General features: G+C 41.1%; 1 protein-coding gene across 1 annotated transcript; it reads right to left on the reverse strand.

The window, feature by feature from the left end:
• Positions 1-56,652: 56,652 nt before the first annotated feature.
• On the reverse strand, positions 56,653-60,306 carry LOC308109454 (ependymin-like). Its single transcript, XM_080463021.1, has 6 exons — positions 60,216-60,306; positions 59,000-59,034; positions 58,769-58,900; positions 57,953-58,136; positions 57,749-57,836; positions 56,653-56,998 (listed from the first exon to the last, which is right to left on the reverse strand). The coding sequence occupies exons 1-6, from the start codon at positions 60,289-60,291 to the stop codon at positions 56,848-56,850; spliced, it is 666 nt and encodes a 221-aa protein (XP_080319147.1). The 5' UTR covers positions 60,292-60,306; the 3' UTR covers positions 56,653-56,847.
• Positions 60,307-60,948: the final 642 nt, after the last annotated feature.

Below are 60,948 nucleotides of genomic sequence, written 5' to 3' on the forward strand. Positions count from 1 at the left end.
TGTTGGGTGTTCACAATCACGGGCTCCACTTCTGCCTGGGATTTCATGGACATGTTGAGGTGAGTATGATGGTGTGTGGTAGTGAGACGGCATCATGTCCAGAGTGTCTCTGCTCTCTGAGGCCCCCGCCTCTGAATTATATAAATCTAAGATGAATGGATGGATGGATTTTTGCTACGGCCACAGCCAAGGTTCATCCAACCGACCAGAAACGTGCAGTATAATGACGCCGTGATCGAATGTGAGTCACATCTTCGATGTTGCTTTATCTAACTTAGTGTCAGGGAGTGCTGGAGCCAATCGCAGCTGATAAGGGCAGGACAACCACCAACAGTCCATCACAGAGCAAACAAAGAGAGATGGACGGGCACAAAGAAAGATTTTGGATTGTTGGAGAAAACCGGAGAAGCCAGAAAAACACCCAGGCTCAAACTCTGCAGAGGGGGGTCTGGTCAAAGAACCGAAAGAAAGCAGAGATTCCCCTTCAAAATAAAAGCGGGTTCACCACAGCAACTTACACCACAGACTTGTTCTACTGGATGGACTGAACACTGAAGACCTGATGCACTGCCAGTACGTGATAACAAAAACACTATTCCCACACAAACAATGACAGGGTGGACAAATATATCATCCCTGACATCCGCTCCATGTTATGGAGTTATTTTCCTGTAAATACATCCAGTTGTTTTTACTGCGTGTCTGCGCAATACGGTTTAAACAAACATACAGAGATGGCTGTGCTGTTTGTGAACATGCCGCCAATGTTCCGGAGCACAGGCACTAAGAAACTAAAGTGTTTATTTGTATTAATGGTCCCAATTTTCTGGCCCTAGTTGTGGTGTTTGAGGCTGTATACACACCTGACCAGAACCCTGGGGTGTGTTACGTATTTAGACGTTATTGTTAAACACTGCCAGCTCTGAGCTGTGAATCCACATTACATCAGCTCCCCTACCTGCCTGCTCTCTTCGGTGTTTCTCCCCAACATGAGTAAATATCTAATCTGCAGAAATGGTTTCATCATGTGACGCTTTGGCCTCTGCAATATCCGCTTGACACTTGATGCGTTATGTTTCCTTCATGCCTTCAAATAGGTGATTTTCTCTGGTTAGCATTCGCTGTGAGCATCACCGGCAACCTGTTAACGTCCATCCAAGGAGCGTTGAGGTGAAACTGATAATACAGCTTGTTATCTGAAAGAACAACAGCTGCATGAATCACTCTCAGGCTTCGCTTCCCAATCAGAAATTTGTCACGATCCAAAAACACTAAGAGACAAAGATAAGACACCGAACAGTCAACAACGTAAACCTCTCATCATTCAAGTGGCCACATTTGTTAGCTTTCTTATTTCATCCAAAATAATAACTGTAAATATCAACAATCATAAGGAACTTTGATTCAAACACTGAGATAAGTGTTGTTCTGTTTTGCTCCATCGCACATCAGTTATGTATTTGATTTGATAAGCAATTAAATATGAAAAGAATAGTCATAGAAAAGCATGCTTAGACATAAAGTTTCTCAAAGTGTCATAACATAATACATTACATGGTAGAGTGACTCAATAAAGTACACACAATCTGATATAGAAAACAAAAAAATTAATGTTTCCCGTTTTGGGGATTATTTTATTCCATTCTGGGAAGTTTATTGCTTGAACAGATTTTATTTTGAATAAATGCAACCGGGTGTTTAGTCACACTTTAAAATCACTGTTTGGGATTGAAATGATACATTTCCAAGGATTTTATCGAGTGTTATTTAAAGGGTCAACACAAAATATTAGTACTGTTTCGATGGGTTAGGAAAGCGTTTGACCAAAGGTTGAGAATTTCTGTGGTGAAATCAGAGTGAAAAAGGAGAAACTGTATTGTTTCTGACACTTTGAAATCCTGCAGAATAACAAGGTGTAAGTCATTGTGGACTCACTGAGCTCATCATCACTTACATTTTTGCACAAAGAAATGTTGAGCAATGTGAAGAACGCACACGTTTCAGTGTGTTTTGTTATGTCAAGGTTTTCTTAATTTAAAATGGAAGCCATTGTTTTGGGACTTTAGATGTTGCCTGTAACTCAGAGCAGACGCCCGAGTATTGCTCTTGTTTTCAATGTGTTATTGATGTCTTTTACTTCAGTGACTCAGCAATGCAATTACAGAGTGTTGCTTTGAAAGAAGAACAACACTATTAAATATCCCACCGATTGTGTGTTGAACCGAGCAGCCAGTCATCCTTTGTTCAAGCACACTTTAGTGCAGCAGAATCAGGGGAGGCGAGGGCTGCTCAGTACCAACGCTCTCACCGTGGTTTTTAACGCACAGCTGCAGACGCTGAAAGACGTCCTTGTGGAACCATCAACCATAAATAAAGGAATTGATTGCTGGCTTGTTAATATAAACTCCTCACTTGGCTTATTGGCGTATTGATTGGTACCAGGAGGTGACATCACAGTGAGGGTGCCGTGTTTATCGGCGTTACAGATATCGTAAGTATCAGCAGAATAGGTCAGACTTGGGAGTCTGTCCCTTGAATTAAACCCTCAAAGGTTTCCTTTATGTCTCAGGGAGTCACTCGCATGGTATATTTTAGTACCACAGGACAATGGAAGAAACAAAAACATTTGCTCTGCTTTTTCTGATAGAAAATATACAATTTATTTGTGTCATGAGAATTATAGTTTTAAATCTTATACAGTAGCTCTCTCTCTCTCTCTCTCTCTCTCTCTCTCTCTCTCTCTCTCGTCAGTTTTCATACATGTTATTTTGCTGTTCAACCCTCCTCCACTTTGTGCGGCTGATTTTCCGCCTGCTGAGACATCAGCTGTTCACAGCAGCACATCAGTGTGTAGCTCTGTGGCTTCTTTTGACGGTGAAACTTACACGATTGCAATTAACGCCTCTCGGCTGTCTCATCGCATCATTATCAGGAGACACACAACTGTGAATCAACTTTCTGCCGCCACTGTTTGTCTGGGGGATCGTGTGGCGAGTAACCAAAGGGTCCTTGTCTAATTATTGACGCGAGTCTGACTGAGTTTATCTATGACTGAAGCCTTCCAGATCAGTTTGTCAGCTGAACTTCTTCTGATGAGAAAAGATTAATTTAACCGCGACTTGCTGAAGATTATCACCCACTAAATTTATTTTGTTTTTCATTTCCTTGCCCCTGAAGTAGTAGAAGGTGGGCCATTATAACAACGATGATTGATGGGAGAGTTGCAGAAGCAGGAAAGCCATGTGAAATCCATTGGTCATCCTGGTCAAAGAGATGTCGATTGGTTTCATACAGTATTTACATTGAGTATCGCGTTCTTGAGAAAAACAACAACAAAGATTTGTGGTGAAGCCCTGCGGCATTAAGCGTTCATATTTTAGGGAAGGGGTTCTCAATCCCAGGCCTCGAGGACCAGTGTCCTGCACGTTTCTCCCAGTTGCAACACACCTGAATCCAATAAGGGGCTTGTTACTTGGCTTTTTTACAAGCCAGACGATGACATCATCATCAGACCGAGGTGTGCTGAGCTGGGAGAGATAAAACATACAGGACTCCGGCCCTCCAGGACCAGGATTTAGAACCCCTGCTTTAGGGGATCGTTTTAGCAGCGAGCCATCCAGCCGTCATTTAGACGGTCAATTTTCAGAAAAGACGGCCAAAACAATAGCGCCTAGTAGCGAGCAACGTGATTGGTCAATTCATACCATGTAGTTTATACCTTTAGAAAGGCGGCCTCTGATTGGTTCATAATTCTCTGACTCATCCTGATGCGTTTAAATGCTGAAGCAGAGAGGAGGAGGAGTTTGGATGGATTTTCTTTCCAAAATGGTGACATATGTTTGATTCTGTACATCATTCATGTTTATCATTGAAGAATAGAGGAGAATAGAAACTATCTCACAGTTCAGAGTCTAAAGCTGCTCAGGTTATGGTGCAGATAGAAGCAACGTGAAACTACAGGGGGAATAACAAGTACATGTAGTGAAGTTTGGAGTGATGGGAGTCAGGTACAGGTACAGGTACAGGTACAGGTACAGGTACAGGTACAGGTACAGGTACAGGTGAAAACCATCACCAATGAAAAGAAGCTTTTACCTTAAGAGAAAAATACAACTTTTTAACAAAGCAAAAAAGGATATTTGATGCTTCACCATAACTCTCAAGGAGAAAAGGAAATATATTACTGTTAAGAAGCAATTTCTGCCCAAAACCATGTTTGAGGGAAACCAATTTACCTGCTTGGCCAATGTGTGTATATGAGACAAGATTGTTTTCAGCTGCTTGATTGTGTAATTCAAATGTTGATGACTTGGGGCTCAAACTGCATCATTTCAGTTGCATTTCCAGAGAGGAAATTACAGCCAGGGATGCAAAGACTGTCCACTGAGGGGGTTCTGAGAGGTTACTGAACCTCATCAAGATCTTTATATTTTAGCTGTTAAGACTCAGTAAAATGAGACTTAGAACATTGTCTTGTGAGCAGAATTTAAACCTTAAAGGTGGTAAAAACCAACATTTGGTCAACTATAACTGATGAAAGATAGAGCAATCTGAGTGCGCTCAGTATTGAATGCAGGAGGGCATAAGCTTGAATTTAGATTTATCTGTTGATCGATTTGCCAAACATCTTTAAAAAAAAGACAGCAGAATACTGATACTGTGAAAGGTCACGTTAAAAAGAACCAACAGACAGGAATACAGATCCATACTAAATTGTTGCTGATCAATTGAGGCGAAATCTCAGGATGGATTTCGATCTGATCTATGTTCAGGAATGTGTTAAAAGTTCAAATGAAATACTTAGAGAAATACTGTTGTCACAGGAAAAAGTACCGTACGCTAGGGGACTGAAATATTTTCAGAATAGCAGCTGCTTTGCTTCTGAGTAAATACTGTATTTGAGCCAAATTACTATGTGAAACGTTTCCAGTCTGCCTCAACTCTATAAATTCTTTACAGATTTATATGTGGAAAGGTAATACTACGCAATACTAAACGGTATTAGTTCCTCATGTTAGGAGATACTGGCAATGGGTATGTTTAAAAAAAGCTTCTGAAAGCAGCTTCAGCTCCTGATTGTGTTTTAGAGGATTGCGAGCTGCCTGTCGATGCGGCTATAGTTTTCTGCAGCCGGAAAATAAGAATGGAACACTGTGCTGTTGACTTCAGACTTGGTTTGAACTTGTCAACGTCGACACATCATTTAAAGAACAAGTCAGCCATGGGAACAAAGATGTGAGAAAGTACATTGAGTTTTAAGCAGCGTGGGCGTCGGAAATGACAACGGCTTCAGTTAAAAAGTCACAAAAACAATAGAGTTGTACTTTATGTTTGATTTCTCAGTCTATGATAGAACTTGATACGAGTTTATATAAGTTGTTTTGATTCATTTGACGGGGTGTGCTGCTCATAGTTCACCTGACTCATCGAAAAAAAGAAAAAAAGAAAAGAAAACAGTTTGTGTGTGTTTGCATTTATTAAATGTGCAACAGAAAATGTCCAACGTGAAAACGAGCCTTGTGGCTTCAGAGAAAAATGTCAACCGCCTCACTTTGGGAAACCTGAACTCTTAGAAAAAATTTTTTCCCACAATGCAACAAAAACTCTGTTGGAGAGAAATATCCATCAGAAGTCAAAGTTCAGTAATTTTACCGCTGGTATGAAATATTTGGGCTTTTGTTTAATATTCTGGTCACCCCGTCTGATTCACTTTCCATGACCTTCTGACAAAGACGGTCTTTACCATCATCCTATGGCAGATGGATCCTGGTGTCAGAAGCGACACGTCGATATTACGACCTCTGTGTATTAGACTCTAAATGCCACAGAAAATTTCTGCCCTTTGTCAATATGAGCACATGTGGGAGACGGAGGCTTTTCACCAGGCGAACGTCACATGTTGGGCAGGAGTGCAGTTAATACCTCCGCACAATGTCGGCATTGTGTGTGTGTGTGTGTGTGTGTGTGTGTGTGTGTGTGTGTGTGTGTGTGTGTGTGTGTGTGTGTATGTGTGTCACAGAGTACGGTTTTCTTCCAGCCATCGAGGAGACATTTAAAGAGGATTAAACCTGATCAAGCCTCAGTGGTGGAGTCTTCCATCCATCCACAGTCTACTCCATTACTACGGGACGGTGGCGGCCTCAGCGTGGCTCATGCGCCTGTGAAGCGAAGCTGCCAGAGGGACATAATGGGAGGGATGGAGACGGACGCTCAGAGAACAGGAGGGGGGAACCTCCTCCTGACACATCAAGTGCATTGTGGAAATGATTGTAATCGTTTAAAGAAATTAACGTTTCGACATTCAGCATTTAGTGAGATTTTATTATATTTAAATAATGACCTCTGAAACTGCTGAAATTATTTTAAACAAATGAAAGTCAGGTTATTGTGTGGGGTCCTCTGACGGCCGGGCTTTCTATTAAAAAAAAAAGTTGGGACACAAGTTTCTCTCGTCTGAACTGAACTTTAAAAGCTTACAGAGTCCCCTGCTTGCACCGCTCACTTTAATCATCCATCAGTAGTTGTCCTGCAGCTCTATGACCTGTTCTGCATATCTGTTACCACTTTTTTTTTTTTTACTTTGCTGTGATGATAACACCTGCATTCACCAGCTCTTTTCTTATCTGCTCTCCTCATCTGGTGACACCAGCGGACTCAGGCCTTGTAATTTCAGAGAGGCGGCCCTCTTCCTTTGCTCATTGATTTCCTGCAGCAGCTTGCGGTCTAATTGCCCTTATCAAAATCATGACCTCCTAAATGATGACTGCCTTTAATCGCCTGCACCCTGGCCAGCAGCTACTGACATTTAGTACAATTAATTAATACAAAGACAACAGGGGGGCTGCTATCCACTCTGCTCGGCTGCTGGTGTTATGTAAGACAGTTAGAGGAGGCCTTGGAATGAGGGGATTTGGCGGTTGATATCTCATGAGGGCAGAAGCAGTGAAGATGCTCAATTAAAAGCTTGTCGGTTGCAATAGAGGATAATGTGCTGGGAGACGTCATGGAAGAAGTGCGTTGGCTCTTTAATCTTATCATCTCCCAACATGTCGAGCATTCACCCCTGGTCTGTGACGATTCCCAACATCCTCTAATTCAACATAAATGCAACCTATTCAAGTGAAGTCTCACAGTTCAAATGATATCAGTGCAGCCACATGGCTTTTGGGTTCCTATGAGTTTAATAGATTTTACCAATTCTAACTCACTAAAACACTACCCTTGTAGCTTTTCTACATTTCTTCTTTATATTTTGTCCCTCACATGCATGTGTGCGGAGGACAAAACTCACTTTTTAATCCCACGGGTGGAACAATCCTCATCTATCTATAGCCCGGCGCTCTCTGTGCTGATCCAGAGGTGGCTGACATGTGGCAATTCTTCTTACAATGTGCCAACAAAAAAAAGGGAACATGGCCATAAATATGACACGATTTCAAATATTTGAAGTGAAGATGATAAAACGTGTTTTGCTGAGGAAGGAAGCGCTCTCTCCAATGTGGCTTTGACCTCCAACACAGACGCTGTCGCCGGCCTGGCACTGGTCCAACAGATAAAGTTGAACCTGAACTAGTGGAGGAATTGCAAGGCACAGCTGAAAGTGGCTGTCGGCATCACCGAGTTTTGAAATGATAATTGTTATTATTGTTTTAACCCTGCCTAGTCCCTGGTGGTTAGACAACATTTCCACTGTTGTTCCCCTTCGCATTTCAGTGCACTAATATTGAATGCAATATGAGGCGTCCTCATCACAAACATCGATGAGTAATTACACTGTGTGTGATATTGTGTGCACAATTAATGAGGCTGCCATCACAGACATTGATTTGATGACTCGATGCGCCAACAAATCTCAATAAGTGAGAAGGCATGATGATTATTTTGCTTAATTGGACGCCTCATCTGGACATCTGAATATTTCAGTCACATCACCTTGCAGCATATTTACCACTTTATATTTCAGTCTGATACAAGATGAGAATTACAATCAGAGGTGAAGACGGCCTTCTTGTCTTATAGTATACCATGAATGTATTTGTGTCATGCTACATGATGATTTATGACGGAGTCGGTCCAGGAGGACGGTGGGAGAAAAAGAGAAGTTTGGGCTTTTCTTGTTCTCTAGTCCGTTGCCCCATATGGACAAAGTGGAAAGGAAGATAAACCACAAGGCATCAAAATCACGTGATCTGAATGAATGGAGCCACAGCCTGAGCATGAACTCTCAGGGTGCTTCTGAATAGTCCCGCCTTTCTGCTTTCCTATCCAGCTTTCCTTAACCCCGGATGACATCATGGGGTTAAAGAAAGGTGTTAGGAGGCTTCGGAGGCCTGGCCTTTTGGGCTTGGTCCCTAATAATGATAATGATAAAAATGATAACAATAATGATAATACACCAGTCTGTTAGAAGGGAACCCAGAGAAGCACACAATCACGCCTACAGTCAATCTAGAGTCGATAAGCCAGTTGAAAGTCAGACAGGGAGAACATGCAGACTCCACACAGAAGGTCAACGACACCAACCTGCCACCCTCAAACTATATCTACAAAAATAAACGTGAGCAACATAGTCATTGTTTGTCATAAGTTTTGTTTCAATTGATTCTCTAAAAGTTATTCCAGTGCAGTTTTTGACATAGTACAATTGATTTCTCTTTGAAAGCTCTTTTGTTATCTGGTTATTGGTCATCGGTGATTGAAAACAACCTGATTGTCTCTTTCTTTTCACTGTAAATAAGTGAGAATCGAACATGGTCAAATTCTCATTTTATGTTGGCTTAATAAAAAAATCTGCTGTCACAGTCAGAGCATTGTCTTTACGAATTACACTATATCCAAAATATAAATAACTTGGAAGAAATCAGATGAACATATCAATAGAGAGACAAACTAACACAGATTTCCTTTTTTTTTTTTTTAAAGGAGGAAAAGCAATCAATTTCACCTTCTGTGAGTGAAAAGCACTTTCATAGTTTTCTGCTAGATTATTTCCACTGTGAAGCTAAAATCTATAGTATGAATGAATCATTGAGACATGAAAGAAGCCTTGGATGGTTTCATTTGAGGGTCAGACACTAAACTCTGACCTGATACTTCAAAACTCTCAAACTTCAACAACGTCAATGTGACGTCGCCTTCCTGGTATAAATCAAGCAAAATGTTACAGTAACAGGCCAAGAATTAATCTCAACCTAAACTGAGTACTGAGGCATGTGAACGGAATTGGCAGCTGAAAGGAAGAGTAAAGGTGAAAATCCAGTCAAAGGCGCTGAATCATTGCAAACGTTCAATCAGAAAGTGTTGATAAACCTGTATCATTACGTTGCTTTGAAACCACAAAGAAAGTCCTATAAAACTGGGGGATTGTTGGAAACGGTGAGAAACTATAATTGTTGATTAATGCTTCCTTGCAGGTGTGTTTGCTTCATTTCGCCCGGGTTGTGTTCGCTCCTCCTGCTCTCCATCTGCCGTAAACAAATATGTTTCCCCTCAGGTGTAAGTGGCCTCTCCAGTTTTTTTTTTCTTCCTTTTTGCGGTAATCATCCTCTGCTTCATCTCTTATTCAGTTTGTTCCTGTTTAGCTTTGTGCCGCTGATCTCTTCTCACTGTTTTAGCGATCGCTCGCTCGCTTCACCTGCTGCTCATTATGCACCGGCTCTGCCCTTCTGGCTCGTTCTGCCTCCACCAAGAGCTTTATTGGCCTTTCATATGAATCACAACATGCCTCCCACAACCATGAAGCCTTCTCCCAATCATCACGGATTGTTTTTTTTTTTTTTCAATCTACTCGCCTGTATATGCTCAGATGGTTTTTAAAACTCTTCACAGCCAAAAAGCAACTGCTGCATTCACATCTGTCTGTACACAGATGCTGTTTCCCACACAAATGCCCCGTCGGGGCTTCTGTTCTGCTGCTCGTACTGATAAATTCACCAGAGGCGCTGCTGCAGTTTGTCTGCCAAATTGAACACAGTTGCTGTCAAAGTTGGATTGCCTGCTGAAAGATGTAATCACATGCCACATGGCATCCTGCGCCTGCGTGAGGGCGAAGGGAGACAATCACAGTCGGAACGTTCCATTCACATCAACACTCGAATTTCCAGAACCACTTGTTGGAGAAAAGAAAAGGAAACGCGGTTATGCAAGCCGGAGGTTAAAAGTTGAACAGTAGTGGGGAACAATTCTTTAAAATCAATATAGCGCACAGAACAGAAAGCAAAAATAAACATAAACATAGGACACAAACATACCACTCTCCTGTTTTCACCTGAACCAAACCTTTTTATCATGTCTCCAGTTCCAAAGCCAAGTTCACCCATTCACACACAAAAACACCAACTGCCATGGACGGTGCACCTCATGGTTCAGAGTCGAGTCCAAAGTTTTATTTGACACAGGGACACATGAGGATGTAAATATCAAAGTTATGACTGGAAGAAAACCCAACTTCTCACCCGGACCACAGACAGCCTTGAGCTTAATGTCTTCGGTCCACTGGGGGACTGAAGACAGGAAGGGACCAGACCAATGAGTGGGCGAGCGTCTGCCTCCACCGCTCGGGGAGAAACCAGAGCTGGGGAAAAGAGCAGAAAAAACAGCAGATGTGATAGATGTCTGTGTGTGATAACATGACACAATATGGAGAAAATGTAGTTATGGCATCAATGGAGGCCATCCGTCTCGACTGTATGACTCATGTTTTGCAGCGACATTGTTGTCTTTGATGTTGTTGCCTCCCACTGGACCGCTGACCAGGCGTGAGCTCTCTCAGAACCCCATCGTCCTTGAATAGGCCAAGTTCTCTCTCTTGTTCTTCAGCTTGTTGCTTGTTTTTTTTAAACATTTTCTATCAAAAAATAAATAAAATCAAAAACTGCTTGAGTGAAATCTTCAATAAACTCATTTCAATCTTATTTATCCATTTTCCTTTCTGTTTTATCAAATGAATGGTGATGAAGGTCTGCAGCTGATCCCAGCCTATATATATATATATATCTCTCTATATATATATATATATATAGATATGTAAAACTGTGGGAGGAAACTCTGGAGTATCTGGAGCCCATGTGCAAGCAGTTAGAAAATGCAAACTCCCCATAGAAAAGTCCCCTCATGAGTAAAAAGGTAATAGTCTTAAAACCTTAAAACCAAAACAACAACAACACAACTAAACAGTTTTAACAGTAAAATAATGTCATTAAAATTCAGATATAGGATTATCCTTTTTTGACACTTTAATTTCTGTTCTGAGGACGTTTTCTGTTTTTTATTCCGCTGTGGTCTGAAACTTTTGCTCGGCTGATGAACAGCTTGTTTCTGTTGAATTGTTATTTTCAATAAATTGCCCGCTCAGACTTTTCTTGTCTCCTGTTTTCATTATTGTTTTTGTATATTGAAGCTCTTAGAACCTTTTTAAGATCCAACAGTGCAAAATGAGAATCCTTGCACTTTTGTACCTGGTCTTAAGAGTTTGAAGTGTGTGTCAGGGACAGGGAATCTGACTGAAAACAAAATAGAAAATAAAAAACTGATCATTTTCTTTCTAATCCAACAGGACTTAATGACTATTAGCCTTTAGCTGTGTCTTATCGTCTTTAATTAACTGAATGTTCATTGTTTAGAATTATAAATACTCTTCAACGAGATGAGTAAACAGGGCCAGTCTGTTGTAGCTAAAAGCAACAAAACCAATCGTTTAACTTTTACAGATCAATCTACCAGATAATATAGAAAGCCTATAATTAAGAATCCATTGAAGTCAGGTTTATGAAGTACATTTTACACCTTCTGCTTCAGCAACAAAAACTGTTTCCTGTCAACAATTAGATAACATGTCCTTGAAAAGCCTGGAACTGTCTTTGAAACTGCATTTGTTTCTTGTTTTTACTTTTTAGGAGGTAAAACATGATGTTATTCAGAGGCAGTTAATATTGAATAACCCTGGGAAAGATTTTTCACTCCAGTAGTCGGAACTTGTCTTTAATTCTTAGTTAGCCCAGTGAGTACACCCTCCATTTAGGGACTAATCGATCGATTAAATAACACATTGAATGCAGCATGAGCACACAGTGTTTTTGTAGTGTGTGTCCCCAGTGTTTAGTTTATATTTCATCAGACTGATGCCTTCAGTGGTGCTTTAGATGTCTTATGTGGCCTTGTTAGGAACTGTCGACAGACACCGAAGAGATGTGCAACCGCCTTTTAATCAAGTCGATAAATGTGTCTCTGTGCTTTAGTGAGCACTTCATCTCTTGTCCTTAATCACTGTCGTTGACGAGTCTGTGCCTCACCTTTTCAGTTTCAAATACTTTAGATGCAACATCAAACCTTATTAGATGTCTGTTGTCTATGAAAAAAGACCCACAGGAGTTTTAGGAAGCATCAGGACGAGTTGCTTTACATTCGTTGGTGATACTGTCAATTTAATTCCCAATAATAATCTAAAACCATTTTCTCAAAAACGTTCTTTTTTTTCCTCATATATTCTCCAAAGATTTTCAAAAACATGCAGACCCTTTGATTTGGAGACTTGCAAAACACAGTAAGGTGTAATCTTACTACTGTGAAATTCTTGAGGGCAGAGTTTAGAATCGCTCACACATATTTTCTCAGTGCGTTTATAGGAAACACAAACCATCTCGTTTAAACACTTTTGTAAAAATAAATAAATAGCTTGATGAAAAAAGCACCATCGGGACTTTTATTTATTTTTTCATTTTTTATTTATTTTTGATCAGATTTAGCCGTCAGACACAACAGAGTAATTGGGCATGAAGAGCCACTTCCTGGATCAGCTGAGAAAACCTGCTGCATGAACATCTTGTAGTGCTTCATTAAATAGGACTCAGGTCAGAGCTCAGAGGAATGAGGGAATCAAGCAACGACAAATATCAGGAGGCTACAAGAAGAGTCTGAAATATGTTTAAAGTTACTTACAAGAAAACATCTTTAAAATATACTTCCTATGAAAGTTTTCACTTCTGTCCAGAGAATAAAGCAAAAACTAGACTGTCTCCACTCATTTCCTCTCATTCCAAGCTGCAGGTTCCTCAATCCTTCACAATAAAGTCCAGAAGTTTCCAGACAAACCATCAAACTGCTGATGTTTCCTGACTGACGCCATCTTGGGAAACCTGCCCCAAGGGATTGTGGGATATCAAAGATGGCGTCTCACAGCTCCAGCCAGAATATCAACATTTGAGTGATTCAGGGAGAAAAAAAAAATCCAGACTTTCTCAAAGAAAGACTCTTGAATCCTCCAGAAAAGTCTGAATGTAGTGAAACTGTTGGCTGGTGGTTTTTCCAGAGAGAATCAGGATCTGGAGAGATCCAGTGGACAAACGGGATCTTGCTCTAAAATGTCAAGAAACCCGGGTATCTTTCTCAAAATATAGATACTGGAAACACGTGTTTGTGTGAGTGTGATGACAGATTTCCTTCAGAAAGGTTTTGACAACACATCAGAGATGAACATCAATTAAAACTCCTGTGGATTCTGTAGAGGAACTTTAACTGCATTAATATTAAACACTTACATTCATGTCATCACACACACAGACGAAGTTTGTCGTAAAAACTGGGATGAAATATATTATACTATAAATATTATTCTTTAAACAGTACAATGAGAGCTCAACGGTACTTTACAGAGAAAACTTGGCCTTTTGAGAAACTGTCACCTGCTTCCAATGATCCTACAGAGCAGAAGCTGATTTGACAGTAGAGCCGTGCACACAGGCTGCAGGTGCAGCTCTTTATCATGGATTAGAGATCATTAGGCAGGTGGGTAATATTTACATAATGTCCTCGACATCCTGATGGAGAAAGTGAACGTGTTTACCCAGGATGTACAGGATATCACAGTCAGGAAAGATACGACCCATTCACATCCAACCACCGTGCTCCAGACTCTGGGATTAAAACCAACATGGTTTAGTGGTTGGAGGGACTGAGAGAATGGCTTTTGTTTGATTCACTATAATCCATTAAGACAGAGTGGGCGTCATGGCGCGCCATAATGGAACAACTTGGAGCTCTGCTCGCGTCTTTGCTGAGACTTTACAGGTTTTATTAACCTCTGATAGGAATTATATGTAAACAAGGTGAATGCCTCCTATTAGATGCAACATGGAGCTTTAGCCTTCAAACAAGTGTTTTTAAGGAGGCTTTTTAAAAAGCTTGCATAACTTTCCAAAACAGTTTTTGCCTTTCAACTTACAGAGTGCAGGACGTGTCTCACACACAAAGCTTTCTTGAAGCTATAACTCAACCCTGCTTGTCAAGAAAGACGGAAGTCTGCAACTGGGAAGAGAGAGACAAAATGAAAGAAAAGCGAGGACAGCACTGCTCCGCTCGAGCTTTTAAATGTGGGGAGAAGAGTGACACAAAAATGTCCAACTTCTTTTAAGTTGCAAACAATAATCACATTGTGTCCGCAACAAAAAAAACCATCCAAGGTTTGCATCTAGGTATTGAAATAAGAAAAATCCCTATAAAGTGAAGATCAATTCTAATCATGACTTCACAGATCTACAGTTTCACTTTCCAAACACATACAACCAGGCATTTCATTTAAAAAAATAAATAAGCAGAGCTTTGGAGGTTCAGATTGGTTTTTTTCTTCTATTACAAGCATTAAAAGCCCTCTGGCGTCTAAATCAGGCTGCTGGAGAACCAGAGAGTGACCACAGTGTAGGTCAGCACTGCAGGTCTGGTCTGAAAAGCTTTTCCCCACAACGCCTTGAATCGATCTGGAGAGGGAGGGAGGGACGGAGGGAGGGACGGAGGGAGGGACGGAGGGAGGGAGGGATCACAGACGAGAACAACAGGTGAGATGGAGGAAAAGAAATGTTGGGACTGTTTCATAAAGCGCCAGAGAAAGTGAGCGTGAGCGCCCCTCAGGTATCGACAGCTGGCTGTGGTTTCACTCCGCCGACCAAATGAGCCGATCGCTGCATTATGAGCGTGTTGTGTTCAGGAAAGTTCCCAGGCTCACCGAGGGGAAGATCAGAGGGGAGGCACTTAAAGAATATAATATGGGATACACTGAACGTGCTTGGACTCACGATCAAACGAATGTGTGTTTGGGAACTACAAGAGAACAGCAGAGAAGTGGAACATGTCAAAGAAAAAAGAGACAAAATGATTCTGGTGGGAAATCTTATGAATCATCTCATCTTTTAAATCCCAAAAGCCCCATAATAGGATCCATCATGTTCCAGCCTTGTTCGCCTGGATCACCTGCAGACTGCCTGGAGGACGGCCGTGGACCCGTCCTGAGTCCACACGGGTCTAATTATTCTTCCAGTCATACTTTATGACTTGAACCAGATTGGGGTGACCCGACTGGCACCATCCAGAGGTTCATCACAACACAGAGACAATCATGGATGTACAGCCTTACAGGCAATTTGTTGAGGAATTGGTGCCGGAACAGGGAGAACCAGCAAACTCCACCAGAGGAAAGTGTCTTTCTCCCTGCAGTGAGAGAACAAGGCTGCAGCCATTCCATCACTGTGTGTCGCCTGCAGAACCTCAGGAGATGCATACTGAAGCTGCATTTAGGCCACAGGAACTATGACCGAGTTCAAGACCCATTTAGTGACGCTAACTTAAGTTCTGGCGTTATTTTTTACCCTAAAAAAAAAAAAAAAAAAGTCTCTGGTCTGCTGAAGCTTTTTCCAAAAGTTCAGAAACTTTAGCAAAGAGGTGAACATGTGGTGCCGAATTCTATCTTATTTTTTAATTTGTTGTTGCTGTGCTTTGAGTAAATGAATAACTTCAGCTGTTCAGCAGCATTTTTCTCATGTTTATTTTTACTTTTTCCAGTGTTGTCTTCAAGAAACTCATTTACAAAGCAACACAGCACATTGAACCTCAGTACAAGTCGTACCTCTTCCACGTTCATAGTATTTCCTTTGTATGTCGACTTAAAACCTTCATCTCTTTCTATCCCCCCTGACTAAATTGAAATACAGTTCCCAGATAGTTTTGGTCAAAATGCGGCTGTTGTTGTCTCCTCAGCATCAAGATGTCTTGCATGCATCCTAAATTCCAACTTTTGAGACAAGGGGGAACGTAAGAACTGCGTCTGTTTTTAAATAAGATCGGAAGCATCAGAAGTGGAAGGCAGAGGCAGAAATACAGATCTACAGATTTCAAAACCTGGCTCAAAAAGATGAAGACCTTTGAGGAATTCTTTATGTAAAAGACAGTAGTTCTTAAATCCCCTGAACTTCCCACATCACTGACTGACTATGGCGAGATGATAAAAATTCCTTATTTGTTTTAATGTATTTCTTTTATTAATATATTTCATTTCTTTACTTTCTTTGTAAAACACTGTTTGAATGGTACTCTAGAAATAAATTTGCCTTGCCTAATACATATTTGTAATCCATTATATGTTTTTTGAGGGGAAATACAAAAGATTAAAAAACAAAAACAAAACATCTATTGAAGTAGTTTTAGTTTAGTTCAGAACGAGTTGCTACACTTTATTCTATTCACACAGAAAGTCGCCACGTCACTAGTAATCTGATTACACAGATGACCATGTGAGACTCTGCAACAGTTAGTTGACATGGAAACAATAAAAGAAACTTAAAGTTACAACACGTAGCTGATAAGCTTCACTTGATTTAGAATGAAACTTTCCTCTGCGAGTTGCTTGGAAACTGTTTGACCTGCAGCATCGGGAGTTGATTGGTCGGGTCTGGGATCGATCGCTGGTGGATTGTGAACTCCGGACAAACCGAACCTAATTTCTTTCCCTTTTTGAAATACGTATGTAGTCTTGTGATTTTCTTATTGCAACAAGATGAACAAACAAATGACCTGATTTAAAGAGAAAAGAAAAAGCGCGACTAGTCAAGTCATGGTTTGACCTCGAAGTGGAATTAGGGAAGTATGACTGATGAAAGATTTCTTCCAGGTTTTTAAATAGAGAATAAAAGACTTCAGTGAGTGGGACGTGCAGCTTTATTAGATGGGAAGGATCAAGGCTGTTCACAATGAGAAGAGACTTTCAACAAACATACACTGGAAGATTAATCACAAACAAGTTAAAGAGTTTCTCTGATAATGCTGACAGGAGTTTATTAGGTCCTATATTTACCAATGCATGTATTTACTACTGATGAAATCATTTCTCTGTACTACGGATTGTACTGTAGTATATTAGTACCTAATGCTGATTCCGATCTTTAACTAAAGAGAGAGAGACAGAGAGAGATGCTAATCAGTATAAATCACAACTTTTTTTGAGCCCATATTATATAATCGCAATGTTACGTAAAAATAATATTGACTCACACATCCTGTACCTCACTGCATCTTGTTGTCTATTCATTTACAGAGTCAACAGTCTAATGATTGTATGGTTGATGAAACGTATCTATGAAAGAAAAAGCTTCATTCTGTGGATCAAACATTCTGTGAATTCAGCACGCCACGCACCCTTTCTTCTATATCGAGAGGCTGTTGAGTATTAGTGATTTGTTTGCAGCGTACGCCTCTCACTAGGCAAAACAGAGCAAAAAAAACCCCAAAACAAATAGAGGATTCACTTCCTGGAACAAACTCCAGCCTTCAGTAGACGAGAGGTGAGCTGCTGATCTTTACTGTCACAAAATATGAGGATTCAAAGAAACAGACAATTCTTCATGTGGGAAGGAGAAGAATCTGTAGATATGAACCATTCATATGATTAAAATATTGACGCTTTCACAGCGTACGACTTCCCTGTGATGATGTATGTCATCCACTCCTTTTTGCATTTCAATAATAGAAAATCTTTCTTTACATATTTTTCTTATGAGCCAACTTATTATCCTTGAACCAGTTCAACAGCCTTGGATAGAAGAGAGTGAAATATCATTTAGCCTTCTCAGACTATGCACTACATGGACTATATGGCTTTACAGTTTTCCTTAATTGTGAGTATAGTAGATTTTTAAGAGAGTAAAATTACATTTTGCGGATCATTTTAATACAAAGAAATAAAAACTACCTGTTAGTTGGTACTGGAGCTTAATAAACACAAAAACTTGATGCCTAAACAAAGATAGTGTTAAAAAACTCTCAAGGTAATACTATTGTGAAAAACAGCATTGACCCAGGATGTAGTTCAGTCCCTGTATGGATGAATACTGCACATCCAGTAAACGAGCTGGAGGATTGCGATCTGAAGTGGTAAAAGGAGCAGCCAATCAGAGTCCAGGAGTGAGAGAGACACTGTCACCTCGCATGGGCAAGCACAGGTTTTCTTTTTGTTTGCTCACGGTGTGTTACAGTCTGTAGTGCCGCGTTATGTAATAATGGTGCAAAAGTAATAATGTAATACATTTTCAACTCATTATGTAATAACGCCACATTTTGTAATAATCTGCTGCATTTCTTTTTTTAATAACTTGTTGTAACAAGCTGACGTCATTGCCGAATTTTCTTCTTGTTCTTATGGGTTCAAAAAGGAAGTATGCAGGGGCCTTAACACACACGAGTCTGAAAGTCATCGAAGCACATTAGTGGCAGTGCAAGACAACTCCTGGTTCACACCAAGACATACACACTGGACGTGGAAGAAAAAGCCAAGGATTACTTCTGCAACAGGATTACTATTTGGTAAACTCACCCTCTCATGGCGGTCTAATCCAGCTCACGTTCCCTATTAGTGGTGAACGATCCAACGCTGGTGAATTCTGCTTCACAATGAGAGGAAGAGCCGACATCCAAGGATCAGTGAAACCTGCCAATTTTAATGAGTGGACCAAAAACTAATTTGTTCACTCGTGTACTGGATTAACCTTGGACTTGAAATTGTATGAATCGTAGTAATGAGGCGTATAGGAGCACTTTCAAACTGCAGTTGATGACACCTCAGAGAACAGTCTCAGGATTCAAATGCACATGAGTGTGTAAAAACAAACTAATTAAAAATAAAAAAGCTTTTAAATTAATTCAAATTTATTCTGAAAAGTATCTGCAAATCAGGCAAAAAAGCAAAACCCACTGAGTCGTTGTTCACTGGAATTCTACTGTAGAATTCAGTCCGGCACAAAGAAGAGAAACAGAATGATTGAACAGCATGCTAATGAAAGATTCTTTTACTTTACTCACATTCTGATATCCTGGACACTTTGTGGACCTTCCTAAACCCCCTGAATGATTTATTGTCTTCTGTATAATTTATATGCAGTCAGCCAGAAACCTGTAAAATATCATTTTAATTACATTTCTACTTTTATGTCTCCTGTGAATACCGTGGCTATTATTCCTACATCAATAATAAATCTGATTTCCTATGTGTGATAAAAACATTTTTAGCCCAACAAACTGTTTTTCAGTTGGTTCCTTTTATTTCCTTTTATCTGATGCAATGAAAGAGTAGTACTCGTACGTGTCCTTGTCCTTTAGGAAAGTGGTATCAGTGCATCCTTTGTTCAAACTGACTGCATCTCATGCTCGTAGGTAAAGTGATATAATATATATACGGTTGAACTTTAATCAGTAAAAATGAGTTTAGATAGAAGAAGCCTTTGGAAAACTATGACCACAGACACACCCCCCCCCCCCCCCAAAAAACTAACTGTCCTGATGGACGGACATGTGAAAGACTTGCAACCTAAAAAAGATGGTTGAGGACAAAGACTTCCATTCGTCCCATCGAGGGAAAAAAAAACATGAAAATACATCCAACGAGTTACTAGAGTTTACTAGAGTTTACTAGAGAGTAACATTTTGCTCTGCTCTCTTGAAATGCTGTTAGATTTCATTGCGGCTCTTGATGCTGAACCTTTTCGCCGCCGCTGGTCCAACATTTGAGCTCCGGCGGTTTGCGGCAGTAGAGCATCGTCAGGTCTTTTAACCATTTTGACATGTTTCTTCTTTTTTAAGCGCCTCGACCAAATTCAGCCAAGTTGTATTTTTGGCTGTGTTAGCCATTAAAATTTTTTTTGTTGTTGGCAGTTTTGGTTATTTTACCTCTTTTAGCCATTTTTAGTGGGATTTTTTGTACTTTTTTCCTTTTGGATTTTAATAGTTTGAAAGCTTTCAACAGCATCAACAGCTTTATTTATTTATTTAATTTGTGCTTCTTTCACGCATCAAAATACCCCAGTATCACTGGCATCTGATTTCCTTTGAGACTGATTTTTTTAAAATTTGGATTTAATCCTGGTTGACTGACAAAGAGGTGCGTTTGGAAACTGGAAGTATAAAAGGCTCGAGGCAGGTGACAGAGAGATTTGACACAGAGCACAGTTGAAAAACTGTTCAGCCATTCTTTCATCCAAGTGTTACATTTTCACCTTCAACTGTGCGATAAGAGTGTAATTGATATGTATTCCGGTGTACAAATAAAAAAAAAGACTTATTTACACTCTGTAAAAGCTTCATAGAGTTCCTCCAGATGAAGCGAAGCCCTGAGCCCTGAGCCCTGAGCCCTTAACCCCGAACCCTGAGCCCTTAACCCCGAACCCTGAGCCCTGAGCCCTTAACCCCGAACCCTGAGCCCTGAACCCTGAGCCCTGAACCCCGAGCCCTGAACCCTGAACCCTGAGCCCTGAACCCTGAGCCCTTAACCCCGAGCCCTGAGCCCTGAACCCTGAACCCTGAGCCCTTAACCCTGAACCCTGAGCCCTGAGCCCTGAGCCCTGAGCCCTGAGCCCTGAACCCCGAGCCCCGAGCCCCGAGCCCCGAGCCCCGAGCCCCGAGCCCCGAGCCCCGAACCCCGAACCCCGAGCCCCGAGCCCTTAACCCTGAGCCCTGAGCCCTGAGCCCTGAGCCCTTAACCCCGAACCCTGAGCCCTGAGCCCTGAGCCCTGAGCCCTGAGCCCTGAGCCCTGAGCCCTGAGCCCTGAGCTCGGGCGGAGCAGCAGCCTCAGTGTGAAACGTCCCGACACAGCGGGAGATTGTCTCAGACTGTATTTGCTCATAACATCTTTCAGTCCTTCTCACTGTACAACAAAAGACTTTCATACAACTTTGGGGCCAAAATCACACAGAGTACTCTTTAAAGTTTTACTTCATCAAGTCAATACATATTTCTTTTTTCAAAAACTTGTTTTTGTATTAAAAACCATCAAAATGACCTCGTGTCTTCAGCAATAAGTCCAATTATTTGTCCTTTTCCTCTCCTAAGAACTCGTCAGCTGAACATATTGTGTGAAGCAGACGTCAGGTTACAAGCACAACAGTGGAACTAATTATCTGTTGTGTTTCTTACTGCTTAGTTGCAGCATTAACATCACCCAAAGGGTCTTTCTCACGCAAATCTGGAAATATGCTCAGGGTTATGCCAAGTCCTGTGGTGGGGAAGCTTCAGCTCTTCTGAGGCAGATAAACCCTCATTTTCAGTTTGTAAACAGGATGTGCTCCAAATCTCTGTAGTTTTAAACAAGGACAACAACCTCCTCACTGGATCATACTGAAGCCATCTTAGTATTTTTTAATTAGCAAAAGGCAGCAATAGCAGCTTTTCACAAGTTATTGAGGATCTATGGGATCATATTAGCCAGAGACAAATCTCCTTGAAAGGATGAAATGAAGACAAAGTTATGTTCAATATTAACTAATGAAATAAAGTAGTCAGAATGTCGTAGCTAGAGCTACATTCGGTAGAGCGCAGACCTTTGCCAACGCCACATTTGTTTGTACAACTCAATGAGCATCGCTAGCACTTTAGCCGTTAGTTCATATCGATGCTAACCAGGTAGCTACATCACTGTGTGAAGCACTGAGCAGGGAGCGTCTCCATGGCAACAGACGCTGATCTCCTGTGATCTCCTCCATGAGGTGCCTCTCTCATCCACTTTGTATGGGAGATTTTTTCACAGTTTTTGGGAATTTATTTGGAAACGTTTAGCCGTTAACGTCCAAAGGTGTAATAGATTGGTCCTTGGATGAGGACAAATCATCCCTGAAAATTTCACGCAATTCGGGGGAGTTATTTTTGCGAAAAGTTGGTAAATTATATGCATACAAACCAATAAACAAATAAACATAAATAATACAAAAAACACAAATAAATAAACTTAACCTTCTCGGCCAACTCTCGTTAGTGAAGGTAACGACCCAAAATTGAATTTTTACACAAAAACCTGGGCAGAGAATAATGGCATCCAGCAGCTGTGACTGTAAGGAGGAGGTGACCTCCATAAAAATTCATACATTTTTTAAAGGGTAGTTTTACCCAGAAGCTTCAGCTGTGAGGAAGCTGCCGATGTCTCACCTGTCGATTTACACTCAGTAGCAGAAGAGTGAAGCAACGTCTGCTGTAATTGTGATGCAACATCCACAAACAGACTCATTTGGGTTCGGTTGGTTTCATTTGAGAGGAAACGACCGCAGGCTGAGAGCAAGATAAGAAGCGCTAAACATGAAATATGTCATTTAACACAGAACAATAGTCGTGAATTGAGATTGTTTGGGGTTTTTTTCTTCTTACACTTTCTGACATGTTGAGAAAAAATTCAAATAATTTCACGGGTAACAAGGCACACTTTAGTGATACAATCCTCTGTAAGAGTTGAGTGAAATGTAATGCCTCTTTTACTTTCTCTCATACCAAGATGTGTAATAGTGAATCCATGAAGTAAGAAACACAAGGTCAACATAGTGGCTGAGGAAATCTTGAGACTTGTAGAGAGCAGCTGTGACTGACATGCATTCATAGCGAGTCTTTTATGGAGGTGAAGGGTTAATTGGCAGTAAATATGGCGCATTAGAGACATTTCATGAATCTGATACTTATATGCACTAGATACAATGATGCATATATGAGTTCATGCCAAACCCATCAATAACGTTGTTAACCTTTGAACGCTGAGGCTGAGATGTGCTGCAAGAGAGGAAAGTTGTAGATCCGAGTTGAGCCATCGTCCATCTTGCGTCTCACCAGCCGCGGGAAAAAACCCCCAAAAAAACAAAGCCGAGGTCGTCATCCTCTACTTTTTGTGCTGCCTCGTTTTTAAATGTGACTCAGGTGAGAATAGCATTTCTCTATCTGCCTCTTAGCAGTAGAAAAATTGAATTTGCTGGAAAGAAGACTGACGTTAACACTCTGATGAATGAGCGTCAGTCTGGAGGCGTCGGCACAAAGAGGTAACCAGGGACTTTTACAGCACGACTCTGCTTCCATACATCTGTGGCTGTGGTTAAGGGGAGATGGTTCCCATGACAATGATGCACTTTGGAAAGGTAAATGAGGAGAAGCTCAAATGCGAACTTTCAAACACTAACAGCCCCCCCCCCCCCAGGCAATGTACTCCTGTTAATTGCCTTTGTGGTTGTGTGAGGAGGAAGAGAAACACTTAATTTGCAATCATGATGACCTGACATACAGTACCTTCATGACAACAGACACATTCTCAATATCGCATTTCATCCCAGTTTTCCCCTGCGTTTAATCACACGGTGTTTTATGGTGTTTTTGCTTTGCTCTTAGTTCCTGAACGGCGTCGCTCTTAATCCTCCAATCAACTGAACTATGCATTACAATATGAAGTAAACCTGCTTAAAGCTGGACTAATCTGTAATTGCATAACAGGTCAACTGGGTGTGTATTTTAAAAAGGATTTTGAGAATGAAAAGTCAGAAAAACACAAAGGAGAATTTTTCCTCCAAACTTAGCAGCTGTAAGTCGTCTTCTTATCCCAAAGTTGATGGTCCTAAAAGACCACTGAACTCCAAATTGCTCTCAGTGGAGGTGAAGTACTTTTGATAGCAGGAATGTGTGAATGGATGAATGTGATTTAACAGTATAAAGCACTTAGAAGTCATGGTAAAGTTCTTTAGAATTAATCTACGGTGAACGTTGGCCTCATTTGGGTCACTGGTTTGGTTTTACTGTTTGAAAATAAGGGTAAAAATGTTCAATGTTTATTATGAGAAAGATATTTAAACAGATTTTGCCTTTTACAGGGCTTCCCCGGCTCTATTTACCGGCTGGACCACTGGTGCACAGAGAACAATATAATGTAAACATTTGAAAGTGTTTTAGCGCTCCATCATCCACTCAGGTCCACTCAGTATCTCGTGTCGTTAAGTCATGTGTCTCTGCTGATGGAAGTGATGGTGTAGTAAATATTACTACATGTAAATCTAGTTGGGGGAGGGATGTTGAATTGAGAAAAAGACTTGAGAAGCAATTGTGTTGATGTCTAAAATAACAAGTCCAAGTGCTCCATGTTTGCTTTTGTTTTCCTGGTGAGATGGAGACAGAGACGGAACCATTGGAAGACGTTGCACTCTAAAAGCTGTTTATGTTGTATGTTTTGTGTTGCTTGTTCATCATTGTGACGGCGCTGAGATTAAGAAACTCGTCTTAATATTTCATCATGTCGGATTTCAGGGTTACATCATTTCTCAACTTGTTGATTTGGAAAAGGCCGTTTATTCTGATAATCTTCTACATTAGATTACTGCGATGCCCTTCAGTCTGGGATCAGTAAACCTGGTAAAAAATAAAGAAAATACTACAGTCCATCTAAAACACGGCTGTCTACATTGTGTTGAAGAGTTGTTTTGGAAGATCTAGATTAAACGAAGGTTTGCTGTGAAGTAAAGTTGTTGAGTGACGTTGCATGAAGAATTCATCAGATTGCAGCAACTTGATCATTTGCAAACCGTCTCGCTGATCAAAACAGAGTTTTGTACAAGAAAAAAAAAAAAAAAACCTTCAGGAGGAAAAAGAATGAGGATTGCAGAGCACATCATAAACATGTGATGTCACTTCCTCCCCTCAGAGACATTTCGTCTGCCTGGCAACCGACGGAGGCCAACAGTGTGTTCTATCACCGCCAGCAACAAGCTGCTAAACTGCACCCTGTTGTCCAAATCATGATAGTAAATACTTAGAAAATATCACCAGACGAGAACATGCTGACATGGCATTAACTGGGCGTGTGCGTAGCAATTACAAACCACCTACTGTTTTATGAGTCGACGATTTTCACAGTTTGTTGCACACAGTTTGCAGCATCTTATTAACAATAATGAAACGCCATCTTTTTTCTTTTTACTTTTCTTCCCGAACAGCCCCATTAATTTTGATACGAAGCAAAAGTACACTTTACTATCTTTCTGGCACTGCCAGAAGAAAGAAAGATCTGCTTGAGGACATGAATAAATGAAATAGTGAGAAAATAGGTTTTTTTTCCCCTCAAAAAACTGTCACCTATCTAGTAGGAAGAGTACAAGGAGAAGAAAAAAAGCTGAGAAAGGATTGGAGAGAGAATAGAGTGTGCAGCAGAGGAAGAGAAAGGCAGGGAGGAGGAGGAGGGACGCATCCTCACTGTGCCATCAAAGTCATTTCTGTAGTCATGGCTAAAGTGTCAAAAGATCGAGAGGACAGAATGAATAATCTGAACCCTCGTGTGGAAGTGAATGAGGGGAGTGGCTGTCATGTCAGTGGGAGAAAAGGAATGCAGGAAGAAAGAGAAGCCACACACAAAAGAGGAAGACAGAGCGAGGCAGAATGTGTGGGAAGGAATAATAGAAAGACAGGAAGGGCCTGCGGGCTGACAGTCAGCACATCATCCAGCTCCACTGACCACACAAGCCTCTGCTCAGGAGCCGACATTAAACCCTCCCAGCAGGTGTCTGGGTGAACGACTCCGACCAGAGTCAACACAACAAGATTAATGGTGCCAAGCAGCAGAGCAGGGCCACCAAGTGCTGAGGGAACAGTGACCGTGTCAATGAAGAGGTTAGTAATGTTTAGAAGGTGCAGACGATATGAATGTCACCCTGCAGCTCATTGGGCTTTTGTTTGTTTGTTTGTTTGTTTGTTTGCTGTTGTAATGTGTTATTTACCCAGAATGAAGCAAACGTGTGTTTGTGCAGTGAAACGATTTATCAGGCCTGTTCAGGACCTAAAGGTGAGGAAACACTGTGAGCAGGTAGATGATTAACAACACACACACACACACACACACACACACACACACACACACACACACACACACACACACACACACACACACACACACACACACACACACACACACACACACACACACACACACACACACACACACACACACACACACACACACACACACACACACACACACACACTCTCTCTATTCTTTACCACCTTCTCAAAGCAGGACATCCACCAGCAGGGACAGAAACAGCTGTAACAGCAAACTTCACCCAAACACTTCATCATAGTTCTGGTCCACACCTCCAGATTGGACAGCAGCGGTTCGGCTCGGGCACAAGCCTCCAAATCAATAGCAAATTTAGGATGCGGCTGCGTTGCCGGCAGCTTATTACATGGGCTGGTGTTATTTACTGGCTCTCCACTCCTCCGTCCCTCCCTTCCTCCCTCTCACCTCCTCCTCTGCCTCCTCATGTTCCAGGATAGTATTTCATACAAATACTCCACCACACAGTACAAGCTGCTCCCACTCAGTGTCACCAGGAGACGCTTCGTGGAGAATCTGGAGCCAAACAGCCAGCACATCCAAATTAGACATGTTGTTGTCAAGATGTCCGGTCCACAGGCGGCCTTGACGGCTTCCGCCGACCGAGACCTAAGTGTTACCGGATGATTAAGCATGGGAACCCAAACTATTTGCTCATCAAGTTACCTACTGGTACAGAGGAGATATAAGTGAGAAATGCCACACAGCACAATAGATCGAGCAACATTAAATTGTAAAGATGGCCGAGGAGTCTGTGGTGATCGTCATGTCTGTTGGTCTGAAGGTGAAACACGAGGATGAGTTCACAGAACAAAAGTAAGTGATTACATGACCGATGCACTGAAGCCAGGTCTGAAGTCAATATTTCTACTTCTCAAAGTTTTGACAGCGTGTACCACCAACCTGATAGCAAAGCAGTGGAAGCTTCACCAATCAGCAGAGGATATTACCTTTAATATGAGCAGAGTTTATTGATCAAGTAGCAGCATTATAACAGACACCTCATTTCATCCTACTGAGCACCTTTTATCACTGAACAGAGAAAACAGGCACATGAAGAATTACTGATGTATTTGGGTTATTTTAAATATGAACGTCATGTTTTATGTTTTGTATATTAGGGTTCTAATGATCACAACATTAGAATGATATCAACTCCAACTTAGTTTAATATTGATAAAACTTGTAGGTTGCACCATGAAATCTGCTGGTAAACATCTAAAATCAAACCTCACAACTGCGTCAATGTGTGTGTGTGTGTGTGTGTGTGTGTGTGTGTGTGTGTGTGTGTGTGTGTGTGTGTGTGTAATCAATATTCATGAAGACAATTTACCAAGAGGGTGAAAGATGTTTTAGGGGATGTTCTTCTAACTTCAGCCCACCTTCCTACAATCTCCTCTGGATTCCAGCCACCACTATCTTCATATTGTGAATATATGCAAAGTTGTTCATGGTTTTTTTCCACAAGTTGTTGCCAACCGGAGCAACTTGCCCCACAGGGTGACGGAGGAATCAGCCCGACAGCCATGCAGACACACTGGGTTGTTGTTTATTTTACCGAACCTGAAAAAAATCCCTCAGTGTTTGAGGGTTCCAGTGTCCATCTATCGCTGTGGGACAACTACGTTTGTCGTAGTAACTTGGGAGCCACCAACGACCAAAACGCTTTTTTTTGGTAATTGTGAAGAAAATGTGAGCAGAAGGGCTGCAACGCTTCTCGCCAGAAAAGATGAGCAATCTGTTAGTTGAACGAGGCTTGAGTTACATATTGGATAAAGCTGAACGTACGTTTTTTTTTTTATTATACAATAAAGTAAAATAACACATTTTCAGAAATCAAAGTGCATGTTTTTGTTTTCAATGATGAGTTCGGGACCCCTGTTTGAGGGAAACACATTTACACGAAGAGGCTTTTGAAAATGAGGTAGGGGAAAATATTTGTGTTTATTTCTGACAGCTTTTTATACAATCATCTGTTCAGAGTTTATTTATTCCCTCTGAACCTGCAGAAACATCTCTTCCTTTAAACATTCTGTAAGATTGTATTTTTTTAACGTTTACTTATGAATAGCATGAGTACATGATCGGTCAGCATTTCTCATTCTTCTCAAATGAGTTTCTAAATTAATATTTTTCCTAATCTTTAGATCATAGAGCAACTAACTGGTGTAGAATCAGTCACTGGACTGAATCCTGCTGAAGCTCGACTGACTGTCACAGCAATGCAACAAAAAACAGCTGGAGACAGAAAGTAATACGTTTTCAAAATTACCACTTCTTATTCGCAAATTCCTAATAATTTAATTGTAGTCAACAATGATTATTGGTAAGGGCGCACACAGCACAATAACATTATATCTTCAACAAAAACACCATTTGGTAAAAACAAAAATGACTTCATAGTTAATCATAATAGTTTTTTTTACCAGGGTCACACTGAGAAACAAAATGTCTTTTAAATTGTCAGTAAAACAGAGAGAAGGTTTGTTTGTTTGTTTGTTTGTGCCAGCCGCTCTGTCACCATGGGGGTTTTCCAGACAGGTTATATGAATAAAGAAATGTGTGTGTGTGTGTTTGTGTGCGTATGTGTGTGTGCGCGTGTGTGTGTGTGATTTTATTAATTTATTGACCGTACACATGGTCACATCTTAAATGACTCCACTACAATAAAAATGTCTAAACACTGTTAATCCACTCAGTAGGATATTACAGGACAAGTTCAAACAACATTTTGTTAATGGTTTAAATTTCTACTTGAAGGAGCTACTGAATTATAATTTTTTTTAAGTCTAAAAGCCTACATCGATTTAAATACTAAAATTAAAATCAAAATGAGGTACAATCAGAGCATATATACATATAAGCCTGTTCATTCTGAAATACGTTTTTATATTTCATTTTAGCTGATTCCAAGTCGCCTTCCTCCTGTTGGACTCTACCTAAATGAAATTCAGATTTTACGTCACAAACTGAATTTCCCATCTCAGAGTCAGTCGACTCAGACTTCAGGGAGAGAATCAGACATTGTTGAACCTCCTTTGTGGAACCCCCCCCTGAACAGCCCAGCCTGCTGTGTGCTGAACATCCAGACATCAGTGGAGGACGAGGCTGTGATCCTCGGTTGTTTACCCACAGCCGTGGGCTCACGGGGCGGGTTGCCCCCGGCACCGCAGAGAGGGGGCCGGATTATTCTGCCTCTGCCAAATGAGGCAGAACGGGGCTAATTCTATTTGAGCTTCACTACTTGAGTCAACTTTGCGGCCCAATTAGCGCCTTGAAACAAGAGAAAGGTTAAGGAGAGCGAAGGCAGGTGTGAGGGGGCAGCAGGAAACAGCAGCAGGAAACAGCAGCAGGAAACAGCAGCAGGAAACAGCAGCAGGAAACAGCAGCAGGAAACAGCAGCAGGAAACAGCAGCCTCCCTCTGGCAGCGCAGACCAGGAGCGGTCTGATAAAATCACCCTGAGCCAGATCTGACCCAAAGTGTGTATTTACCAATCAGTTCATGGCTGACTTCAACTCGTGAAGGCGTTTGGAAGACGACAGAAACGCCAGAGTTTCAAAGAGATCTTCTTTTAAGAAAAAAAGAATAAAAACTGATTTTGTCTTCACAAATATCGCAGGTATTAAATATTAAGATAACAATATCATCCCAATACTGCTAGTAAACAAATACTAAATTAATCTTAAACTATGTCAAGCTGTCTTGTTTGTATTTTGGAAGAAAATCTGCTTCTTGCTTATTTCAGACGTCTTTTTAATAAAGTTCTAAGGTAAGAATGATCCAGATCTGTTTTATTACAGCCACTGCTTTCTTTCTCCAGCTAAGTGGTTCAACGTGAACGCTTTTTCCAAGTAGTTTCTGGGTACCGATGTGTGGTTGTGTAGCTCACACATCAGGAGACAGAACCAAGCCTTACTGTATCAACAGCTCTTCCTCCACAGTGAGTATGAGAAGGAGGGGAAGCCTGTTTGTGGTATTCCACTCTTTGGCAGATAACTTGACTTTGCATTTCTGGCAAACTGACGTATCGTCCAACAACCGGTCAGCTTTCCAAAACTGTAAAAACTGTTGATCTATAGGCTCGAGGTGAATCGCCACCTGTCTGATTAAAACACTTCATTTTGACATCTTGGCAAGAGCCTGGGAACCCAACTACGTTGATAACCAGCTACTGTCGCTCACACACTCACATTATGTATGCCCGAACACGTGAAAGAGGGAGGGCCGCGTTCCCTATAGGAGGGGGATGAAAATATGGAAACAGATGGAGATATCTCTGCTCATGAAGGAGTGTGCACACTGGGTTTAAGTGGCACTGGATCATTTACATATTATCATCAATACATTTTAACACAATATCAGCGAAACACTATATAAGTGAAATCCATTTACAATATCAAAATGTTATTATATAATGTCACAATTATCTTTAATACTGGTATAATGCAGTAGCACGAGTCTAAAATATGACACTTTATTGATCGTGGATGTATTTAAGATTTGCTCGTTAGTGGAAGCAGAGAAGTCAAACCTTTTTCCAGTTGAGGCATCAGATCTGCTCAGTCTGTCTTCAGTATCTAATTCAAAGTCGCCTACATTCTGATTCTGTGGCTGGAGCTGCTGGTTCTTTTTTCCTTCCATCCTTCTTTTGTCTGTACTCCTTTACTGGAGGCTTTCTGGAGCCTGCTGCAGCCCATGTTGGAGGAAAAGCAAGGCACGGCGTGGAGAGGTTGCTGGTTCATCACAGAGCCAATACAAACAAACACACACACATCCACGTCCAACCCGAACCCACGGCCAGGCAGGCAGCGGGAGAATATGAGCAATCCCCTTTGTTTACCATGTGTTTGCATTTTTATGTATAATACAACTATAGATTATTTAGCTCCGTTTTGCTCCTCTTTTACATGTGGTTTAGTTTTGTTTGTTTTTAAGAGCGATTTGGGTAACCAGGAGTTATTGTAAAGCTGTATCCAAACAATCATGCATCATGCATACAAATCTAAACATCAGACATAGGAAAAAAAAACACATTTTAGTTGAGGCATACTTTGGTGAGTTTGTCAGTTTTAGCGGGTAACACTCAGCTGTCCTTGACTATGTCAAAAGATAGGACTTGAAAAATAGTCGCTCTTTGCATCTGCAGCACCAAAGCAAAGGCCTTGAGCAAGGCACTGTGATGGAGTATCTGTCTCCAGCAAGACTGAAGCCTCCGCCAGTTCACGCCGACAGAATTCAGAGATGTTCCAACAGGAGTTCATGCAAGTTTCACGTCATTTGAAAGTCATTTTCGATGGTTGCTGAAATGGTAACTGTAATGGCGAGTGCTCACAGGAAGGAAATCAATGTGCACTCTGTCCAATCTGCTCTGCAAAATGATCAGCAATATTGCAAAGTGTGCAGATTATAATTAAATAGATTTCAACAGGAAAAAAAATCACCGCAATGAATGGGTTTCTCAGATAAGTGGACAAATCTGTCGAGCAGGAGGATAAATGTGAAAACAGAATAATGAGATCAGACATTTGCATCACAATGCAGTCCGTTTCACAGAATATAAAATACTTTTAAAGAACTGATTTGGAGGAAAGACCATATATTTCCGGCGGAGCGCTATTAGATGAACAAATTGCTGTGACGAACACAACAGACAATTAGAAAGGTCAAAGAGTCAAAGCCAAAGTGGACAAATAGCGAGTCAATATGAACACAGAGGTACAATTTTCCTGTTCACTATGAGGGCCGGAACCATCTGCTGCCTTGCTATATGTGAGAAAAATGCAGAAAATAGCAGAAAATTATATTTAATGTAATTTCTTTCCCCCAGCTATGAGGGCACCAGTCCGTGGCGTTTGACCTCTGCGTTTCTGTTTGGGAAGTGAGCGTGTATGATGCTATCAGCTGCAGGTTTCTATCACTGGAAATCGAAGGGTGGTTTGATAACCCTGCTCTACATACAATTCCTTTTAACTCGGGGGCTGCCTAACTTAATTTGATCTCAGTCAGGCCTGACTGGTAAAATGGTGGCTCACATACAATTTACAATGCTAAAGTTCTGAGTTCAAATACGACCGATACGCATACATGTTGAAATGATTCACATTTTATGTATTTGTCTTTTGGAATGTGTTATGAACCGCTGTGAAGAGTTGGTGATTCCAGTGTTTCTCTTTAAAATGATAATAGTTTATTGGGCTGCCTCCTTTAACTGGACTATGAATTGACTACAACTTCTACTTTAGAGGCCCTTCCTGCCACAACAGAGATTTTAACCCAGGTTATCATCCAGGGACAAGACCAAACTCAATATGTCATCAGGGATTTCAAACCCTGTTGCCTCTCATAAGAGAGCAATTTTCATTCAGTGGAGCGATTAAGAGCAGCTCTTCCACTTATCGTAAAATTGCGGGTAAACATCTGATTTTGTATTTTACAAGTTTAAAACCTCTGTTATACAAGGATGTGAAATAGAGAGTTTAGATCCTTGGGAGTATTGGTGTGTTTCACTGCCTTGTTCAGTGTTTTAGATAATTATCATCTTATTAAAAAATGCAAAACACATCACCTTCTGGCCCTGCAGTATATTTATTTGGTTGATATGTTTTGCATTAAACAGAACCCACTCCCGTACTGTTCAGGTAGGAGTAGCCGAGAGGAACGCACATAGCAGTGAGACCTTTTGCATTCTTTAAAAAAAAATAATAATAATTTGCTCACTTTTAAAACTGTGTAGGAGGGGATTCAAATGTACTTTTTTTCACGCAGGTTGTTGTGGAAGTTGGAGACCCTAATAAACACCGAACAGGCCTCAGAAATGACCTTTTCAGTAAGATGTAAATCTTCCCCACGCTGGAGGTCTCACTGCACAGTTCAATGACAGCCACCCAGAATTAACAATAATATTCATGAAAATATTTGAGAAATACCCAAAAACACAACAGAAGAAACCTTCCAGTGGACGGGCGGCCACTGTCCTTCATGCTCTCTAATGAAGGGTTGAATCAACGCCAATAAACTATCTCTCATTACGTTTTGCAGTAAGTGTCCATTTCTACTTGTTATGTAAAGTATTATCACTTCAAAACCACCTAGAAGCAAACCAACCACTATTCAATTCAAATGACAGGAAGAGAAAGTTGTACCACAGTGACTGACGTGATAAAGTGACTTTCACGCACCACCAGTCAGGAGAGAAGAAAGCAAACAGTCCAGCACATTGGATTTTGCCAAATTGATCCAAGTTTTCAAGGACACAAACAAGGTTTCCTGTTTGTGTTCTGACCCTGTTGATGTACCAGCGTTGGAGTATCTCAGACCCCTGATGTTGGCGCTCCAGACACATCCGGTCACTTGCACGCCCTGAAAGGTTCAGTCTGAACATTTATTGAGCAGAAATCCCACAGTCACAAAAAGAAATCAGCAAATGTCAAAGCAGGATTTCTCAGGACTGAAGGCAAACTTATTTAGACTGAAAAGGTAAAAAGACTTTGGGGAAGGGTCGGCAACCAGCGGTACCGCTGAGAGGAACCAAGGAAAGGATGGAGTATAACCCAGTGAATTCCTGTTTCAGCAGCAGACTCAGGAGTTCACAGAGTTTTCTGACATCAAAAGCATAAAAGCATGTATTTACAACCGCCCTGTCCCTGCGACAATCAGTATCTGTGCGGCCAACACAATACGAGCTCACAGTCAGAAATTAGCCGTGTTATTTGGGGACATCGCTGCTGTTTGTTGCTCTCAGCCGGCGCCTCACCGAGCCAACACACTGTCATTAAAACAATCATGCAGAGCTAATGTTGTTCCCAGCATGGCGTGACAGCAGCAGCGCCTTTATGGAATCCATCGGAGCACGCCTGAAGAGGAAAAGCATTTCTGTGTGTTCACACTCAAAGACGAGCAAGAGAGTCGCTCATCAGGAAGGAGTGAAGAATATAAAAAATAAAAAAAAAGAAGAATATTCTCAAACACATGCCGTTTTCTTTTTGACTCATTTAGACCCACAGGAGGCCAGTCTCAGTTCTGAAGTTGTGCAGGAAATCCAGAGTGACGTTTTTTTACAGTCCAACCAACCACTTCAGGTTCCGTCTCACACTTCCTGTTTAACCAACGTTGCCGGTCGACAAGCTGCACCAATGCAGCTTCTCTATGGTGGGTGTGTCTTCACCTGTACCTGCCCTGCGTGGAGGTAACTACACACTGCCAACTAATCCTCCGTCATCGCAGTCAAACCTGCATTTGGGTGTGTAATAAAATCAAACTGAAAGAACGTTTGTGATGTAACTGCTTTTTAAATTGTTTGGGTTAAAAAATGGCATCCATCCTTTAAGTGGCTGAAGAGACAGCAGAAGCAAACGTAGCTTCAGTTTCAACAGTGATGACAGCAGCTGGGATTCTAATTGTCTTTATTTTGACTAATTAATTACAGAAATGTAAATTCTCATTGCTTTACTTTTACACTGCAAACTTTATATAGAATATTTCTAAGTCCCCGTAAGAAAGTTCCTTGTGTACTGATCATACAATACCGATATATATAAAGATATGTTCTATGTTAAACTAAATGAAGTGACAGTTGGATGGCCTGTGATGGACTAAGGCCATATTTACACGAGGTTCTAAATGAAAACATCGTTCTCGCGTTTCTTTTCATCTCGTCCTCGGAGACGAGTGGAGCAGATCTGTGTTGAACGTAGCAGACTAATAGATGCGACACGAAACAGACGACTTCCTCAGTTGGATGGAAGTTTTCAGTTGAATAAACTGAGATGGAATCATGCATGGCTGAAGAATTTACATATTAATGCAGCAGTGCAACAAATGCCCTCATTAATTCATTTTGTTTTTTAAATCAGGTAAACCACTAATAATCACACTTGCAGCTATCTTTTTTTTTTTTTTTTACTAATACAACCACAAGAATGTTAAACCAATATTGAGAAGCACTTTGTCAAAAACAACCACATGTGGAGGAAAAGCTGTTGAGATATTTGGGGAAATTCATTCTGTGTTTTTTGTAGTGACGGAAACAAACAACCGGCTTGGTAGAGTTTGGTAACATTAACCAAATAAACAATAGTGTGATTTATCTAATAATCTTTTTTTTTTTTTTTTTATCCTACTTGAACACCTGAAATATCAGCCAAGCGGAAATCTGAGTATCAAGTTTAAACGTGAAAGAGACATGATGAGACACCTGAAAACAGCCCGGCTGAATCTTTGTGTTTCACTGAGAGGCAATTATTAAGCATTCACAGTTATGTGGCCGTCCTCGCCCCCCTGTGTGGCGTCTTTGTGTTGAGCCAGGAGAAATAACCACCGTCAGTGGTGCCAATAAAGAGCTGAGAAATGTGGTTGGAAATCTGTCAGTTTTACTATATTTTCTACTTTGGCGCAGCGCCAAATGATAAGCGAATAAATCGACTTGGAGATGTCTGGCGGTGACAGAGTGAAGCTGCTGCTGAGCTTGTATTAGTCACTGTGATTGACTGGTGAATCGTTAATACCACCTTCTGTGGGCATATTTCCTGTGGCAGCTGCAGGTCCTACGGAGTCACAATCTTTTCATTTATTATGGTCGCTTAAATGCAAAATTAGTGTGGATTTATGTAACTTGGACTAATTAAAGTCACTCTCGCTGTGGCACTCAGACAGACAGGAGGAGGCCGTCACTTTTGTGTCAATAAAACATCATTTATTTTCAGTCAAAGTAATACGTGCTCAAAGCTGTACTCGTGTTCCGCTGGTATCTAAATTATACTTAAATACAACAAAAAGGCCAACTGACTGAAAATCCTTCTTCCAGGCGACTAAGCAACATTTTAAATTTATGCTTTTTGTAGTGATCTGCAAATCAATTTGGAAAAAGCATGAGCAAAGCAATTTTCTGAGGAGTTGCTATTTACTAATTTCCTACTTATGGGAGGAGGAACTAACTCAGTCTCCCTGAGAGCCACAAGAAAACGTGTAAGCAACCTTCACATTAGTCTAACTGTTATCTAACCTTTATAAAACCTGGCATTGCTGTCTGCATGAGGTTATCTCCGCCGTTCTGTTGCTGCTGCTTCTTGTAATTAGTTCAGAATTTGTTCCTAAATTTGCATTTTCTTCCCCAGAATCGATAATAAACATTATGGTATATATTTTTCAAAATACTTAATGAAATCAGCTCAATTCAATTAGTGAGTCAGACATTAAACTGATTGACTAATAACTATTCATTCTATTACTAATTTTAAGTTCCTTTCACAGCATTGCTCATGACACCACTTCACACTCTGTTTTGGCATCTTGCTCAAGGGCACTTCGTCATATGGACAGGTCGAGGTGGGGGTTCAATCCAATAAACTTTTGATTGGACCCGCTCAACCAGACATGTAGTTTCTCTCTTTCACACAGTAGACCAGCACTTCTAGATGATATCTTCAGGCACATGCAAAGTATAAAAGCTGAAATAGCAATAAGCTGCACTGTAATGAAAAACTTCAAACAATCACAAACATGTACAAACGTATGGAGAGGAAGGTTTAAACATCCTTCTCTTGTTTATTTTCTTGTTTCCTCAATCTGGCAGCAAATAAAGTTTCTACTAAATATCTCTGAGATTATAATTTAGCTGTTTGGTAGTTTAGTTTTAAGGAGACGGCGAGTAGCGTTTTCACCGACGGCCAGACTTTCTCATTAGGAAGAATCAGAGCACTGCAGCTTCAATCAATATCATATTCAGCATCATGCTGCGGCACGTAGTCAGAATAGCATCCGATGTTTATTATTGTACAGCTGGAAATGATCATTAACAAATACACCATTTATGGTCCTCATCTGTTTGAGTGAATTATTGATGTCTTTGGCAACAGGAACTCTTCAGCAGGAGCACTGTGTCTTCAGCACAAACACATCATCAGGGAGGTACGCGGGACGGAGTGAGTTGTAAATCACTGAAACATGGCCGAACACATGTGGTTTTATTAATTTCGTTGAAACAATGAAAAGTAAAACAAAGCTAAACCACATTGCTATGCACAGACCGTAACTACAGCGACATGAATCCCTGTAATACCTGTAATCAATTAAAAATGAAGAACGGCATTTTATTGTACAAAGAAAATGTGAATTATGAAAATAATATCAAGCAGTTTTCCTTCTGTATTTCTGTGCAATAATGCAGGAAAATGACAAAGCGAGTGCTGGCCAGACGCATTCCCACTGTTTCGTGTGAACTCGTCAGTCCAGCCTAATAACCCTGGCAGAACGGCTGTTTGTGTCAGGTAATGTGTTTTTCTGCCTTGAAAACATTTTGGCAGCGATGATTCAGAATTATCTGGTGCCTGTCAGAATCTGCTAATCTCTGGATCTGATTGGAGACATTCTTTGTCACGAAAACTAATTTCAAGGCAATTGCTATTCTTGTTCTTCTTCCGATTAAATTCTTTATTTTACAACAGAAGTTTATTCAACCTTAAATGTGACCTGTCAGCTGTAAAGGGAACAAATGAAACTAAATTTAATTAAATTGAAAATGCTGTTTTTTTTCTTGAGCAATCTCACCCGACCACAGTCACATCCCTTTAAAAAAGAAAAGCCTTGACGCCAAACATCTCGAAGTCTCTGGAGGCCCTGAGCAGAAATCCCCTCAAACGGTCCTCAGTAATGATCCGTCTCCTCTTCATGTCTGTAAACAAACACACTCAGTGGCCACATCCTTCCTGCACTCCCTGATCGCTGGCAGAGCAGCAGCTTGTGAATACAGGTGGGTGATGTCGCTGTAAATGTTAGTCAGTTGGCCATGGACCTTCAGCGCTCTGCCAGGTCTCAGTCAGGATTTGGCGGCGTTATAACCTGCATATGTATCCTGCTTTGTGAGACTGGACACCATCTGCAGTGTGTCAGCTGTGTGTGTGTGTGTGTGTGTGTGTGTGTGTGTGTGTGTGTGTGTGTGTGTGTGTGTGTGTGTGTGTGTGTGTGTGTGTGTGTGTGTGTGTGTGTGTGTGTGTGTGTGTGTGTGTGTGTGTGTGTGTGTGTGTGTGTGTGTGTGAGGAGGAGCTGGATTTGCATGAGCCAGAGAACGGTATTTATTCCCTGATAGCTGGGTGTGCCGTTATCACGAGCAGAGAGGGGAGCAATTTTATTGTACTTTTGATTATATGTAAATCAGCAACAGATTTCATCCAGACCGCTGTTGAAGTGTGGAAATCTTTCAAGGTGCATCAACATTTGTTTTTTGTCTCCTCATCACACCTGGTGAGCCGGAGCACACGGCGTGCCGTCTCGAGAAGCGGCGCTCATGCAATTAAAGCTGTCATAGTCGTGTTCACACAGAATGCAAAGTACATTTTGGAGCTGGAGTCGTTACAGGGCAATAAAGAACACAACCAACACAGAACGAGCGGCTGCAAGGATTTATCGCCTGAACTGAAAATGTTTCCACACCAGCAAAACAATAAAGTAAATCGTGGGGATCCAGGAACACACAAAGACACGAGAGAAATAAAATTTAAAATTGAAACTCGTGTGTCCACTGCCACTTCGCTGACAACTAACGCTGATGGAGACGAATTAATGCCGAGCGCTCAACACTTTGCTTTACAAACACAAATGGCCACAAGTTTCCAATCCTGACGCATTTTTCAGAGTTTGTTGTTCAGGTTTTCACACAAAATGAAGAAGTATTGGATGCTGCTGGAGTTGTGCAAATTGACAGAACAATGATATACTTGCAGTGGAACAGCCATAAGATTAAGACCACTGACAGGCGATGTGAATAACAATGACCCTTTATCACGGCGCCGGCTCAGCGGAGGGATAGAATGGGAAAGAGATTTGAGCACATTTGACAAACCGTCAATTAGTGTGAATCTTGTGGGGCAATATCAATAATTTAATTTAAATTATTTATTTTTTCCTAAATCTGTCACAATGTGTACTACAGTGGTATATAAATGCCTCATGCAGCTGTACTATCAGCACACTGTGAGTAGTAATTACTCTACTGGACAGTTTGGATCTGTGTGGTATAAACTGTTTAAGTGTGAAATACGACATCGTCTTGTTCCTCCTATGATGACGGTGAGCTGGAGCTGATGCCAGCTGACATGCAGGAGGAGGCAGTACCTTGGAGAGGTTGCCAGCTCATTACTCTTTTTACTTTTTTCTCAATTTCATTGAATTCTTTCCGACTGAGCGATCAGATCCTCCATTTTACATGAGCACTGCAACGCAGCTTTATAAGCACATAGAATATCGTCCAATTCAATCAATGCAATAATCCCATAATGCTTTGCACTGTGAAGTTATGATCGCACATTCAGCTTTACCCAGAGGCCAACCAGTATTGATCTGTCGACTAAACTAATCAAAGTTGCATTAATTCAGAAACTGGAATGAAGCATCCTCCTTGTCCAGAGTCTCATCAGGACGAGATGCAGAAGGTTTTCAGTGTAATGTGGCAGAGCCGCTTCCTGCCGGTCCTGCTTTTCCAGATACATTCATTTAAATACTCCAGTCAAGGACTATTGCACAGTGAATTATGTAAAAGACACGAACACAAAGCTCTGACATTATAGGAGGAAACCAGACATCTAATTCACAGGGGCTCTGATGAGATCATAAACAGGGTTACACCATCTCCTCAGATCCAATCGGATAGCGGAAAACTGATTACTTACCCGCCATGTAACGCAGCTACTGAGACATACAACCACACACATGCATTAACACATTTTGAGACACTACTTCATGTAAGAAACCAGAACTGGTGAAGTAAAGCGAGGCACCCAGAGAAAAGCAGTGAGGTAAGACAATGTGCAGATGTGTGAGTAAACAGGCGAATTGTGACTAAACAACGTACGGCACCAGAACGGTCCACGTTTCCTTTTTTATAATTAATGAGATTTGTGTTGTTTTTAGAGTTGAACATATTTGTTCAAAAGTGAACAAGAGGGGAGCTGGACAGAGAAAAATGGGCAAGTGTAATTTTCTTTAAAGAAAAAAATTAACTGTGATGTGAGACAACTGGGTCAAGGGCATCGAGGTTTTGTCACCACTAATTAGTCGTGAGAGCCTTCCTGTGGTCAAGTGGTTCAGGGAACAAGAGCAGCAAACACACAGCCAACGGGCAGCCGAGGCTCATTAATGCAGCAAATGGAAGCTGGTCTGTGGTCCCACAGAAAAGCTTCTACAGAATTCTAAAAGCATTCCTGCTGGACAGTGGAAGACCGGTAAGACGTCAGCGGGCTGCAGCCTGAGTGCCCATGCTGACCCCGTCAACCGCAGAAAGCAACCATGAGGGTTAAAAATGGAGACGGATGCAGGCTTAGCAAAGACGCCACAGCAACATACAGAACAGAACGGAAGCAATCTGGTGACAGGAGTGTGACGCAAACAGAAAATGTTTTGCATTAAAAAAATGATGAAACTCCAGGTGACTGCCCTTTGAGATGAACTTCCTCATTGATGCAGAAGCTGCATGACGCTAGTTTTAACTGATCAGCTTCACAAGGAGAAAATACTTAATAAACCAATACAATCATGGAAAAATTAAAGGATATCTTTTTGCTATCTGACAGGTTTTGCAAACAGCTTATACATTTATCGTGATGAACCAGTAATGGAGAGTAACTTAATCCACTGATTTTGGTGTTAGACATGTTTGCTCGAAATTGAAGAGTTTAACGATTCATCTTTTAGACCCACGCTGCAAATTGAATGTCTTTCAAACTCGAAATGCACTTTGATAATCATTTTATGTTAGACTGACTTAGGTCCAAATGCAAATGTGACTTTCATACAGTGTATTATTGATTTTGCATCTGCTACTATCTATGGTACCATCCATCCATCTGTCCTCCCCTCCTGGAGAGCAGAAAGAGCATCTTCTCTGACGCTGGATGAAATGATACTGTAGTGTTCTTCTTCTGGATCTACTGCCATTATTTTTAGAGCTGTTAATAGTAAAAAACAACGTATAACGTATACGGGCTGCGAAAGAGCCCGTGTAATGATTTTACAGCTCTTCACCCAGATTACAATGATGAATCATGAAAACTAATGCACATATTACATGAACAACATCATTGTCAATGACACAAACAGAAGATGAGAGATGACCTTGGCAACATTATGGGAAAAAGGCGGAGGAAGGCACATCTCTAATCCAGCTGCAAGAGACTCTACTTCCACCCTCACCTCCTTCACACAGCAAATAATGGCCATACATGAACAACGTCAGATCATTGGAGAATATATGAGGGGGAAAAAAATGGTTGAAAGCTGAAGCCACAGAGGTAATGGAGGCCACTCGTTCTTAACCTCGGCTCCCCATTACACAACCACTCAGTGAGCTATTTCAGCTGCTGCAGGTGTGGAGACAAACACATCTGTGCAAAAACAGAACTTAAAACGGATATGTGAGGATTAAAGAGTGGATAATGGCGGGTGGTTGATGGGTGTGTTCCATTATTTCTTCCATCCCGTGTCTGTTGGCTGTTTGTGGAACAGTCTCTGTAATGAAAGGCGTCTCTTTTCTTTTTTCTTTTTGAATGAGGGGCCACTACTGTACCACAACGGTCTGACCAGCTGACATGAAATCTCATTAAAATAAATTGTGACATCACTTTTTTTGATCACTTGTCTCCCTCCTACAAGAGAGGCACAGAATAAAACCAAACCCCTCTTGAAAATACGTCTAATGTAGGCAATACATGTGATGTTCACACACAGTGAGAAGCTAAACAAAGAGTTTTTAGGACCTGTAATGAGGCTTTGTCTACGCCACTGAATTGGACAAGCTCTAATTAATGACACTTTAATTGTATCTTTGCACTGCACATTGAAAGGCGGGCACAAGCAATAAGAAGCGTATTATCTTCATTCATGCAGGTTGGAAACGCAAAACCCAGAGTACAGCTCTGAGAGAAAGTTGACAGTTTATCTGCAGTGGTTAAAAATACCATTTTACGCAGGGCTGCCAACTCTCCCACACTGCACAAGCCATTTCTCATGTTAAACACCAGCCCCACTTCCTGTGTTTCACGTTAAGGCTCGGTTTACAGTGAAAATGCATCGTTTTCGCATTTTTCATTTCAGAGAAGCTCAGAAAAGGATGTTTTTAGTGTTTTTAGTGGCACCAGAAACCCAAAACACAGGAAGAGTTTACACTTGAAAACTGGGTCTAAGAGGCAATGTCTTTAAGCTGTAATGCTCCCTGCATCTAGAATTGATCCCGGAAGGAGGTATGTGGGTATGTGTCTCCAATCTATTTTTCTTTTCATTTTTACATCAAACGCTTCTCCTCCAGCGTCGCTCACACAGTTTCCACACCGGCAGATTTTCTTTTGACAGAAAGTTTTCCTCTGGAATGATAAACCAGCACTCTTCAAACAATGAATTAACTGTGAGCCGGATAATAATGATTAAGTCAACAATGCAAAATAAATAGAAAGTCTCACCCCAAGTGGAAGTCAAAACCTCGGCAGCCCTGCTTGAATGTGTCATTATCTGTGTACTGTAGACGCAGTAGAATATCTCAGCCTCAACAATAAAATGGCACTAAGAACCGGAGAAAACACAAGAATGCAGCAGTAAACGATGGCAACCTTATCGTTAGGAAAAGAGCTTTATGATGAAAGCCACCTTTACATAATAAGAGCTTGTCATTATGTATAGGTTAAGATGTTCTCTTTTTCCACTCTGGTCTACAACAAAGGTTTTACGTGAATCAATGACACGTCTGGGTTTGTTTATAGTTTTATAGTTGTGTCCTTTCACATTGTTGTCTCTGAGGTGATAGAAACTACTTTAACCAACTGACTGCAGCAATGATGTCAACATGAATAAATACGATGGTTATGTGACAGTTTTTCCAACTGTGGGTCAAAGCTGCTGCAGCGGCAGATTAAATCTGAAACTTGACAGTAACAAGGTACTTTATTGACTTTTACTGTTTGACTTGACTGTTAATGGTGTCAAGTATGTAGACAGTTATCATAGGGATGTACTAATCCTTCTAGTATGAAACCGAGTCCTCCCACATGAACAAACATGTATAATCACGCTCAAATACACTCTCTCAGTGCAAATATAAACAGAAACCCAGTACCACACACACACCCAACGAGTGAGGTAAAATCCCACTGAAGGTTGTAATTTGTCACACGGCATTGGCAGGAGGAGTGATGGGCCCTGGACCAGGGATGCCAGGCTGGATCGTTCTGTTGCCACGGCTGTGTGTCGGGGCCGTCCGGAGTAAAGGTGCATAAATCACCAGGAACTCCACGGCGTGTGAACCAGTGACCGCACAGGTTAACGGCAAACCACGTCTGGGATCACATTTATCCAACACCACTGTGTGAGGGACAGTCCACAGTGAGTCACATTCAGCAAAAAGGGGAACCTGTCCTCCGTCAGCGTGAGCAGCTCCTCTATGAAACGCAACTAATACATTATGAAAAATATACTGAGGCAAGGTGATGTGTTTTGTTTTCGCTCGTTTCGAGGTAATTTGCCCTGTAATAATTACAATCGCTCACTAACATATGAAAAAGAATCTGAACCTTTTCCAATCTTTGCTTTAAGACTGAGTTTACCTCAAACTTTCATTGTTGTAGAGACTGAATGACCTTTGAAGAGGAACAAGATGAAAAACCAGACTTTGTGTCAAAGTGCTCAGTGTTTGAACACCAGTGTGGGCTTGAACAAGTGTAAAACCCATGTGATGGTTTACTGTTGGGGTCACCAACAGCCAAATGGCTCCATGTGTAGTTTTGTATTAAAGAGGTCATATTATGCTAAATCCACTTCCTAAAGGTTCTCCATCAGTACTAATTGTCCCCATACCTGGACTGACGCCCCAGAAGTGAAGACAGTCTGTCCTCTCTGTCCCTGGCTTGTTTCAGGTTTTAAAAAGTGTGTTGCTCCAACCAGCCAATCAGAAATCAAACCCTATATAGTGTCATCGGGGGTTTAGCCAATCACAATCAAGGTAGGCCCTCCCTTTGACTCCTCCCACAATTAGGCAGCTCTGCTCTGGCACATGGCACCACAAGAGGAAGTCCTTCCTCCTCTTCCCAAGATGGGCATGTGTGGGCGGAGCCAGTCCAGCTCTCACAGACACAGCAGATTCTGAATGCAGCTCCTATGATCCAATATTCAAATGAGGAAAATCAAGGAGGAGCTAGAAGCTTAGAATACTGAAGGTTTCTGGACCGACCAGACCAGGAGGAGGAGGAGAACAGGAGGAGGAGGAGAACAGGAGGAGGAGGAGGAGAACAGGAGGAGGAGGAGGAGAACAGGAGGAACAGAAGGAGGAGGAGAACAGGAGGAGGAGGTGAACAGGAGGAGGAGGAGGAGGAGGAGGAGAACAGGAGGAGGAGGTGAACAGGAGGAGGAGGAGAACAGGAGGAGGAGGAGAACAGGAGGAGGAGGTGAACATCTGGAGGTTATGACTCCTTTAATGTCCACGTTGAAGCAGTTTTTCATTCCTATGGCTACTCAGTTCTCACACTTACACATCCACACAAACCTACAACTGATGAGAGAATTAAACCAGACTCATTCAAAGCTGCAGTGTCCCTCAGACATTTGCAGGGATGCGTTTCTTTTTGTGCCCAGAGCCGATGACGTTGCCTCCCGCTTGGACTCAACACAGCCACACTAATCAATTAGACTATTCATCTCAGGTCCTTGTAACTGCTGATGATTCAGACGTCCCTATCAGTTAAAAAAAAGGGGGGCAGGTCAAGGCCAGGGGGTCAAAGTGGTTAAATCAAACTCAGACTAAACAGGAGGATTCGTGTCACAAATTCAACATGATCTGTTCCCTCACTGTGAATCTAAAATGCTTCCGTTTAATTCTTTGGTAAGAAAAAATGTCATTGAAGAATTTAATTTCTATATATTTAACTCCGTCATAGTGAGGACTGAAATCCAGTGTTGTTGTGTAACTTCTATTGTGCAGGTTCCTTTCACTAAAATAAATAAATAAATAAATCGCTAACATTTTTTTTCACTAGTTCTTACGCTGTTTAACAAGCTTTATTTTGCAGTTTGAAACTTGAAGGCTGTTTTTGAAGGCTGAATTGGGGGGAAAGTTTGTCTGCAGTCACTGGAAATCTAGTTTCCACAATACAGAGTTGTTAAACTCTGTTCAACAACTCTCACAGTTTAATGGTCCACTTCACCTTGTAAATGTACAACAAGCAAACTTGAATCCTCCGGTGTGCTTCCACCAATAACAGACCTCTCAGTGAAGAAAGGAACAACTTGTGTGAACTCAGAGGTTTCTCCCCGAACGCATCATACCGCCTGGAAACGGCTTCGCCCATATCAAGCCAAAAGACTGTGATCGACGTAGTGTAACCTAATGCTGATTGCATAATTCTAAGTAGATGAATGAATCAATAAATATACGTACTTACATTTGTTTATTCTTTGTCATTGTGCATTGTTCCAGTATAATATATATATATATATACCTTACCGTCAGCTCAGGCATCCAGAGCTACATTTTTAGCATTGAGGGGACAAAGTCTTGGATGGAATCAGAACTATCTCTATTTTTTTTCTAGCTTTTTAATATATTTAACAGTCATATTCTTTTTTTTTTAAGCACTGTATCAATCCCCAGAGGGGAAATTCCATCCCGATTGACCCATCAATAGCAGCCGCACAGAGCAGGGCTCAGGGTGGAGCTGGGGGGCCGAGGGTCTCGCTCAGGGACCCCCAGTTGAATGTTATTGGGGACTTTGGGAGGAAACCCACGCACACATGGGGAGAACATGCAAACTCCACACAGAAAGGCCCCCTGGGAGCGAGAACCAGAAAAAAATATTATAAAATAAATTTATAAACTGTAATAATGTCGAAACTTGTTTTTGCCAACAAACTAACAATGAGCCCTGAACTGTATTCGCTTCCTTTTCGATAGATAATCTTCAATAAAAGAGGATTTCTTGATTTCTCTCTCTCTCTCACGAGTGTGTGTGAGCAGCAGGGGGCGCTGTGAAACCCGACCCGAGGAGGCGGGGTTTAGTCGTGGTTTCACCAATGACAGATCGACACGATGAGCGATTGACATAAAATTAAACCGATCAGTGACATTTGATGTCGCAGTTTAAATGACTGAACTTACTGACCGAAATACTCGATGTTAAGTCGTGACGGTAAAGTTACTGGAAGCTTCACATTCACATCTTTGTTCTCGTACCTCTGCCACCAGTCACAGCCGTCACCATGTCTTTAATAGAGGCTCTGAAAGGCGTTGGCATCTAAATGACACTTTCAATTGTGTCGTGATTAAAATCTATTTGATTTGACTGGAGTTCATGGTTTCATCGTAAGATCATTATACTTCGTGGCACTTCTGTGAAATTGTAGAATCCTTCAATCCCTTTTGAAAAAGTATTTCAATTGTTTTAGTAAATACTCCTAATTATCTATTGTGAGTAAGTATAATACCTATACTTGAATTCTTTCACAAATAAATCATAGAAACCAGAAGGAAAATGGTAGGATGAAGTAAATCATTATAGGTCTCGGGGGAACGTTTCTAATGATCAAAGTTTAAGCAGGTCAGATGAATACATGGACTATTTGACGCTCTGGTCGTTGGCTTCCTCAGTTATATATAAAAACTCTCCCCAAAAATTATTTGTCAAAATAAAGAGATTTACATTGTGACTGTATTTCCTTTAAACTGAAGAATTATTGATTTATATTTTGTCACAGCTGGCATGTGAAAACAAGCAAAGTCCTAAAAACGTAAAATGTCTCATTTTACGTTTACAAGTGAGACGACAACAACTTTGCATTATTAATGACATGAACGATAAGAAAATAAATGAATCAGGTTGATGCAGTGACAACATGTCCTCAAATCCATGCGGAGAGCAGGCAGGACCGCCGATTCAAACGGTTTGTTTGTTGGCATTGGGAGACAGACGTCAAAACGGGCATGTAATGAGATTAACACACTCTGTCAACATGTTTTGCCAGGGGATGAAATTACACTTTTTAAAAAAGGCATTTTTAATCCAGTATAAGTTTATGCTGAAAGTCACCCCCTGTGAGAGGGTAACTCAGATGGTGCTGCCCGTGTGAGGGGATTTTGTTGGCTAACGATGGAAAGAGGAACAATATGTTTCCTCTCGGGGACTGCGTGGACATTTTGTTCTCCGCCGCCCAGTGAGGCCGATGCCAATTAAGTGCAGCACGTATCAAAAAGACTAATTGCACCAATTCCTCTTTCTGTCGTCAACAGTCAAGACTTTCACGACTCATATCCACATGACCCACACATTATGTACGTGCTCATCCGGCTCCTTATGTGAGCGTTGGTGTCGAGCATATGGAATAAAGACATTGAGCGTGTCAGGCCAGAGCCTCAGCCTGGGCTTTTTGCATGTGTATGTATATAAACATAATCAGGACCATATGCTGTGCCAACATGTTTGACCCTGTTTACACAAGCATGCGTCACATAGTGAACCACTCAGTGGAGCCATAAAGTGTTGCTGGTCACTAACTTCTGCTTTTTCCCCCTCTTTAAATAACATTATTAAAACAAAAAGCAACACCTGACAGCAGGTATATACAGTATTACAGTATATTAAAAAGGTGTTACAACAGGTCCCTATCTACTTTCCTTTACCTGTTTGTTGGGCAGGTGGAAGGAGTGACATAAACCCATAAACAGGAAATGGTAACAGCCCAATGTCTACTGCATGCAGTTTAAAATAAATACTTGAGTTCTATGTGCAAGCCAGCCAGCCAATAGCTTTGCAGCTCCTGTAAAAAAAAAAAAAAGGTCCCCCCCCCCCCACAATGCAAGTATGCTCAATCTATTTGCTTTTTTTGTTAATCAGGTCTGGAGCATCTGTGCCCACTGATGCAGAGGGGAAATAAACGAACCTGTGAGGGTGAGGTCTGCAGCTCACCGTCTTCAACCTTCCAAATGGTGCCACTTGGTTTTCTGTTGGTTTGGTTTGTTGTGAGGCAGCTGACTGGGTCCATCTCGTCCGTCCAAGTGTCAAACAGCAAAATACTGATCACAAGCTGCTCCGAGTTGAAGTCAGAATACAGCCGAGTAGAGCAATTGTGAAAAACACTCCATGTAAGCAAAGTGGCTTCACACTAATCCACCATCACTGGTTACTGACATCACATACAGCCGAGCTCCATTCCTTCAGCTTAGTTTGGTTCGTGAAGATATATCTGGAAACTTTCAACTGTATTTGTGTGAAACTGAAAACTTTGACAGTTTCTTTTCACAGCAGCGTCAATCAGAGCCACTGACTTTGTGAGCCCAACATTTCCAAAACGTTCTGCTCTTTATCTGCATACAAACGAACTGCTTGGTACTGCATGTGTACTCTACAGTCCTACTGAATAGTTGGTCTGCAGACTATCAACAGTGAGAATGAAGGATTCCTGCCTGTGTTCTTCAATGTTTTCATTGTGACTGTGTGTATTTACTCCTCTAGATCACATGTGGAGAAGAAACATTTCTGACATCAACCAGGAACTGAATGAGCAACGATGATGAAGAAAGTTGAATGTTTACCTCAAGTTGTTCTCTGCATCAGGCCCGGAGTGGCTGGTGAGGAGGACCGGGACGGTCCCGGTGGACCGGGCTTGGGGTCTGGGCTGCTGGGCCGGTGTTCACGTTTGTTTATTTTCTTTCAGCCGGTGTTTGTTTTTCACAGCACTGAGTTGATCACAGCTGTTTCCGCTGTTCCTGAAGCTCCACCACCTCCCTTCACTCGCAGCTTCTTTTTTTCTTTTTTAAATAAACTTTATTTAAAGTTTCCACTGGCAAACGACGTAACACGTCTGTTCACTGGTCAGTGGGTTTGAAAGAAAGAAAGAGAGAACAAGGAGCAGAGAGGCTAGAATTAAAAAGAGGAAAGAAACAGAAGCAACAAAATGTAGAGACTTGTTCATTAAAACCAGCTCACCGTTCAAAACAACAAATGACGATGGAACAGGTAAGATGTTTAACTTTGCCTCCAAACCTTTGTTCAATTTGATTATCGAGTCAATAAATTCTGTGGCTTTGTGGCAAATAACATGAAATGATATAATTTGAATAATAGTGTGAGGGAATGCCACATAACTGGTAAACTTTGTCTTTTGGTTCCACAGAACCCAGATCCAGCAGCACCAAGCAGGTCGGACCGATCCCAGCATAGATCAGATTATTAGATTGAATATAATAAAGAGTAGGATGGAGACCTGCTCCACATGAGAAATGTCCTGAGATTCTAGATGATTCCGCTCTACATTCATGAAACTGAGCTGAGATTTGTGCTGAGAGCTTAGATCATTTTTAAAAAGTGATTTAGTGTGAGAAGCAGAGCCAGTGGTGATGACGGGGTTGATCCGTCTCTATGAAGGAACAGCTGAGCTGTTGGAACAGTGTGTGAACAATCAAGCAGTACTTCCAATATATGAGACGTTTCTCAACAGTACATTTCATTAAAAACAGACGCAGAAGAAACTTGAGGCATTCATGCTCATGAGCACTGAGGAAGGACTCCTCATGACTGTGGACAATGATATTGTCATGAACAAAGAGGCAGAGACCAGTGCACTGCTCAGGGTTTATTCATGTTCCAGGGTCGGTCATGTTTCTTTGAAAAACACATGATAGTGTTAAAAGAAAGTTCATTTTTTTTATTCTATATTTTGAATCGAATATTTTATGTTGTTGTTTCATTTCTACGGTTTGGATATCTGGTAACACTTATTAGAAATATAGATTCTAAAATTATTTTTAAAAAAAAAGATGTAATGTATAATGATGGTGTGTTGAACTAAATGTTCATTATGAAGCAACACTTACTTGCAATGAATTGGAAATATTTTAGAAAAATTCACTGAATCACAAGGCTTCACAGAACAGCACTATGGAGTTCACATGTAAGATTATAATTACATGATTTTAATAGGTGGTGATCTAAAGTGGGTCTGAGGTGTGAAGCTTCAGGGCTGAACACGAGTCCCACTCCGGCTCTGCTCTGCATGCATGTGTGTGGTTGTATTATGAAAACAACTCAGCGCCCACGAGTGGCCTGATATGCAAACTCTCATTTCCAGCATTTCTGTGTGTCTGAAACAAAAACGATGCCCTTTATTGTGAAGGATCGTTTGTATCTTGAACCTGTTTGCACATTTCAAGCTTGCAAAGTTTACTGGATGGAAGCATCCATATAAAGAGTCAAAGCACTGACCGTACAGAAGAGAAACAACATAAGAATTATGTGAATTTTTCAATATATATAAATTAAAAAATTCAGCTGAGTACTCACAGGACAAGACACTTATCACTGAAAGAAACACAAAAATGTGAAGGACATGCTTCTTGTTTGTTTTCTTGCAGAGTATCTGATAAGGAGAAGCGCCTTATTGCTCACTAACAACAGAGAGCAGATGGTTATCTGAAGAGTGGGCTTGTAAAAAATAACCTTAACAAAATCCATAAACTCCTTTAATGATTACTTATTGAAAACATTTTGAAGATATTATTATTATTATTATTATTATTGAAGACATTTTTTCCCTTCAACTGCAAGAAGGTCTTGTATTGCCAAAACCTCTAATCATTCAGTGATGATAATCCTCACACAGATGATGACAGACACAACCTCAGCCTCGATCATGAATGTAAAGACGAGTTCAGCTTCCAGTCTGGGAAACAAATGCACAATAACAACATTTAAGGGAGAAAAAGCAGTTTTTAAAAACAGATAAAGGAGAACCTGAGGGCTCAGAGCAAAACGCCCTGCTGACTTTTCTTTTCTTTACATCTCATTAACATTTAGAATAACACATGAGAATTTGTTAAAGCAGATATTTATGGTGAAGATATTGTTATGTGACCTTTTTCTCCCCACTTCTTTCAAATTACATTTTCTAAGCTTTACGATTTAATTACCTTTTGATTTATTCACGATATGCTGTGGGATGATGGTTGTAGATTTTCTTCACAGTCGTAGTTCAGATTAAACAAGAAACAACAACTAGTCGTTAGAGTCTGATTCACGTGGAAATCTTTTAGAAAGCCGATTCTTCTCGTCCTCACGGATCAACACGCCGTGAGAGAGGAGGGACTGAGGAGTTTAGAGGAGGAACGACCTCTCAACACCGTGGAGAGGATAATTGGCCGCTGACCCTTTGACGTCCATCATCCTCTGCTGAATAGCGGCGTGACGATGACTAACAACGTGCTGCAGCATCACACGAGCCACAACCAACACTCACGCCCACTCAGCTCCTCGCGCGCACGCGCACGCGCACACACACACACACACACACACACTCACACACTAAAACCCCTAACCTTGCACACAGAGGCTTATTTCTATGTGTAGTGCCCACTCACTGGAGTCATTGCTCACTAATGCGTGTAATTAGGGCTCTTTGATCAGGTTGAACGACGACTCAATAAGTACACTGAGTGGTAATGAAGAGGAGTTGTAGCTGTTCGTTGTGTGGTGGGTGAGAGAGAGGGTTCGCCAATGCATTTGATGATGTGTTGGCTCTGTCTTGGTGCTCACAGGCAAACGTTAAACTGTGGTGAATCATTTGCTTTCCTGCAATCACTGTTAGGGTTTTCGTATCCGGGTTTTTATAAAGCAAAAGCCTGTGAGCTTTTGTTGCGGGAACGAAGGTGCCTCTAAGCTGCAGAATGTATCTTTAACCCCTTTCCCTGGAGACGAGCGAATGAGGAAATAACGTTGAAGTTTTCATTGAAAGTATTTACAATGTGGGTGTTGCCATCAAACAGCGGGAGCTCCTCTGTGCACACAGCGTTTCACACAAACGCTCAGCGGTCATCCATCATGCACCAACAGAAGACGACAGCCTTCATCAAACAAACATGATCACCTGCATGAAGCCAAACGTCAGTCTGAAGACCTCCGGAGGCCACAGGGTGCAGACATCTGCCTGAAAGCCCAGATTTCTAATTCAGCTGAAGGAAAAATACCAGTGTAAGATTGTAAATGGACCCCCATAGAATATGGACCCCCCCCCCCCCCCCCCCCCCCCCAATATTTGCACTGAAATGTTAATACATTTTAAGCAGATGAATAAATGTGAACATAAACAATCAAATACAATAGGTAGTGAATAAAACCTTGATTAAAGATACTCTATTATAGAGTAACAACAGGTTCAAAATGCTCACGTTGTTCATAGATGTAATGACATTAATGGCCACGAGGGTGTGGTGTTGGTGAGGATGTCTTCATTCTTTCTTCACTTTATGTTGAACAACGAACCAGTTTGGAAGTGAAGATCTTTTGAAATCTTTTTCAGACTTTTCAGAATAGCGTGAAAATTACAACTTAAGTTTACATGATGTATTTTATTACAAACCGGAATAACTATACCCGATTTCAACATAATTAAGAACTTCAGATCCTTGTTGGCCTCGATGAATTCAAATGGTTCTTAGTGTCTGACGGAGACACAAATCAAGTTCAAAAGGGAAACGAGTTTATCAAAAAAAATCCTTTTTATTTTGAACATGATTAAACTTTTCTTTACAGAAATATATAACTCTAAATAAAATAGTGTGAATGAACAAAAAAGCTTTTTAAAACCTGTTTCGTCCTAACGCTAAAGAATCAATGATATTTATCTGTGAAGATGTTTATGTTAGAAAGATTTGGGTTGATCGATTTCCTGGTCAAGAATATTTCAAATGCAAAAAAGAAAAAATACAAGAGGCCTGTAGCGGCACCTTAACCTTCATTTAAAGTGCCACTTTGGTGAGGAGGGGTAACTGGTTAGGACTGGGGCAACAATGATTCAGGTCCAAAGCGTCATTTCCTTCGATATATCGATCCATTTATTGATATCAGTTTCCAACAAGCTGATGCGTATCATGGATTACTCAGCCCACTAGTGAATTCCTATAACCAAATAAACTACCTCCAGACTCTGCCACTCACCCTGACCTGTCTAGAGGCTGATCGCGCTCCACGTCCTGCACACCTGGCATCAATCACCTGGAGGCTTTACAACCTCCTTACGTTGCCCAAAGTCCCCCTAGTGGATGAACAGGACACCTGCACATAAACCCAGTTTACAGGTGAGCTCAGAAACATGAACAAACAAACAATAAACACAAAATGGCTGCTACAACACCCATTATGAGCACTGATATTCTCTGAGAGCTCGACGAATGTGAACCTTTAGACTTTACACTTTGCTTTTTTAAGCCCTTAGGTTGACTCCGTCAGGGACATTTGAGTTCCAGCAGCTTAAAAGAAGAGGAGCAGCACACAGATGAGTTACAGGAAGAAAGGTAATTCACCTTAACTTAACTAAATACAGAAGTGGCACAAAGAATTACACTCAGGGCAAAATCGATCGAGTAAAAAGCGATTAAGAAGTTAAGAGAGCTAACGGAACTGGAGAGCTACTGGAGAGGCAGCCGTCTCCCACAGCGCCAACTGAGCAACCTGAGGGGAAGAAAAGGAAAATACAATCAAATGTTAATCAATATGTTGGCTTTTTTTTTTTGGGGGGGGGGGGGGTCCATTTCCTATTCAAGAGCATTTAGTATAAACAAATTTGTGTGTGTGTGTGTGTGTGTGTGTGTGTGTGTGTGTGTGTGTGTGTGTGTGTGTGTGTGTGTGTGTGTGTGTGTGTGTGTGTGTGTGTGTGTGACAACAAGCACTAATTTGCATGTGCAGATATCTGATGAAGGATCAGTTGTGGATGGGAAACCCTGTAATCACTCAGACGGCTTGGATTTACTGTCATAGTGCAGCAAACGCAGTGGCATAAGTCATCCTGATTCATGTCAACTGCTGTGGAAGTCAACTCGCGCACGATTTACGGAGATATTCAGGGAAATAACTCTCATGGAACGTGAAGTTTTACCCCCAAGTTCTCGGGACACGTGAATTCATATCTCAGGCTTTCAATGAAAAACCAACTGATGCAGACAAAAAGAGGAAATGAAACTAGAGTTATCATAATTTAATGAAGAATATATGATAAAATGTTAATATATTTGAAGTATGCATCAAATAAATAGATTTCTTTTTAAGGGAAATAATGTTCTGAACAACTGTTATAAATCTAAGTGTAACATTACAAACCATAAAAGAGCAGGCTCACACAGACACAATTTTACTAACAATTTGTCGGTACATTAGCGGCTGATGTCTGCTGTTTGTCACCATAAGTGATAGAACCGCCCACAATTCAGCCTCTTTGAGATCACACACGATAGTTTGTGCAAAACATCAGTCACTTTAAAAACATGCGTAATATTTCCTTGAAAAACAACGGAAAGTGGATATATCCATCAATTTGTGAATAAAAACCTGGATGTGGATCCGTCACTTTACTTTAAATCAGTTCCTACATTCACTTTATCAACCAGGCAAAACATTAAGACCGCCTGTCTGGGATTGTGCAGACGAGGTGTAATTCATTCAATTTATTCATAGAGCTTGTCTGGTTCTGTCACGTCTGTGTGTATCCAACAACTGAAGCAGATAAGTTATTATTTTTGGTGGAGCTGACAGCATGGCAGTGTCAGTTATTGTTCCCCTAACACTAATCAATGTGGTGACTTTTCATCTGGAGTCATCATCAGGTCAAAATTCAATTAGCCCAATAATCTGGTTTGGTTTGACCAGATGCCTGCGAAACATTCCCATCAGCCTCGGCTGTACTTTGCGCTTGGAGGTGATCAGCAATAATTAGCCTGGTAACATAATAAACTACGGCGGTGGCGAAGGTGAACATTACATGTTGGCAGTGAAGCTGAAATTGTGCGGCGGCATTAAGAAAAGTCACGCAGGCACAATGACAGTGATGCAGGAGCCATGAAAGCATTATGATAGACCTTCTGCTACCACAGAACATTTAATGACAGCGAGGTCAGTGACGCCTGAGATTTTAGTTTTTGTTTGTTTGTTTTCAGCTGAGCTGTTGAGCAGCCAATCGAAATGACTAACCTCACCACGGGGGGTAAATTGTGGCATTAAAGTCTTCCATTGTCTGATTGTCGTCATTTCAGTTCATAGTGCAGCTTAGTGAATTCCCCACAAACAAAGTCACTTTATACAACAAACACCGGTGTTCTGAGTGCAATATGAGTTTTTAGTCATTTCATTTTAAATTGCCTCCCTATTCTCTGTGTTTTTGTCCTCAGCCAGCGTTCAGGCACAAAATTAACAAATCCGCCAACTCATGCTCCCACTTCCACACTCACAGCAGTTACAAGGTGGAACCCATTCCAACCAGAACTTTACATTGGGCCTGGAGAACCATCAGACTGATGATTGGACCGACGAGCAGAGCGATGAACGCTGCCGACGCCTCCAGAGGAGACTCTCGTCTCTGTCATCACACGGGACACATGACTCATTTCTGGCAGTGGGGTTTGATCGCCTGGTCTGAAGAACCTGACGTCTACCGTCAGAAGGTGGCCGGGACGTCCCCGAGGTCAAACCAGCGTGAAACACGTCTCCTGATCAAAGAAATCAATATTGTCAAGGTGGCACAGGGGAGGTTTTCTCTTGCTCCAGGGATTTCCAACCAGATTAAAGAGGGGAAAAAAAAGGATTTTATTCTCAAATACACATTTTCTGACATCTCGTTTCTGTACTGCGGCTCGAGTGTTACTCTTATATGGTGTTGAGTAAGTAACTTGACCTTGCCATGTATTTTAAAAGTTTATTAATGAAGCAAATATAACTACTGCTCTATAGCACTGGCAGAGTATAAAATGTTGAATAATGGATGACGCACTACGACATTGGTGCAATGATGAGCGACTGAAATGATTCTGTCATAAAAGCAGTTATAAAAAGGTACTTCTGGTCCTTAGTATCAGTAAAGTGATAAAAGAAAACTACTATGGCTACTGTATCCATACATATTGTACAGGTGTATGTTGCAAGTCAATAACATTAAGAAACACTTGAAAATTCATTATAGCGTGTCATAGTTGCTGGGCTTGTTCCCGACACCTCATAACTGCCATTGCGGTCGTATAAAGTGTCACTCCGGAGGCATTCAGATTTATTGGCTCAACTAAACGTACAAGCTGAGCTCTACAGGGTGAACCGCTCCGGAGCAATGCCGCCTCCATCTGCTGGAGAACAGGAAGAACTACAGATTGATTCTTTACCTGCTGAATAAAAAGGCACCGGCAAGCCCGTCTCAAATCATTAACATGTTTTCAAAATGTCTTTGTTCACCATTAATTACCCTCTAATATCATACATACCAAGTCTTAAATCTGTGCAACTGTACGATCAATGAAACCGTCCTGTGCTGCAGCCGTGTATTTATGAACACACGTTCAGGGGTCGAACAACTATTATATTAATATTTCTGGAGTTATAACTTCATTTTCAGCATCTTGCATCTTCTCTCTCTGCATAGTGGGACTCCCTCACATTTCCTGCCACATATTGATGACGAGGAGTTTGCCCTGTGATCAACTGGCGAACCTGCGACGTCGCATGAAGAACAGATAAAGTTCATGAAGTAAGAAATCTACAGCAGGAATTTGACCGATATGCATTTTTCTTTGACCAGCTGCTGATCAATTGGTCATATAAGGAAACTATTTACCTGCTGGGAGGTTTTAGGGGAGTATTTCCTGCCACTGGAACTGTACTTTTCTAAACTCTGTTATATACTTGTTGCTCTTCCAACCAAGCATCCAACTCCAACAAAGGCAAGTACTACTCAGTGCTTTCAATCACTTTTATTACATCCTAATCCTGCAACCAGGACTAAATTGGTGTTATGAAGACGTTCACACGGATCCCAGAGACTGCTCCTGGTGTCTGCTGAGCATTTGGTGACTAAACTTTGGGACTCATCTCAATCTGTCGTGTTGATGGCTGTATTTATCTGGGTGTGATAACCTTGGTGGCTCCAGATGTTCAGTGACTGCTCGATGTCTGTTTGGCCAAAGACGCCAAAGCAGTGAAGAAGGTGTCTGGCGTCTCAGACTTCTCCAGCTGAGCTTTGGCGCAGAAGAAAGGAGGATGCAGGTCAGCAGGGTTGGTGATGCCGATCACCCAGTTGTAGGTGCTGGAATACGAGCAAAAGAGGAGATTTCTTTTTAAAAATCAATAAAGATTCCAGCTCTCCAACACACACACAGCTCACTGTGGACCTTCAGCTTTTTTTTTTTCGGTACGTAACCTGCATTGTACAGTGGCGGCAGAAAATGATCATTTGAATATGAAATTAGTTTGGTGGTCTTCAGAAAAACAAAAACAAAAACAAAACAAACAAAACTCAATTATTCAACTAATCAGCTGAAAGGGTGAAGGTTGAAGCAAAAGTTCTCTCACACACACACACACACACACACACACACACACACACACACACACACACACACACACACACACACACACACACACACACACACACAAACTATTATAAACTAATATGACTATTTTTACAATACATATTCAATATATACTATACACAACTTTTATATATGCAGTTTATACATGCACATCAACCATATATACATATGTAAACACATATACACACATATAAACACATTTGCATGAATGTACTTGACATGTACATATTAACAATAACAATATACAATTTAAATTTCATCATTTAAAATGTAATTGATGATTAATAATATTCTCTATCACAATATATACCTTTTATTATGTTTATTAAGGGGGGGCTCATCATTCTGCATTTATAAAACCCTGATCTAGATGGCGCTGTCAGACATGATTTTAAAAAAAAAACAAAAAACTCAAAGCTACTACCTGCGAAGTATTAAAGTTTACACACTGTGACCGTATTTACCTGGCGAAGGTCCAGCTGTTGTCTGGACCAAAACCAGAATAAGTCATGGGGATGCAGCCAATCTCGGTAAAGGTGGCCCAGTAGGAGCCTGAAAAGAAACAGAAACCATTTGGCCTTTAAATCCATCAAGCTTTACAGACAAGAAACCAATACTTCTCATCTCAGCACATTTGAGATGAGGTTGGTGTTGATTCTCTGTCTCACCGTTTCCTGGAAGGCTGCCCTGCCAGTTGTTGATCAGCACTCCCATTCCGTAGGAGGAGCTGGAGCCCATGATAGCCTGACCCCCTGCTTTAGAATTGGGGGGAACTTGCATGGGAGTGAAGTTAGAGTCCAGCTGCCTCTTCTGGCAAGAGAATTTCTGCCAGTTGATCTCGTAATAAACTTCCTAAAATTGTCAAATAGAAAGAGGAAAACTCAAATGTCAGTGTTTCTATTTCTAATGAGTTCAAAGTGTGAATGAGTAGTTAAGAACTCAGTTTTGTTACTGTTAATGAATAAATACTGTATGTGGGACGTTACCATGAGGCGGCAGTGTAAACAGGAAGCAAGCATATATCCTGACATTTTAAAGGAAATGTTATTGTTTGCTTCTATTGAGATTAATGCAACTTAGCAGTGAGTCTGTTTTTCAGTTATCAACATGATAGCAGATTTTTTTTTGTTTTTATCAATTCAACATTTTGCCTGGAACGCTGTATTGGTTAGAAAAAACATGCCGATTCAAATCTAGTCCTCCCAGTTATACAATGAATATTATCAGCGTACCCTTGAAGACTTATCATATTGAGGGCAAAAAAAAACCCTAATCAGTTCTCGGCAGCCGTCACTTTTCACAGCCGTTAGTCACTTTGGTCAATAACATCCGAATGCAAGAGCAAACTGTAAATACTGAGGGAGCAGGGAGACACAGAAAACAGATTCCCACTCATCCTAACAGTTAAACTGCATTTACTGCAGAAAACGTGTAAAAGGTTTCCGCCTAAGACCATTTAGGTTTTCAAATAAAACCAATAATACCTCATGGAAGAGCATCAGGTGGTCCAGAGCAAAGCTCCCATTGCCGGCAATTCCAAAACTTCTGACCCGGACCTTCTGCCCATAAGCATCGTAAGTGATCGTTCCAGCTAATGAAATGTGGCCATCGCTGATCTGGAAGGGGGAAACAAAAACATCTTAAAGTAAGACATGGAAAAGAGCAAGTTTCAAACAGACAGAATGTTTTGACATGGATTCCTCCAGGAAGCTCACCAAGGAGATGCCTCCGGTCATCAGCGGCGGAGAGACTGTGACGATGGATCAGGGAGTTTAAAACCAAAAGGTAAAGGACAAATTCACTGTCTATATTTCAAAGCATCACGTCTCAATAATCCACATTAAGTGAGAAAAAAAAATTGAAAATCTAGCTGCTTGTGTCCATTGTGGTTAAATACAAAATAATCTAGATTAAAGCCGTTTAATTCCCTACTTCACACACTTATATAGAGACTTTCTCAGCAGGAGGCTGGACACTACAGAAAAGAACATGTAGTTGGATTAAAACCTTGTTAAACTGAACTTCTGTCAGTGAGGAGTTGCATCTAATCACATTATATATGATTAGTATAACTAGTGCATGTTATAGTTAATCTAGAAAACACCCTCACACTTTGAATTTCATTTCATTTATTTTTGTTCTTATTATGAAAGCAAAGACATTTTTACAACAGTACACCCTAAACTATCAGAAACACCTCCATGACTGGAGCCAGAAAAGCAACGTTCTTATATATACATATGTGAAGTGAAACATAAACTACTTGAGGAAAGGTGGAGAACGCCGGGCAGCAGAAGATATTGCAGAGATATTTTTGGGATCATTACGTTACGTTATGGAACGTTAAGGAAGTGAGCCCGGAGTGGAGTATGGATGTAATCATGTATCACCCGCAGCCTGAGTATTCCAATAATAATAATAATAAATATTCCAATAATCTGGTCCAGCCCAAGTATTTTGGCCGTTTCAGTGTCGCTCAGCTTAAAATGTACCAGGAAAACCTGTCTGTTGTCCTCGTCAGGCAGGTTGTCCTCAGTAAGGTGTGTTAACAGGTAAATATGTGTGGCTGACGTGTCGAGTACAGGGTTTTTTCTTACCTATTTTATGTACCTCATATAATCTTGTCACAATGTGTTTCCATGTTATGGACTTGTATGAGGGAAACAATAAACATTTTCAAATTAAAAAAAAGAAGCCTTCCACACAGTGATTGTAGAACACACAATGAACTAACAGACAAACAAATCAAAGCCCATGCAGTGTGAATTTAGTTTGTGTTTTCAGTTCATAACGTTTTTTTCAACATGTACATTTTATTTTAAATGGATGAATATTATCGCAGCCTTTTAAATCCTGTATTTGGGAAGTGCAGATTTGTACACATGAATGAAGAAAAAGTAATATGTGAAGAATACGTTTGCATGCACTCACCACAGGGTTTGGGGTACTGGGCGGCGGCGGCGGCCAGCAGCAGGCCGAGGCAGGACAACACGCAGACAAAGTTCATGGCGAGGAGCTTCAGGGGCAGAACGAAAAGTCCAGAGACGACCTTAATATATACCTGCTCACAACATTGGGTTCAGTCTATAATCTATCTACGGCCCTCCCCCAACCCCTATTGGAAAATATGACCAAGTTATCAACAGCCAGTGTAATTACTGATACGGTCAGGCGGCAGACATCGTTTAGAATTGTCCCTCTGTGGCTCAATTTTGGAAAATTGTCCATGGCATCCTGCAGGCTGTACTTATAATTTTAAATCTGTTTTGACTTTAAAATTGTGTACGTCAACGATATGGAGGAACTCAAACGTGTGAAGGGGGATAAATGTTTATTGAGACTACTGTTGATCACAAACAAGAAGGCTCTGACCAGGGGGGGGGGGGGGGAACCTCAAACTCTACCATAAAAGAAAGAATAAATATGGTCACATGAGCATAGTGAGATGTTGCTTCAGATATAGATCTTCCGCTGCGGTTTGTTCTAATATTGTTTGTATTTTTGTTACATTTTCCAAAAAAAACAATAAAAAGTACATTTAAAAAAAAAAGAAGTCATGCAGCAAATAGCATTCATGTGTTGCAGAACCAGACTCAGCTGACGATATACTGATTTTGATCATTTTGGCATAGTTTGGTTTCACTGCATGTCAATGCATATTCAA

The sequence above is a fragment of the Lipophrys pholis genome (assembly GCF_963383615.2).
Source record: "Lipophrys pholis genome assembly, chromosome: 5".
Taxonomy (NCBI): Eukaryota; Metazoa; Chordata; class Actinopteri; order Blenniiformes; family Blenniidae; genus Lipophrys; species Lipophrys pholis.

What these genes read in the sequence shown, in the direction of transcription:
- LOC308109454 (XM_080463021.1), bottom strand. Translation starts at nt 60,291, where the DNA reads ATGAACTTTGTCTGCGTGTTGTCCTGCCTCGGCCTGCTGCTGGCCGCC. An exon ending in CCAGTACCCCAAACCCTGTG is followed by an intron (nt 59,035 to 60,215) that starts GTGAGTGCATGC and finishes CCATCGTCACAG; the next exon opens with TCTCTCCGCCGCTGATGACC. An exon ending in TGACCGGAGGCATCTCCTTG is followed by an intron (nt 58,901 to 58,999) that starts GTGAGCTTCCTG and finishes TCCCCCTTCCAG; the next exon opens with ATCAGCGATGGCCACATTTC.